The following is a 72,089-nucleotide window of genomic DNA, read 5'->3' on the forward strand; positions in this document are numbered from 1 at the left end:
GACATACCGTGTAGTCGAGTATATGCCTTGACTGAAAAAGAGACGCGGTATCTGAGGAATTACCTCGATGAGAATTTGGCTACGGGATTTATTCGGCATTCTACATCGCCTGCCTCATCCCCCATGTTTTTCATCCCGAAGAAGGACTGCGACGAATTACGACCATGCATCGATTACAGATCCATCAATAGAATGACCATCAAGAATCGATATCCGCTCCCTCTTATACAGGTGCTGTTGGATCAATTGAAGGGTGCCCGTTTCTTTACCAAGCTCGATCTTAGAGGGGCGTATCATCTGGTCAGAGTCCAGAAGGGAGATGAGTGGAAGACGGCGTTTCGAACAAAGTTCGGGTTGTTCGAATATAGAGTGATGCCATTCGGGCTCTGTAACGCCCCTGCCGCCTTCCAATATTTCATGGATGAAGTATTGAGAGGTTGTCTAGAAACCTTTTGTATCGTGTATATCGATGACATTTTGATCTATTCGTCGACCCTTCATGAACATGTGGAGCATGTGAAGATCGTTCTCAGGAAGTTGCAACATCATTCCTTGTATGCCAAGCTTGAAAAATGCCTGTTTCATGTCACGGAGGTCGCATTCCTTGGATATGTCATCAACGCCAAAGGATTCCAAATGGATACTAGTAAGATCGAGGCGATTATCGGATGGAGTACGCCTACAAATGTGAAATCCGTTCAAAGTTTCCTTGGCTTTGCAAATTACTATAGACGGTTCATCAAGGATTTTTCAAAGATAATCCATCCCATCTCCAGCTTGTTGAGAAAAAACACACCGTTTGTATGGAACCAAGAAGCTGCTATCTCCTTCCAGTATCTGAAAGATCAGTTTACCCAAGCTCCCATCCTTCGCCATCCGGATCCTCAAATACCCTTCGTGTTGGAAACGGATGCTTCGCAATATGCAATAGGGGGTATACTATCACAACGCCATCCTGACACTGGTCAACTGCATCCTGTTGCCTTTTTCTCCAAGAAATTGACGCCTTGCGAGATCAACTATTCCATCTCGGATAAAGAACTCCTGGCAATTAAAAGGGCATGTGAAGAATGGCGTCACTACCTATTGGGAGCTGTTCACACAGTTGAAATCTACACAGACCATCGAAATCTTCTGTTCTTGAAAACCGCGAAGGCGCTTACGCCTCGGCAGTTGAGATGGACATTGTTCTTCTCGGATTATGATTTTATTATCAAGTACAGACCTGGACCACAGAATGGTAAAGCGGATGCCCTGTCTCGCCTAGGTGAAACTGAAGACCAACATGCAGGAACCACGGAAGAACCCCCACTAATCCTGAAAGAAGCAAGTGGTTGTCTACCCGCTATAGCCTTGTTGGCTACACAGGACTTTCTGGACGACGTGAAGATAGCCCTGGCAGAGTCAGATGTACAAGCATGGATACAAGAAGATCCGGAACATCGAATGGAAAAAGATGATCTTGCTTACCATGGGTCCGCTATCTATGTACCCACTGAGATCTTACAGCTGCAAGTCCTGAAATGGATACACGACTCCCCCCTAGGAGGCCATTTGGGAATCTACAAGACCATAGTAGGTGTGGAACGCGAGTTCTGGTGGTCCAACCTTAGAGATGATGTGAGACAGTGTGTCAAAAACTGTACTGTCTGCATGCAAGGGAAATCCGTCCATGTCAAACCCATGGGACTTCTGAGGCCTCTGCCTATTCCTCCAAAATCCTGGCACACAATGTCTATGGACTTCATAGTTGAAATGCCACCCTGTAATGAAAAGACCGTGATCCTCGTGGTCGTCGACCATTTGACAAAAATGGGTCATTTCATTCCGTTGACGAGTCTTCCTACTTCAGCTGAACTGGCGCAGGTGTTTCTGCAACATATCGTTAGAGCACATGGCATTCCTTGCGTGCTCATTACGGATCGAGGAACCCAATTCACTTCCCGATTCTGGAAGGCTCTTTGTAAGACCATGGACGTCGATGCTCGTCTCTCTTCCTCCTATCACCCCCAGACTGATGGCAAAACAGAACGTCTGAACCAGACGTTGGAACAGTATCTACGCTGCTTTGCTCTGCAAAATGATATGGACTGGACAATGTTAATTTGGATGGCTGAGTTTGCATATAATAATGCCATACACTCCACCTTGGGTTGTTCTCCTTTCTTTTGTTTGTATGGTTATCATCCCAATGCCCTTCCCTTTGAGGTACCCGTGCATTCCCCTGTACCCAGCATTCATGAACATCATGCCCATCTCAAGGCGGTGTTGGTGGCAGCCCGTAACAGCTTGGCGAGTGCTCAATCTTCCCAGAAACGCTTTGCTGATAGGAAGAGATCACCAGCACCTGAATATGGGGTGGGAGACAGGGTGTGGCTTTCCACTAGGCACATACATTTGAAAGGGGAAAACAAGCTGAAACCTAAGTATGTGGGGCCTTACAGCATAGTGGAGGTTATTAACCCTATGGCTATGAGATTGTCCCTCTCTGATTCCTGGAAGATACATCCCGTATTTCATGTTTCCCTCCTCCTTCCTTGTCCTGATGGTGCAAGACTACTGGATAGGCCACTTCCTATTGACATTGATGGGCAGGAGGAATATGAGGTGCAGGCTATCCTTGACTCCCGTATGGTTAGGGGTAGGATCCAATACTTGGTTGGGTGGAAGGGTTACGGACCTGAGGAAAGAACGTGGGAGCCTTTGGCCAATCTGAATTGTCCTGAGTTGGTCGCGCAATTCCATGAGAAGTATCCTGGGAAGCCCGGACGACCGCCGGGACGGCAGTCCTCGAGAGGGGGTTCTGTGGCGATTTTGAGATCACGAGGACAGTATTCCAGGTATGCAGAGAAATCAGGAAGAATCATGGTAACTACAAGTCCCAGACTGCCCTGGGATTTTCTAGTGGGATATAAGCACTTCCTTTCCAAGGGGAAAGTGCTTGTCAATTAATCCTGTTGGAGAATCAAGGAGGGCGGATGGTATTCCCCGCCGGATCCCAGCGAGAAGAGCACAGCCTTTTTGGAAGCCTGTTTGTCCTGACTTCAAGTGCCTGAATACCGGCTGGTATTGTAACCCCATTCTGATTGTTTGTGAGAAAAGCGCGGGCTCGCCTTTTCTCTACTTGTCCTGAAAGCTTTGGAAACTGGATACTTTGTTTCTGCTAAATAGTAAGTGTAGCCGCGATGTTATTGTGAGGCGCGAGGCGCTTCTGATTTAACACGCGAGAAATGTAACAGTGTTTCTATTTCTGTAACGCGACCGGATTTTGGACGTGCTCATGGAAAAACGCTGTTAGTTTGTAGCAAGGTTTTTGTGTAGTTAAGCAGGTACTGAATCTCCGGAGTATAATCGCCTGCTCTTTGTATTCGAGACATTTGTAGCGCTGCAAAGCCAACGTTATTATTTCTTTGTGCCAGAGACACTGTATCTTTTTGTGGATAATCCTGCCCCAGTATTGTGAAGGAAACAATAAGAAGGGAGCACGAGTGAAAGAGAAGTGACTTTCTTGAAGGGGACTAGTGCTGTGAAGAGGCACGTGTTTTGGTATTAGCCTCCTGAACCTGCATTTGTTTTGGACTTTCTTTTATCGGCATCAGTGAGATAAGTCTGGGATTACACTGGAAATAAAGGAAGGGAATAGAGGAATCCTGGTGAGTGAAGAAAGGCACACGCACAATACAGGAAAAACAGGGGTCAGTGAGTATATGAGTAATTGTGTGTTTTGTCATCCCACTTGCAGCCTTGAAGGTATACTAGACCCAGCCCAAAGAGTAAATCAAGTCCCAGAGAGAAGTCGGGGGAACACACCTTCATCCTCTTTCCCTTTTTTCCTCTGGGGTGCGGAGTCTGACAGAGTAGTATATATTCTCTGCTGGGTTCCGTATTGTGAGGAAATAAGGGACTTAGCGTCAGATATCGTCTCTGCTTGGCCACAGGACAAGGTTAGTGGTGTTCTTGGAGTTTACACTACTGCCAATCTCGACAGAAAATCTGGGGGCGATGCAAGGAAAATGGCCGACGCACGGCACCCGCTCTGCGATGTCGTGATGCGATGATCTTGATGTGAGGATCCGGGGTTAGCGAGCCTTCGACAAGCCCGCAAACGTGCGATGCGATGATCTCGGGGATTAGCGAGCACTTTGTGGCTCGCAAGCATGTGATGCGATGATCTTTGGTTTGCGAGCGCTCAGCGGCAGCAGAGCAATGATTTTTCTTATGCTCCAGCTGCGGCGGCTTGCAAACGGGCATTAACGACGATTTCAGCACTCTCTTCTCTATAGTAGAACTAGAGGTCCTTGAACTCACAGGGGCCTCACCTGCAGATAGAAATCCTCACTGGGAGGAATCAGGAGGCTGGTGGGGGAGCCAGATGTACCTGTGAGTCCAGCAGGAGGCTGGCTCTCTTCTAGCCCTTGGGTGATTGCTTAGCAAAATAAAAGTCTCTAATAAAGTCCCTTTCCCTCTATTTCCAAGTCCAAGGGGAAATACTGCAGGCCAATCCAAGAAACAGCACACAAGCACAAGGACAGTCCTCTCCTGCAGATTCCTTCAGTAACACGGACAGAGGTTCCTCTTGACATCCAGGAGCAATACCAAAATCAGTGGTTTGGGCACAGATATTTATACCCCAAAAGTCTTTGTTCTCAAAAGTCTCTAGTCACTGAATCCAGCCAGAACCAGTTCTGCTTAGGCCTGGAGCACTTTGTTTACCAGGCTGCATCCCGCCTTTCAAAAAGAGGGGGTCTGCCATCAGATGCACAGTAGGAGGTGGAGCCAGCATTCACCTTGCCAGGCACAGCCCTATTCAGGTCAAGGAGCTACCCCTCCCCAGTACTCAATGCAGATCTCTCTATTCAACCCAGGCCTGATTCAGCCTGCCTTGCCCCTCTCAACCCAGACAGCCAATACACATAACAGCAGAGCACACTGGAAGGCAAGAAAATACCTACTTTCTAAAAGTGGTATTTTCAAACACAGAATGTTAAAACTAACTTCACTAAAAGATGTATTTTATCACTCTGAGTTCAGGCATACCAAACTCGAATTTCTACCATGTTCCCTGAGACAGTTAGGGCTATAAGATGTAATAGCCAGACTGCTCATTCTAACCTATGGAGAACAGGTAGCCTTGCAGCAGTGAAAAACAAAATGGAGGGTAATTCACTACCAGGACATGTTACCCATATCAAACCATGTCCTACCATAGGGGTGACTGACATAATGCCAAGGGAAGGTTCAGGGGCTGGGAAGTGTGGGCACTTCACAGCCAAGATGGCAGTTCTGGACTGCACGCATACACTCAGTGGCAGTTCTGAGGTACACTTTACAAGCTGCTTCGGTGGGTGGCGCAAACCGGCGCTGCAGGCCCACCAGCAGCATTTGGGTTACCAGCCCTGGGCACACACGGGCCACACTACTAGGGACTAATAGGTAAACCAAAAAAGCCTATCAGGGATATACCAATTCACAGTCATATTTACACAGGCAGAGCATCTGCACTTTAGCACTAATCAGCAGTGGTAAATTGCCCAGAGTCATAAAACCAACAACAACAGGTCAGAAAAAATACAAGAGAAAGGCGAAAAGGTTAGGGATGACCGTGCAAAAAGGGCAATTTCCAACAGTATTGTTGAAAATAGTTCTCTAAATTTCATTTATATTTTCCTATGGTCTAACTAAATATATTTTTTTCTTTTACAGGGTTGTTCTTATGTTATTCCATGTTCCTGTTTCTCGTCATGTGTTATAATGCCCTTCTTGTGCCTCCCTGCCTTCTGGCATATACACATCCCATCTTCTTATGCGGTCTTTCCCATCATCTTTGTCAACGATACTCGTATGTATGTTTATTTTTCCTGTTATTTTACTTTTTCTATATACACTCTTTTTATCTGCTCTCATACTTTTCTTTTCTTCTTGCTTCTTTTCTTTGTCTTTCTTTTCCATCCTTATCTTATCCCTTCATTGCACAATTTCTATTTTCCCATTGCATTGTCTTTTCATTGAAATGTGTTTTGTCACTTGTAAAATTTTGTACTTTGCTTTATTTTCTTCTTAAAAATTGGTCCAATTATATTAATTGTTTTGCATATCTCTCATGGCTTTAAAAGTAGTTTCCGGGAATGTCAGGGCTTCAAGTTTTCCTATGAAACATCAAAGAGTTTTAGCGCACCAATCAATTCTTGCTTAATACACACTTTGCTTGTTTGCAAGAGTCTCAATTGCCAGAACATGAATTAAAAAAACTGGGTAGGTGATGTATTTTTGTCTCCTGGTAATTGTCACATTTATTTCACAGGAAGTAGATCTAGAAGGGAGGTGGCTATTGGTTAAATTATTGATGAACAAGGTTCCACTTGCTATGTTTAATGTACGTGGTCCTAATGTTCCTGACCCTCAATTTTGGTCTAGCATCTCTCAGAATCTTCTACAATATCCTGAAGATAATCCTATTTTATCAGAGGACTGCAATAATTTTGTTGATCGCTTTCTTGACAGACATTCAGTGGCAGACTTACACGGAAAGTGACTCCATGTGTGCCGCAAGCCATTTGGCTGTGCTACACTGAGTCACTTTCAGAGCACAGGGATGCAACATATTTACGACAATATGTCGCACCTCTGTGCTTTCCCCTGCGCTGGTGCACAAACTGTTGCCATGCATAGGCACAGGCACCCTTGCACCATGGTGCAGGGATGCCTGCATTGTGGGGAAATAGTTTATGTGCAAGAAGGATTCCCTTACTGCACATAAACAATCATAAATGGCGTTTTTCAACTTCTATGTGTGCTGCATTAGCACACATAGAACTTTAAAAACGCCATTGTTTTACTGATTGTTTACGTGCAGGATGGGACACCCTCCTGTACATAAACAATCACCAGTGGTGATTTTCTCTATTTATGTGTGCTGCAGTAAGCAGCATGCATAGAAAGAGGAAAAAAACTAGGAGAAATTAATACATTTCTCCTCATTGCGCATCCCTACACCGCCCCTAGGGTGGCGTAGCATTCAGACACGTTTCCAGATTTACGATTTCTCATAAATCTGTAAGTGTGTCTGGTTCCATGGGTGTTTTGTGGAAACACCCACAGCAAAATCCATGGAACGCCCCTTTCACGCAAAGTGCTGAGTGGAAAAAGTTCATATTTACAAGAACAGTTAAAGTCACGCAGGGTGGCTTTTCCTGTCCTTGTAAATATGGGGTTCTAAAATACGATGCCAGTGCGTCACAAAAGGTAACGCACTGGTGGTGCAAGCTTGGAAATCTGCATCTTTATTTGCAAATGCTATCCGTTAATGTCACTTGACCAATGCTTGACAATTATTTAATTCTACCATGAGAGAATACACATATTCTTTACCCAGTTTATCACACACAATCTGCGATAGATTATATTTTTATATTCCATAATCTGCTCAGTCTCTCACTGCTGTGGACATTTGCTCTATCCTAATTCCTGTGTTTGAAAAAAAGGGTAATTAGGAACTGGTTTAACTAAAGGGCTCTATCCGTAAAGACGCCGGCAGATCCCCTCATTGGAAGGCGAACGGAATCCTTCTATCAGAACTTTTCCGCATCACTACCGCCATGACGGCACCCGTCCGTTAATTATCAGCGCTCGTGAAGACGCCCACAGACCCCCATTGGAGGACTAGTGGACACAACCTAAAGATTGTCATCGCTCGCAGAATCGTCCACAGACCCCCATTTGGAGAACTATTGGACATAACCTAAAGATTATCTGCACATTACCTCATTGGCGACAGGAGCTCGTAGCCCTTCAACTGTGTAGGACCAATTTCACAGCCCTCAAATCCCACTGGATATATAAATACCAGAAAAACCAATCAAAGGCAAAACGAGTAAAACATTTAATAAAGTACCTACGTTCCAAGACAGACAGTCCTGCATTTCAGACAAAATTGACTCCCTTCCCTGTGAGAATCTGCACCATTTTTCATCCAGGTTCACTTGGACATTCACATGGCTCCCTGATGAAGGCCCTCAGCCGAAACGCGCGTAGATGTCATATTTAGCCATGTTTTTATGTATAGTGTGTTGAAACAAGCTTCCATACAGTTCTCAAATCATAATCTCTTTTGAAATGTACTGAACTGCACTAAGAATCTAATGATGTGTATATATATGTAGATCAACCATCACATGTATAGTGGAGGCACGCACACAACAAAATTTGCAACAAAGTAAAAATGTTTTTATAATAACTATAAAGAAATTGCCATAACTTAATAAAATAAAGTCTATAATTTTGTACCATGCACTCTGTTTCCCTATTGTTATTGCTGTCACTTGTCAGGTTTTGCCCTTTAGTTAAACCAGTTCCTAATTACCCTTTTTTTCAAACATTGTACCCATCCCGAATTAGGAACTCTAGTCGGGGATACCCCTTCCTTTTTGCATACAATTCCTGATCATTCCCCAGTATTGGTCCAATTGGACCTATTACCTAAACATGATTTCCCTAAGAAGTGAAGAGTTAAAAATTCTTTGCCATTAGATACAAATTTTACTTCTTCTTTTACCTTCCCTTTCAGGAATATTTTCCTTTTAACACTTCTGATAATACTCCCTTTCATATAATGTGTGATCTTTTTAAAGCTTCCACTTGTGATTTTACCATTAGCTTTGTTTCCAAGAACAAGGAAAAATTTACAGACCAATTTACAAAATTACTTCAAGATATTGAATGCCTTGAACATACTTATTACAGTTCCGGCATGAAACGCTCCTTACAGCAGCTTTTGTAAAGTGCATTTTAATAAGGAATCTATAGATTCTTCCTGAGCATACTCCATCAGAGCCAGACATCTTACAATATCTCTCCTTTTTTCACAACCTGGATCTATCTCATTTAGACTTTTCATCTTCAGAGGATTTAGGGCCACATGCATCAAAGTATGGAATTGTGATTCCCAATTTAGGGATCGTAATTCCTTATGCATGTAGGAATCACCCAAAAAATTGTGATTCTTTCAAATTCCTTAATGGCAACTCGCAAATTGCAACTCGCTAACAAGGAATGCCTTTCCTTTCATTCCTATGGGCCTAGAGGCCCATAGGAATGAATGGGAAGTCATTCGCAATTTGCGAGTACCAAATAGGTACTTACAAATTGCGAATGCTTTTTGAAGGTTAATAGGGGGCTAAACGGCCACCCTGCTGCACCCCCAAAATTGGCATGTGTGCACATGTGGTGCACACATCTGCCCTAAGGGCAAATGTGTGCACCCCATGGCACTTAGAAATCCCAATTGTATGAATTTTTCTTAGAAATTGCAAATACCATCAACTTAAAGTTGATGGTAATTTGCAATTCTAAATTGCGAAAACGCAATTTGAAAATGCATGATGCATTGCATTTAGGGAATCGCAATTTACGTTTCCCTAACTGCATTCGTAATTAAGGAAATTGCAAAAAATTGTGATTTCCTTAATTTAGAATGCCTTTGGGCTTGATGCATCGGAAATAGCATTTTACCAGTCGCAAACGGGCCGATTTTGTGAATCGGCGTGTTTGCGACCGGTAAAATGCTTGATGCATGTGCCCCAATATATCTTCCGAAGAATTGCATATCGCTATGCTGTCCCTTAAAAAAAAATAACACTTGAGAACCTGACGGCTTTACAGTAGAATTTTATATCCATTTTTCTAAACTTCTTTTACTTAAATTACTCACATTAATTAATTCATTCTCAGACTCGTCTACATTCTCTGGATCCTTTCTGGAAGCCCTCATTTTCCTAATCCCAAAAGACTTGAACTATTGCAGAAATTACCGGCCTTTCTCTTTGGTAAATTTAGACTATAAAATGTAACTTTCAGATTAGAACCCTTAATTCCTAATCTCTTAGGAAACAAACAATCAGGCTTTGTCACACATAGATATCTTTCAGATAATACCCAAATGTTTAAATATTATTTCAAAATCTGTTGATTTACCTGAACTCTTACCGGCCATTGCTTAAGATGCCAGAAAGGCTTTTGACCTTGAACATTGGTCTTTCTTATTTCATGCCCTTCATTGGTTTGGCTTTGGTCCTAAAATTATTAATTTCAATCCCTCCTATACTCATCCCCTAAACTGTAATCTGTGCTAATGGCTTAACCTCAGCCTAATTTTTCTAGCGAGAGGAGTACTACAAGGCTGTCCTCTTTCTCCATGTTCTTCAACTTGGCTCTAGAATAATTGCTATCTAGAATTCGACAAAACAATCTTATTCTTCGTTTCACATACAATACTCAAAAAATTAAACTGGCTGCATATGCTGATGATATCTTATTATTCATTTCTAATCCTCATTCACCACTTTCAGCTTTTTCGTCTGAGGTTGCATCTTATTCCTTCGATTCTGAATATAATTAAATAATAATAAATATTAAATGTTACCTTTAAATAAATGTACCATTAAGCATCCCTTTCAAATAAAAATGAAATGAAATATATTGACCGCCAATTCACTACATTACTTGCCCCTCTATTTCTCTTAATGTAGATGCTTACATAATTAATAAATAGATGACATCCCATAAACTTGTCTTGGTGGGGCCGATTAGATACTATTGAAATGATGTTAGTCCCTTATATATTTTTTAAATATCCAACATCCTGTTAAACATCTTGCTTTAATCAATTTAGAAAATGTATTCAATGCTATCCCACTTTCTTTATAATAATAAAAAGCCCTGCATGTCATTACTTAAATTGAAGCGTCCTAAAGCAGAAGGAGGTGTGAACTTCCCAGTTTTTGCTAATTAATATAAAGCCTTCTTATTAAAACTCCATATTTGATCATGCCTTCACTTTCTTACACTTCACTCTGGGTAGATATGGAATGTGAGTCTATATCTCCTTTCGCCTTTAAAAAACGTAGAACTTTTAGGAGAAAACCTCAAGAAAAACTTACCCTGATTGTTCGGCTCACATGTAAATTACTGACATCTATTACTTCACACTATCCTATTGATCTAAATACTTTTTTGGAATCCACCATCTGGCATAATCATTTTATACAAATAAAGTATAGACCCCTTTCCTGAATGGTTTGGAGATCTAAGGGACTCATTTGGGTCAAACTGTAGTGTAGTTCCTATATTCCCAATAGGCTCTGCACATTGGAATAACATAAACAGCAGTTTAGACGTAGGACTGAGGTCGACTAGGTCTCTACTGAATATGTTAGACTTAATTACGTCTGCCAGCTAGCTCAGAGGTCACTAGAAACTTTCTCGAATTAACAGGGAGGTGTTAACTTTCCTGATTAGATAAGAAGGGATTAGCTTCTGACAACCGCATAAACATGACAACTTTGCTCCCTCCAGAATAAGGAGTATATCTCCAGAGTCGTGTGAAAACAATAGATAGCTATTTCACTCAGTCAATCGTGCATACTTAGTTTCACCAGAGTGCAGAGAAATAGAGAGATGGGCGTTTTCAATAAAAGGTGTTATTTATTGAGCAGTCTTCTTTCTCATGCAAGAGAAATTAATTGCCACAATTGCAATACTTATCATAAAGTAAAGTGCGTACAGTAAAAGGAGTATTATGAAATAATACTGTAAAAGCATTGATATGATTTCTGAGCCATATGATACTTAAAATGGATAAAATATATACAATTACATACAATGATAAAAGTTGACTAAACGTACTCAACTGTTGCTTCTAAGATACGCCTACCCCAGTGTACCTAACCTAAGCCTAGTACGTGGGAAGGAGTAAGGGAGTCGCAGTTTAAGTTAAGTTAGTTTTGCCAAGAATCTGAATCAAGAATTCTCTAAGGGTCTAATCAGCTCCGTACCTTGGTTTTAGAATGAAGGAGGTCTTGTATCTCGTTCTCAGGACTCGATCTCCCAGTAACCCGCAAGGGTGACTGGAAACACTGGAACTGGATTTTTTTCGGCAGGAGAAAAGACAGCGTCTTTCTCAGTGCGTCAAATGGGAGGGACGGCTTCCTTCGGCACTCGCATCAGCTGGGCTTTGGGTAAGTAAATAGCCACTCTGCTCCAAACCACCGTGTGTTGCTTAAGGCAAATGCTGGTATATTTGTACGTGGAAGGTGCCATGTTTGACGTAAGGTTGGACATAAAACGTCAATAAGAACGGTCACTAAGAACTGGCAGTTCTTTCAGGACTCGCAGGAGTTCTAGGACAAATCAAAACAAAAGCAGGGGGAATTCCCAGGTGGCTGGAGGATTGGTTTGTTTAAAGAACGCGTTGTACTTTCTAGGAGTCTAAGGAAGTAGCCTTGCCGTATTTGAACTGCATTGGCTATTACTAAATATGGATATGATTCTTATGACTTTATAAGGATATGATTTGTTATACCCACATTAGGGCATAAATCGGGGATATTTAATTAGGGTCTTAGATACGTATACAACACCCACTCCACGTATAATGTTCATCATTACTAAATACTAAGCAATATATAAACATATAAGTATGCATGTGTTTTGCAGCCCACCCCAAAATACATCAAACGCATTTGAAATGGTATAGATACACGAAAATGAGTATTATACTGTACGCTTTAAAGCAGTGGTATCATTCAGATAAAATTTTGTTCATTTTAAAATGTTGACTGAATGAATCACGAAAATTACATTCATGAAATGGCTCTTAATACAGAAGAAAAGGTCGAGACTATTTCATCACATATTTATACAAGATTGTACATGTGCTAGAGGCTGATTCAAAATATTGTCTCTAGAATAGTAGTTCTGTTCTTTAAGAATAGTTCTACTTTAAGCAGAGTACCATGTGCCAAACAAAAGTAAATATTTTGGAAATTGGGAAAAAATAATTTCGCTTTCATGGAAAAAAATAGTTCCATATGTTTTCAGTAGTGTTGTTTATAAAAACTGAAGGCCGAATTCATAGTTCATGGAACGCTGTGTGCTCGCTTTTTCAAATATCATTCTCGTTGTTAGGAGAGAACATTACCTCAGCTAGGCCAGCAAAGACTTTGTCTACAACAGTAGGTGAAAGTTGGGCCAATGCTGAAAAAATAGTGCATATATGCGATGCATTGCCATCGTCGGTGTCTAGATCAGCAATGTTCACAGAAGGTTGTACCTGTGTGGTGCCGCTTTCATCTCATACTTCATCGCCACCTAATCGTAATGGTAAAGTCTCAACTAATGCCGTCATCAGAATCGGTAGCCGCTGGGGACAACATGTTGCATGAGTCGTTACCGGACAAAGCAAAGAATCGATATCCATTGGTACTGCTGATGGTAGTGTAAGACAGACGTCCAACATGCATTCTTCTGCGCATAGAAGACATCGAAACACAGGTAAGAAGCAATTTTGCCAGATTGGTCTGAATGAAAGAAACCAGGTAGTTTTCAGATCTCTTAGCCAGGCCAATCCGAGGACCTTAGTGATACAGTCTCTGTATCGTATTGCTAGGATCGTTTCTTCCATCGTAGCCTGAGTTTTGTCTGTGACTTGGCTTGCCATATCGGAGCAGAAGGAACAAAAATAAAATTCCTGCCACAAGTCCCAAAATAATAGGCAGGCCACCGAAAAGAGAATGCACAAAATTCGGGAAGATGCCCAGAACTGTTTCAAAGGGTGCTAACAGTCCCGAAAAAATTGTCTTAAATACATGTGCGATGCCACTGGTATCTGACATGTTTAAGATTTGGCTTAACATTTCTACGAAATGCACGGGGCAATTTGTCGATAATAGGGTATGTATCTATGCCGCTGTCCTTGTAACTTGCAGTTCATACGTCTCTTTGGAGGAGGTTAAAGGCACGGTTGTTTGTAAAAGAATAGACTTCATTCTGCTTAAAGTATCAATTCGAATACAAGAGATATTCACAGAAGGCCATATTGCTGCCTCCATGTCTGGATTGCTGTTTGGATACAATACTTGCATACAACAAATGACCCTGGAAGTAAGGCTCATGAGATAGGCTTTTCTTGGCATAATGCCACAACAGCTGTGGTCACTTAATATAACGTAGCTACCGTTGGAAAGTAGTCTGAAAAAAAGCTCTATCTGTGCAGCAGGGGTGCCATGCAGATGACATGAAAGGTTGTTTGATGAACCTTTGCAAGTTCCATGCAAGTTAATACCTTGACACAGAAGTGTACCGCTTAGTGATTTTTTACAATTGTTACCACTAAGAAATACCTCTTTTTTCCCTTCACTATAACATCTATGTGTATAAGGTAAATTCCAGGTTCATTTGATGTATCCTTTACCCAACCTTTCATACAGGCCTGCTGGTATGTATTTTTGGCAGTATTGAAACTGAAAAGTTGTTATCGGATTGTAATGGTGCCATGTATTATCCATTCAATGACAGGTCTTTCTGGCATTGTCAATGGTAATCTTTCTAGTTTTTTAATGCTCAGCACCTTATAGTCTGCTCCTTTTTGTGCCAACGAGATTTGTCTATCAGTAAGGTTAAAGATAGAAAATATTGACGTTATGTTGATTAGACACCACGGCACATAGCCTGAACGGAGGTTTTGTAACATCTAGCCTAGCTGTACAATAGAACGCAATTGGGACTGGCCATGTTGTAACATTAGCATATCTATCCTGTTCTATTATATCAATAGTAGATGATACAATGCTGTCCAGTGAATACATTCTGGAGGTCAGAGTCGTTAACCCATTGTCCACTACAGCAAGTGATTTTTCCAAATTAATACGATCATTTTCTCGTATTTTTTCAGCAGTTTCAATTTGTGTTACTTTCCAAGCTTCAGTGTAAGCTGCGTATATACCGGCATATATGAAACGTTTTTGACTCTGTTTGCGAGGTCCCATTATGAAATCTCGCAAGTCAGCACCTTCTTTAAGTAAAGTTAAGTGTTGCTTAATTTCGGGAAGTGTGGATCTCGGTAGCCAATCGAGGCATAGTTTTCCTACACTGTATGTTGTAATTATCCCTGGATGTTGTCTCTGGGAATATCTTGGGTCTGGCCTGTTCTGTTTGAACCCCTGTATTTTGTTCAGGAATCTATCTTGACAGTTATTAGTGTCTGTGGCCAGATCAACCATTTGTTCCAATCAGGAATTGTTCTGTTTTCTTTTAAAATATAGGACACATCTAACCCCTCATCTTTAGTGGTGTTTCTATCAGGCATAGGCCTTGGTATAGACGGGTTGTTTAAATCTTTTATCTTGGCTAAACCAAGACAGGTTGTTTGTTGAATGGCGTCATTCAGGAACATTATTTGCTCTGGGATCATGCAGGCTCTAAACAATGATTCAAGACCTTGCACCTGCCACTCTTTTGTACCCCAGATGGTTTTTGTTTCAATGTTGTTTTTCCAAAATTCAAAACCAAATGTAGCCATTTTTTCATAACATTTTTCAGAATAAATCAGTTTAGTATTTGTCAACATGTTTTTCACTCCTGTCTTATTTAACATTTTGAAATAAAACGTTTCTGGATTAGTGTAATTAAACCATGAGAAGTATGGTAATTTCTCATAAAATGTTTTTTGAACTGCCTTTTGGCGGAGTTGGACAATGTTCCCACTGATTATAACTGAAAACATTTCTAGGATTAGCAGATTTATGCAGATAGGGATGCCCAAAGTGATTGTAACAATACATTTCCACATAATTCGACGAACCCTGTAAATATTCCTGTTCTGTAAATTTTGCTGACATTTCTAAATCTGACATCATATTATTAATATTTTCAAAGTCCCAATCATCAGAGAAAGTACCAGGTGATACAAAGTCACTTAAGGAGATCTTAAATTAGTGTGGATATTTCAAGAGCTCAACCGGGCCATAGATTTCATAGTGAGTTTTGTCCCATGCTATACCACCAGGTATAGGGATGGATGTGATGTTCACTGATGATGGAAGAAGAAATGGAGAAGTGTGGCTCACCGGTTAGAAGAGGGAGTCCCTGATGCAGAGGTCAGACCCGGGACCAGGGTTCAATCCCCGACGCGGCATGGCCTTGAGCTCAAAATGTCCACGGACTTGATAATTCTCGCCTCGTGCCTACTCGAATCGTGGGTTCACACTCTGCAACTCTGGGCAATAGCTTGCTTAATCTCCACTACGGCCCCACCACGATGGGATGCCTGGTCTTCACCTTGGGGATGCCTAGTAGGGGTAATCTCACATGGAAAGGCCAGGACGGGTTCCCAAAGCAAGTGCCTTGAGACCTTATGGTGAAAGGCGCCTTATAAGAACGTATGATTTACGATTTATTTATTTATGATAGTTCTCTTTTTTCGATGTGAGAGGATCTGTGTGGTTTCATGACCAAGTTGATGTTCTGACTTTCTGTGTCTATTGTACTATATTTTCCATCAATAAATCTACCCAAACTTAAAACCAAGATGAGCCACAGAAGGAGGAAAAGTACACCTAACACAATCCATAATTTAATCCATGGTGAAGTTAGATATGTTTCTCTGAGTTGATGAAAGAGCTCTGTAATTTTTTCTTTGAAAGTTTTTGTTGCTGGCTTGTCTCCATGTTCACTTGGATCATCGGAAAAGTCATCAAAGTTGATAAAGTAGCCAGATGCAGTTCTGTCAATTGGTGGAATTGATTCCGGATTTCCTTTGATCTTTGGATTTTCTTTTGTTACATTTGTATAGTCCGAGGCTACATCATTGTAGACAGGTGTTTCTTGACGAACTGTTGCGATTTGGGTAACAAGAGGTACAAGTTCCATGGAATGTTTGCATAGTCCTTTATTATTCACTGAAGGTTTATCAAATGTGATTAGTCTCTCAGTTTGAACCTCTTGGATTGTTGCAAGATTTGGTCTTCTGCTATTTCTTGGGAGTCCACTGGGCCTACTACTTATTATCGGCCACATGGTTATGGTTTCACCAGGTCGATTGATACAACTCGGTTTTCCTTTTTACCAGCAAGGGACGGTAGTACTGCTGATCTTGTTCCGTTGACAGCTAAGACAGGGACTGCTTTTCTGTAAGAAGGCCCAAATTCCTTCTTCACCGCGATCTTTTCTCTGACCAGATCCCCAATCTTTGGAATCCAGACAGGTCTTGCTGGGACAGGTGGTTTTTCTTCAGTGGTTGTTGGCTTTAGCTTTTCGTTACTTAGACTTTTTCTTGTTTCATTTAAGTCCAGTAAAACAGCCAAACGATTTATGATATCAAAGGTTTTTTGTTTCACCACTGAAGTTTGACAATCCAAATCCTGGATGATCATTCAGGTACTAAAAAAAAGTTTGTACGGGCTGATACCTCCTAGAGAATTTCTTGGCATGTTATTAAGACTATATTGAACACTTATTAGATGTTTGACCCACCCGTCACCCGAACCTACTACCCTCGCTGTTATAGATTGCTTTATGTCACGTTTTTTTCTCTCCACTACCGCATTTCCCTCGGGATGGAATGGACTAGAATACCGCAATGCAATGCCCATGCTGGCCATAGCCTCCTTGTAAGCCAGAGAGCTAAACGCAGGACCCTGGTCAGAATGTAGCACGCCAATTGCGTATGTGCCGATAAAGACTCTCAAATCTTTTATAACAGTTCTGGCGTCAGCTGAGCACTCGGGCCACATCCAAATGAATCTCGTGCAGGAATCCACTGCGACCATGATATATTTATAGTTGCCATCCCTTTGTAAGGGACCACATTGGTCCAGGTAAACACATGCTAATGGTTTGTCTGAGATTAGAAGGGGCATCTGCGCTGGTCGTTTCACTGTTGATACTTTCATTTTTTGGCATATTTCACATTCTAGAACATAGTTCCCAGTATGTTTTCTCATGCGTGGCCACCAATATCTCTGTTTTAATAATGATTCTGTAGCGGAAACACCAGCATGTGCAGAAGCGAGCCCTTTGTGTGCCGCTAGAATTAGTCCTAACCTATGTTCCGTGTTTGGAATTGCTCTATCCCCCACTCCAGGGATTTGAGCAAACGGAACGTTGTTTGCATCAGTTTTGTATGAGTACTTTATTGGAAAGCCTTTCGGGAGTGTCTTACCATTGTCTTTTACTGAAGCACTGACAGCTTGCATTATCTCGCTGTCTATTTTTGTTTTTGACCGAGTAATGGCAGCTGCGGAAGCCGTTTGTACAGTAGCTATCGCAGCCTCATCAGCCAATGAATTCCCTGCAACGTGAACACCATCACGTTGATGACTCAGTGTATGAATCAAGTGAGTCTTTTGTAGTTCTTTCTGTAAAAGAAATACTTGTTCCCAAAGCATTTTATGCTTTATTGTGCCACCTTTTGCATCTTTGTAGTTATTTTAAACCCAGTTCTGCAAGTATTCATTGTAAGACTGGACACAGTAATATGAATCGCACACTATTAGTGAGGGGAATTCGCGATCGGTATTTTCAAGTGCCATCTTAAAAGCCTGTAGTTTAGCTCGCTGAGCTGTACAGTCTCCGAGTGATTGAGTTTTAGTAACCAAAGGTTTAAATTTTCCTTCGTGCCAACAACCTTTAACAATCGCGCACGCAGCACTATAGGCTTGTTTACCCCCAACTGCGGGTTGTGCTGAGCCGTCTGTATATATTATACAGCCGTAATGTTCCAGAGGCAGGATCTCGGTCGGCAGAGGACATTCATATTCATATTGTAGAAATTCTTGTGTTTTTAAGTTAGGATCAAATTCGTATACTACGTCTGGTGCAGCAAGAGAATTAACTCATTGTATCCATCTCGGATGTAAAGCTTTAGCATTGGGGATGCTTGCTGTTGTTACTGCTTCTAGGGCAGGTATCGGTGTAACGATTATTATTCATTTACCTTGTGCGAGGGCTCTTTCTTTTGCTACAGCAGTTTGAACCGCAGTTAGAATTTTTTCAGTAGAACTGAATTTCATTTCAGCTTGTGTGTATAAGTGTGATTTGTAAGCTATTGGAACCGTTTCTCCCTCATTAGAGGTCAGGTATGTGAATCCGCATCTTCCTGGGATGACTCATATTACAAGGTTGCGTTCGTTTGCGCGTTTTTGCAGTTTTGTTTTAGTTAACATGTCTGTCTGTAATGATCTTAAAATTTCTGTGTGTTTTTGAGTCCAATTAATTGGTTTGAAATCAGGTTTATTAGTTCGTAGAGAGGTTTAACCCTCTCTGCGTAATTTAGAATGTATGTTCTTCCGAAATTCAGGAAACCTAGTATTGATTGTAAGTTTTTCAGCGTTTTTGGAGCTTGGAGTACTGCACACTTCTCTAAGAAGTTGTCTGCTAGGCTTTTGCCTTCACTTGATACTTCATATCCTAAAAATAGGACAGTTAGATGGGCAATTTGTGATTTTTTAAAGTTAAATTTGTACCCTTCAGATGCGAACCCAAGTATTATGGTGTTCACTCTTTTCAAGGGAGTCACCAGGTCATCGTCTGTAAGATAGATGTCATCGACATAGCATAATGCCTCATCATCATATATTTGTAGTAGCTCCGTTACCCTGGCTGAAAATAATCCTGGGCTATTCTTGAATCCCTGTGGGAGACGACAAAATTGTTTTTGGGTCCCCATGCTGGAGAAAGCGGTCAAATATCTGCTTTCAGGTGCTATGTTTTGACAGAAGAAACCATTTGAAATATCTAATGTCGTTTTATATTTCTTGCGCACAATGTTATTCATTAGTGCTGCACTGTGTGAGTTTTGTACTACAAACGTTTTACAGCAGTAGTTTAGGTGTCTGTAGTCCAAAACTAGACAATATGAATCGTCTGGCTTGGAGACAGGAAACAAAGGATTGTTCATTTGTGAGGTGCATGTTTCAATCACCCCCTGATATTCAAGTTGATCTAAAATTTCTCTTACTTGTTTTTTAGATTCTTGCTTAAGAGGATACTGCCTCTGTGCAGTAGGTTGATTTTTTAACTGGATTTTATGGTGAGGAGAATCCTCATACCATCCTACATGATTTTTCTATAATGCAGGGGCTTGGGCCACTGCCCATTTTCTTGCAAATGTGTATTTTTATTTATTGGAACGTGATTTGAGAAGGCAGGCATAATCATTTCTTCGCCATGTGGGCACTCCCTGACAAACTCTGGTGGCCAGTCCCTTTTTGTTAGAAGGATATAATAGCCTTTAGATAGATTCTCCCAAAAGAGACCTTTTATTTGCCTAGTTTTATCTCCCTCTACATGTAATGTTATTTCATATAGTTTATGGGGCACGCTCACTCGGGTGTCTGCAGTTTCCACTTGAATGTATTCATTTGTGTCCACTGTCTCCAGAAGATTCATCAGGATCTTGCGAGCTATGGGCACTTCTGCTGCACTGTCTAGCATTGTCTGGGCCCACTCTCCGTTTTTCAGTTGTGTCCTCAGGATTCTCGCCATATTTTATTTTAATACTGGCTACCTTCTTTCTGGGAAATTGTTTTTTTTTACTTTGATGAGCAGGTTCCTTGACTTTGGACTTGACGTGCTCTTCTTTATGTTCTGACCGTCCTCTTCTTTCCGATTTCTTTGAGGAAGTCTGAAAAGATCGAGAGGGACGTGTATCAATATCTTGATATCTGTCAGGTTTATTCAAGTTTTCCCTATTTCTACGGTTGTATCTTTTTTCAGAGGGCTCCCTTTGGGGAGACTTGCAACCCCCCCTTTTGGGGATCTATTTCTTCATTGGGGAGACCTTCCTCTGGACTGAAACTGTTTTTCTCTGGGAGAGGTTTGTTTATTACCCTCCAACTTCTTCTTTTGAGAATTGAGATTATTTTTAATGAAAGTCTTTTCAGGATTTTCAATTAGTTGGGGTTTTACTGGTTTACCACCCAAGCTATCTCTACCTAATTCTTCATAGGATTTTTCAATTATTTTAGCAAGAGTTCTTCGCTTGACATTTTTTCAATGTCGGGGTGTGGTGTGTAGCTGGCTAGAACCGGCCATGTGGCTCCTGGTCTACCTAGTGGACCGAACCTGGTAATGTGATTTTGATGTTTTAGGGTGCCATTAAACCAGAGCAGGTGCTTTTGGTATGTTAGTGGAATTTCAACTTCCTCGAAAGGAGAGCATTCCTCTGCAGCTTCCGCTATTTTGTAGTAGTGGAACTCATGTGTTACAGCATGTGCTGCTGGAAAATTTATCCAGGAACAGAATACCTCTGTCTGCCGAAATTCATGTGCCTCTACCACAAATACGACTGTACCACCTCTTGATAATAGTCCATTTTCTATAAGTTTTATAGTTTTGGTTTTTCTTATATTGACCGGGATGATTATTGCATCCGGGTCGTTATTTTGGACAAGTGTGTCGTCCACTATGAGTTGAGCTGCTAGTCTAGCTCTCTCCCTTTCATCCTCACTGTCTGACATTTTTACTGACAGAAAGTTTGCAGAGCAAATTTTAAGGAAACAAAGATTAGGAGCACAATATTTTGGAACACTGTATCCTTCAACGTTGACTAAACCAAAAACGAATACATCGGAATCTCTTCCTACTAAGTTTCAGCGGATATTAACCTTTCACCCACTCCAGACGTCTATTGGAGTTTTTACGGGAAAAGGGGTCTGTGTGAAAAAGCACGACTGAGTTACTCTAGTTTCTTGCGTTAGATTATCGCCTTACCAAACGTTGGGCGCCATGTAGAGTAGTTCCTATATTTCCAATAGGCTCCGCGCATTGGAATATCATAAACGGCTGTTTAGACCTAGGACTGAGGTCGACTAGGTCTCTACTGAATATGTTAGACTTAATTAGGTATGCCAGCTAGCTCAGAGGTCACTAGAAACTTTCTCGAATGAACAGGGAGGAGTTAACTTCCCTGGTTAGACAAGAAGGGATTAGCTTCTGACAACCGCATAAACATGACAACTTTGCTCCCTCCAGAATAAGGAGTATATCTCCAGAGTCGTGTGAAAACAATAGATAGCTATTTCACTCAGTCAATCGTGCATACTTAGTTTCACCAGAGTGCAGAGAAACAGAGAGACAGGCATTTTCAATAAAAGGTGTTATTTATTGAGCAGTCTTCTTTCTCCTGCAAGTGAAATGAATTGCCACAATTGCAATACTTATCATAATGTAAAGTGCGTACAGTAAAAGGAGTATTATGAAATAATACTGTAAAAGCATTGATATAGTTTCTGAGCCATATGATTCTTAAAGTGGATAAAATATATACAATTACATAAAATGATAAAAGTTGACTAAACGTACTCAACTGGTGCTTCTAAGATAGGCCTACCCCAGTGTACCTAACCTAAGCCTAGTATGTGGGAAGGAGTAAGGGAGTCGCAGTTTAAGTTAAGTTAGTTTTGCCAAGAATCTGAATCAAGAATTCTCTAAGGGTCTAATCAGCTCCGTACCTTGGTTTTAGAATGAAGGAGGTCATGTATCTCGTTCTCAGGACTCGATCTCCCAGTCACCCGCAAGGGTGACTGGAAACACTGGAGCTGGATTATCTTGGCAGGAGAAAAGACAGCGTCTTTCTCAGTGCGTCAAATGGGAGGGACGGCTTCCTTTTGCACTCACATCAGCTGGGCTTTGGGTAAGTAGATAGCCGCTCTGTTCCAAACCACTGTGTGTTGCTTAAGGCAAATGCTGTTATATTTATACCTGGAAGGTGCCGTGTTTGACGTAAGGTTGGATGTAAGACGTCAATAGAACCGTCACTAAGAACTGGCAGTTCTTTCAGGACTCGCAGGAGTTCTAGGACAAATCAAAACAAAAGCAGGGGGAATTCCCAGGTTGCTTGAGATTTGGTTTGTTTAAAGAACGCGTTGTACTTTCTAGGAGTCTAAGGAAGTAGCCTTGCCGTATTTGGACTGCATTGGCTGTCACTAAATATGGATATGATTCTTATGCCTTTATAAGGATATGATTTGTTATAACCACATAAGTGCATTATTCGGGGATATTTAATTAGGGTCCTAGATACATTTACAAAAAAAATACTGTATAACAATGGCATTTTTATATGTTTTACATAAGTTCAAACGGTATTTGGCCGAGCATCCATTTAGCGTAAAAAAAGTATGACTCCTCAAACTATCATTTCTCAATTGTACACTCACTTTCAGTCCCCCTCTCTTCCTAATACATTATTCACCATTAACCTAATTAATCTACTATAAACAAACCCAAAATAATCTTCTATTTATTCAATACTTCTCCGCACTCCTAAATATTAACTTATGTCAACTGAAGAACTTGCCTGGTAGACTGACCTTCATATCACTTTACCTATATCAATTTGGCAGAAGATTCGGAATAAACATAAGAAATCCTCTAGGGCAGCTAACACAACACCAACACTTTTCTTTATATCTACAAGATTATTTATAACGCTGGCCTCTTGCACAAGATTAACTCAGACAATCCAGACACTTGTTGGACAAGACCTGCTCACCAAGCTGACTTAAAACATTTGATATTTACTTGTCGTTATGTTTCCCCATTCTGTTTACATATTTGGCACTAAATTACTGCTACATTTTATACAAATATATCATATTGTATTGCTAATGATTTCTTTGGAAGCTTATCTAATGTTTGTGCTAATGTATAATTTCATGTACAAATAGTACACCTCCTATTGGCAATTGCTCTTCAACAAATTACTAAATATTGGAAAGACTCTACACTACTGTCGTCCAAAGCATGGTGGAATGCAGTATGTTACAGTCATAGATTATACACTGCATGCATGCAACCTATAGCTCTTGTTTTAAAATGACAGGTTTGGTTACCCATTACACATTTTCTAGACGAATCTGCCAAAAGATCATCTGCACCCCTCCCTATTACTCAAGACCCTGACTTCTAGTTCCAATTGTATTTTCTGCTTTGTTTATCGTATAGTGTTTTTGAATTTATACTATGTTCCTTATTTGTTATCTATAATCACACCTTTTGGTTTTATTATTCAGTCTGTGCATAAGCTCCCCTTTCCTTTCACCCTTCCTGATTTTTATTGATTTCCCCATTCTCATCATTTCCTTGAATGTACTATTGTATATGAATAAACTTTCTCTTTAAACTTTAAATAAGCACAAGGTCACATTGTTCTTTTGAAGTTAAGGAGAGGTTGTGTTTATTTAACTTTTTTATCTTCAGGCTTCACGATCTGAAAAAGGGCAATGCTGATATCAGATTTATAACCCAGGGCACAGAGGTGAAATACTGAAGCACTGAAGTATTTAAATCTTTTTTTAAATTCCTTGTCAATTCAACATTGGAGCTGAGAACAAAATGATGTTTCTGAATACTTTTAAATGGGAGAAAATCACAATGAAGAGTTTACTTCATGATTACGTTAATTTTTAATTTTCTCGGATTATAAAGTGTCATACTTATGAATAGCAGGCCTCTTGCTCCCAGTGGGCAATATACACTCTGCCATATTTATAAGTGAAAAATACAGTACTGTTTTTTAAACGGGAGAAAGTTAAAGTGCAGAAAAATATTTCTATAAACATCAAGTCAATATTTTTCTGCACTTCCAAATAAGTCAATTACATCTTATCTATATATATAAAAATGAAAGTATGTCTGTTAGTCCTTTATGCATTACTACACCATTCATCCGATCGCCATAAAACTTTGGGAAGTTGTGGAGTACACTCCCACGAAGGTTTCTGGCAAAAAAAGAAAAGAAAAAAAAAGAAAAATTTGGTAAATATTGGCCGCCCGGCCCCCCCAGGGCCCTCATAATCTTTCCAATACTGAAGGTTTACAGTTTACGGTGCAACTCGCTTTTGCAATGACCATCAACAAAGCACAAGGACAATCGCTGCAAGTGTGTGGGCTAGATTTGGAGAATCCATGCTACTCACATGGACAACTGTATGTGGCCAGCTCACGCGTCGGAAAACCTTCTGATTTATTCGTGTACGCACCAGACGGAAAAACAAAAAATACCATGCATCCACAAGCACTCGAATAAATAAAAAGAATTAAAACAACACTTTAAAATGTTTTCCATATTAAAATGAATATGTTTCAATAAAAATTACACATTGTAAATTGAATGTTATCATAACAAGTTTCCTTAAATTTCCTTTCTTCTGAGATCGCAGCAACGCGCGACTGGTAAGCTAGTATTTTATAAAGCATGTTTCTTCACTTTAAATTCCTCCCATTTATGCAAATGGCTGTATTTGTTAGTTAAAATAACACAATATTACCAATATGGCTCTGTGTCTACAGTCCACTGATTGCAAGATGCCTGCTGTTCGTAATTGCGAATCTTTAAAATGGGAGAACATTTAAATGCTTAGTTTTATGGAATCCATAGAAAGATAAAAGTTAACTCTTCAGTTTAATTTTCACTATTTCAAAGTTTGGCATTTACATACAGCAGGCATCTTGCTCCCAGAGGTTGAAAAACACGGTGTCATATTTCAATGCAGCCATTTTTTTTAATTGGGAGGAATATAAAGTGCAGAAAAATCTGTTACATTTTTGCAGAACTATTTTCTGCACTTTAATTTTCTCCCATTTAAAAAATGGCTGTATGGTTATGTTATACATGTAACAGTGCCACATATAGTGAAAGGTATGTCCTGTGCCACAAGTAGATAAGACACAGGCTCTCGGTCACCGATAGACTTATATCCCATTCATAGACACATATGTTCATACATCCCCAAAGACCACTCTATCACTGGCACACCTGGCAGTCCTGTCCCCTAATCAATGCATCCTAGAAGTGGCGCAGTGAAATCTCATATATTTCATTGCGTCACTTCTATGACACTTTCTTGCGTCGGAACACCCCCCTGCATACATTATACCTGGCGCAGGTATAATGTGGCGCAGGGGTTTACAAAGTGACGCATCAACCTAGATGTGTCCCTTTGTAAATATGACACAACATGGCACATTTGTTACACTGCTGGTGTGTCCAAAAAAGTGACGCAAAGCCTCATAAATAAGGCCCATAGGGCCTATTTATGAAAAGTGATGCATCACTTCGAGAAAACGTCAATGCGTCACTTTTCATTGCGCCCTCCTTGCAACACCAATGATGCATCATATTTACAGTATAACGCATCATGGCGCAAGGAGTTACAGATACGTCAGTATTTCTAACATATTTGTAGGCGCAAAAATGACGGATTGCTGGAGTGTGTCACAAAAGTGGCGCAACTCCAGTAATAGGTCATTACACATGGGCAAGTCCCATGTTCAATATGCCTGTGTCAGTGTTACGCCTGCCATGAGGCAGGCGTAAGATATTGACGCATTTGCATCCTAGAAGTGGCGCAGTGAAATCTCATAAATTTCATTGCATCACTTCTATGACACTTTCTTGCATCGGAACACCCCTCCCTGCATATACCTGGTGCAGGCATGTGACGCAGGGGTTTACAAAGTGACGTATCTACGTAGATGGGTCACTTTGTAAATATGACGCAACATGGCGCATTTGCTTTACTGTTGGTGCATCACAAAAAGTGACGCAAGGCCTCATAAATAAGACCCTAGGGCCTCATTTATGAAAAGTGATGCATTGCTGCGGCAGAACAGCGATGCGTCACTTTTCATTGACCCTCCTTGCTACACCAATGATGCGTCATATTTACAGTATGACGAATCATGGTGCAAGGTGTTACAGATACATCAGTATTTCTGACGTATCTGAGGGTACAAAAATGGCGCATTGCTGGAGTGTGTCACAAAGGTGGCGCAACTCCAGCAATAGGCCATTGCACATGGGTAAGTCCCATGTTAAATGTGCCTGTGTCAGTCTTACGCCTGACATGAGGCACAGTGAAATCTCATAGATTTCACTGCGTCACTTCTAGAACACTTTCTTACGTCCGAACGCCCCCCTGGCATACATTATACCTGGCACAGGTATAGTGTGGCGCAGGGGTTTACAAAGTGAAACATCTACCTAGATGCGTTAATTTGTAAATATGACGCAACATGGTGCATTTGTTACACTGCTGGTGCACCAGAAAAGTGACGCACTGGCGGCGTAAAAATGACACAAGGCCATTAAGTAAGGTCCCTAGTATCTGGCTTTAAGGACATTACACTTAAAGTAAATGAAGCTGGCCATAGGAGTGTCTGGTAAAACGGTGTGAGTGGCTTGGCCTTCAGTAACTCACAATGATTTTCACTGCTTTGAAGTAGCTCTCACTACATAAAAGGTTGGAGATTTCTACTGTAGACTGTATCTGATCTCCTATTTATTCGATTATACATCTCACCATCAGTGTAACACATTCAGCACTTCAAAATGAAATGTGAGTGATTTTCATAGCTTTATTTCCATACAATAAGTAGATTTGTTCTCACGTTGAGAGCTGTTCTGGTACTGTTTTAATGATTTTCAATATTCTCGATCAGATTATTGATCTTGCTCTAAATATAAGTCATGACCTATGCTCTGAGCACATGACCTACAATCAGAGTTATTGTAAACTTGTTGTTTTGCTACTATGGTTCATTTGCACAATTATGCTCGGTTGGTCACTTCAAGCATTATCTTTCAATCATTTTGCACGCTCTTCGAAAGTTGCTTAAAAATGATGTTGTTCAGATGCAATACATATTCTACCACTGCAGAAATTCCTTTTGGAAAATGTACTCGGAGGTCCTATATTCGGACTTATCACAGGTGCAATTCAGTCCTAGGTTGCATTGAAATGTGTAAGGAAAGCTCAGCACATTGAACTTTCACTGCTGACACCTATGTGACTGTTGTGCATATCACATGTTCAAATCAAGAAAGGAAACCTCACTGTTTTATCCATTCAAAACTGAGAAATGTAATATCAGTCAAATTGGGTAACATAAATACCTGCTATTGATATTGCTTTGAAATAGAAAAACGGGGGTATGAAGTTCTTGGTAAACAAAATACGTTATAAATGATAACGTATTTTGTTTACCAAGAACTTCATACCACATTGTTGATAATTATTATTATAACTTATAATTATAATTATTATCAATGTAGCTTATGGTAGCTTGAGTTGATGTTATTTTCTGCTTAGTTTTTAACATCTATGTACATATTAAAATAGTTTTAACTCTAAGTAGTGAGAAACATTTTCTTTTATATATAAAATCCAAAAGCCTGTGATGCTGGGGAAACCCAGCCTCTCATGTTGGGCCTGTCAGGGGTCAAACACCTAAATATTCCAAACGAAAAGACACGCACTGCTCAGTGCTGTACGAACAGGCCCTCCATGCGCGCTTCAATGAAAGTTCTTTATTACAAGCAAGATTAATGGCATCTTGCATTTCGGCTCCTGTGAGCCTTAATCATATGCACATATAAATGGCAGACTTGTATTATCTTTTTAAAAAGTAGCTCCAAACAGTTAAGAAGGACCAGAATGCTCATGTGTTGCTATATTTAAAGTAGCAGTAAATCAATTGTTACGAAGTAGAACCCCTGGGAAATCTCCTAAGTAAATCTGGGATCAACTATCACCTCTACGCAGATGACACTCAAATCTACCTCAAAGTTGCCTCCACCCACGATCTCACTTTCATTAGATCAACTCTCGACTCCATTCAAAACTGGATGTCAACTCACCAACTGATTCTGAATCCCTCCAAAACTGAATTCCTCCTCCTCTCCTCCTCACTTGCCCCTCCCCCGGTTCAATCTTGGATGGATCAGACAAATCTACTCAACAATAAGCATATCATTGTTGAAAGCGCAAAATCCCTTGGTGTCTTACTCGACAAGAATCTCAATCTAATCCCTCACATCAATTCCATTGCAAAGTCTGCACGATACCAACTGCGACTTCTTTGGGGAATTCGTCGCTTTTTTCCTGAGCATGACCTTAAAACACTGGTGCAATCGCTGGTCCTCTCCAGACTGGACTACTGCAATTCTCTTCTTACTGGCCTCCCCAAATCCCACCTATCCCCCCTGAAATCGGTCCTACACTCAGCAGCCCGTTTCATCTATGGGGCTAAAAGAAGCGACCACATCACACCGCTGCTATCCTCCCTGCGTTGGCTTCCCATCGAGGCTAGAGCTATCTACAAGACTGCCTGTATCACCCACAAAGCCTTGCACTCCTCCTCTCCTCGCTACCTGTCGAATAAACTGAAACTCTCTGGAGGCTCTAGACCATCTCGGAATGCGGAAAATCTTCTGCTTGAACCCCCCACTTTCAAGAAGGAAAGATCGATGGCCCAATCCTTTTCAGGCAACGCAGTGAGAATCTGGAACTCTCTCCCGCCTCAGCTCCGGACTACCTCCTCCTCTCAGGCCTTCAAACGGGACCTTAAAGTTCTCCTCCTCCAAAGACACCTCCAAGTCTAACTCACACCCTTGCCTTCGTTTGAAGGGAGACCTCCCATTACTGGAAAGTCTTTTGGCCAGGAGTATGGTCTTCCTCCCCAGTGTGTTCTGGTAGTTTAAATGTTTAGTAATATCCCAATACCTGTGTATGGTACCCTTTTGGAACTTGCACACGTCACTTTTGTTTTATAACACACTGTTTGCTACCTCACACATTTTGTTTGTTTTAGATACTTGCACAAGTGCCTCCATTGCCTACGTAACGTTTGTTCTTGTGATGGAGTGTCTGCCTTTTATTGCAGTATTATTCTTCGACTTGTATTTTGTACATCTTTGTAACCTGCACCCATTTCACTTTTTTTTCCTGTAATGCACCGATTGCTACCTCATGTATTTTGGTTGCTCACTAGTGTCACTTTTGATCCATGTAACTTATTGTTTGCATTTGTATTTTGTTCCTGTATATCATTACTAGCAGCCCGTTCTGACCTTGTCCGGGAGCAATCAGGCTTCCCGGACCCCCGCCCGCCCCAACATTGTGCAGCAGCCCGGCACCCCGCTCGCCCTGACACTTTCAAGCAGCTCGGGGCCCTGCCCGCCCCATCCCCCGCGAGCAATCAAGCTTCCCGGACCCCTGCCCGCCCCGACATTGTGCAGCAGCCGGGCCCCCCGGCCCCCCGCCCGCCCTGACATTGTCGAGCATCTCGGGCCCCTGCCCGCCCCGTCCCCCGCCTGCCCCGACCCCCGCCTGCCCCGTCCCCCGCCTGCCCGGAGCCTTACATCAGCCGCCGCTCCTCCCCCGCGCTCCTCATTTCACCGCTCCGCCGCTCCTCGCCGCTTACCGCTCCTCCCGCCTGTCTGCCGGTCCTCACCGCCATTCCACCGTTCGTAACTACTCCTCCCCCACGCCATGTCCGCCTCTCGTCTTCCGCTCCTGCACGCCGCTCCTCCCCGCGCTCCTGATGTCACCACGCAGGTCGCGGCTGGCGCTACTTGCAAGGGACTACTTTTTTTTTATCGTCAATTTTTAAATAACGTATATTTTTTTTATTTATATAGCCTATGTCCATCTGCACACCCTGACGATTACAATGATGTATCGGGTGTGTGGATTGGCGCTGTGGTTCCCGAGTTTACCCGCCTCAAAGGTGCAAAGTTCTTCCTTAATTATAGTAGTATAGATTGGTCCTTATATGAAGCGCTCTGACACCTTCGGGTAAAGTCAGCGCTATATAAAATTGCATAAATAAATAAATAAATAAATAAATATATCACATCTCTTGCATAAAGACAGTGAATATGTTCACCAGTTCTTGCACTAGTAAATCCTGCACAATTATCTGATTTTGCATTCTTCATTTCAGCACTGTCTTTGTTTTGCATGCTTTTTGCCAATTATCGGAACCACGATGTCCATAATGCTTTGTTATTGCTCGCTATTCAATTTCCGATCCTTCCCTGTTTTGTGTTTCTTTTAGAGTTCCAAAATGCCTCTTAAACACATGTGGAATTATATCTTTCAAAGGCGTTCGAGAGGCATTTTGGAACAGTGGTCCTGATATGTGAAAAACATGCAAAATGACGACAGCACTGAAATGAAATGATGAGGGGCAGCGGCTCCAGGGACTGCCAACTCCCCGGGGCACTTTGCATTTGGAATGCGGAAGGGGCCCGCCCAGCCACCCTACTGCCCAGGGGCCGGCCAACTCTCTGGGGCACAAAAAGACAACAATGAAGGGGGTCCATTGCGGACTCCCGGCCCTGGGCCACCACCTCCTCCGGGCTCAGTTAACATTGGAGGGGGGGGGGAGCTCTACATGGCCCTGGGTACCGCCACCCCCCCCAGGTCCAGCTCAGCAATGTCCCGGGGTGCCTACCCCGGGAGGTATTGATTAACTGGTGTGCTGGTAAGTTTGTGAGTTGGTTATGTAGACATTGCCGTGAGCTGGAGTGCGGTACATCAACGGTTATGGCGAGCAGCGCAGTTGGACTAACTTTTCTTGTTGGCTTTTTAGTTCAAATTAGAAGGCCACTTTGAAGAGTGACAGTATCAGTTGAACAAAAAAGCGTAGGGATGATTTGATTTCCCTTCTGATTTGAGTAAGTAAAAGCTGGAGGGGGATATTCTCAAGAACGTGTGATAACCATTGCAAAATTAGCTTAACGCAACTTTCAACATCGCAGTCTATCGCGGGAAAAGAACACTGTGTTAACTAAGTTTTCACAACACTGAGGCACCATGCGGTAGGCCCCCGACAATACGTCAAATGTCCTTGATAAAGTCAACGCGACACTGCAAAAATGCAAAACACAAACGCAAAATAACTTGCGATGAGGCCAATCACGATACAAACAGCAGCGAAAACCAGCGACACGCCTGCAAATCTCACGCGTCTGGAGGGAAAATGCACTATAAAACCAACAAATAGAACACACCAAAAACAATCCAAAGTGGGTAGCAACATGGATGCACCCGGACCGCGTGCAGAGGTCAACACAAACCCCACAAGCTCCACAGACCACCAGCTAGGAATAACAGGGTCGGGGAAGGCAAAGTAGAAGAGGGAGAGGAAGACGGGGTGCAGTCCGCAGGCAAACCAAATCAGTGTCACGGAGGTAACAGAACACTACCATTAACTGCACTCTGATTAGACTACCATGAATGCAGTCGGAGTGTCGAGGAGGTCAATGGAGGAGGCCAAGAGGCGCTGTCATGATGTGAAAATCTAAACAAAGCACAATGCCGCTGCCAACAGGAAGGCAGCAACAGAGACATGAGGTGGGAGTCCAGAACCACAGGAGTGGTTGAAGGAAACGGGGGCCACAGTCATAAGTGTGAAGCCAGTGCAAGGAGTCGGGAGTCTGGACACAGCTCGAGAGAACCTGACAACATCAACAGGGTGAGTAACAACCAAGGATTGGGGGACGAGGGGAGATGGGCACAATGGCACACATGCACAATGATGTGTAGCACACTACACATCCACAATTACCCTAAATCATGTACCTGATCCCCGTGGCACACTGCAATAACAGCACATCCACATTCACAACAATGTGGTACAATGTGCAACCCGGACTCTGCAGAACAGAAGACACAACTGGCTCTGCACATGCGCAGAAAGAGGCCAACTAAATCTGACAGAGCCGGAAACTGTGAAATGGAAATGTACGCGTACAACCTCACATCCATCATGAACTCCAAATGTCCATTGTCCCGCTCCAAAATCCAGCACCTCCCAAACAGTCACAATGTTCATTGTCAACACAATGTCAACATGCATCTCCTCTTCACAATGCAGTGGGACCACCAACACCTCCAGCAGAGCAGAGCAGACTACTAATCAAAGATTAATAGTGGGCTTATGTAGGACTCAGATGCCCTACATCATCCCATGGACATCCCAAGCAACCCACCACCAGGACCAGGGCAGCCAAGCTACATAGAGGAGAACCCAGCCCCTGTTACAGACTACATAGTAGGAAGCACCTGCCAGCACGGCTGGCTCCCAACACTTCACTGAGCCACACATGGCTTTCCAATGCCAGGTGTCAGAATGCCAAAAGGAGGTGGCCGAACAGGTGCAGGTGGGGTCCGAACCCAAGAAAGGCGAACTAGATCACATAGGAGACCCACGCTGCGACAGAGACACATGCATTTGCACATTTCCTGTACTGAACCACGCCCAGAGCCCCGCATTTATCAGCCACACACCCGCGCTGGACCTGTGTTCAATGGCCCAGCCAACTACTCTTAAGTATGGCGTGGGTGACAACAAAGCTACTTGTCCAATCTCCAACCTGCTGCCTGCGGTCAGATAGTTGCATCAGCGGTACCAGCACATAGTAATGTCATAGGGCCCAGGGCCCTCATGCATACATTATGACCACACAGACACATGCAGATAGTATGTGGAACTGGCTACGGGCACGTGCACCCGGCCCCTTTATTGGCAGGGTCACATGTACAGTGACGCCTGTGCTAGATGTGTGTTGGTTTAGTGTAAGCCAGCCCTCACGGAGTGGTTGGTGCTGGCAACAACTTGAACAGTAATCACTATTAAAACGGAAACAGAAAACACCAGCATTACAGAAACAACTGTGAAGCATCATGGTAGTTGCTGGAGCAAGCACAGAGGACACCCAATATGCAAACAGAAGTGTCCTTGAGTTGCTGTGCACTGAGGCTTGGGCACTAGAGCTGAGCGTGCTCATGTGAATGAATTATCTAGGATTGTGTCCCATAAAGATATATCTGAAGCAGCTGCAGTAGGGTGTGTTACATCTGCATCATCTTCCTAATCATCATCCCATGTCTCCCACACTGCCTGAGGTGACATTGCTGCTTAACCTCTCCACAGCAAAAAACGCAATCAGTAACGGTCCATGGGTTGTGGTGCACTGAGTTAGTGGCACCTGGAGTGCTGAGCATGGTATCAGGCAGATGATGACATCCACGACAGGTGTGAGCAACTCCGTTAGTATGCCAGTACGACTGTTTTGACTCTGGCAGTTGGTGGTTGGAAGTGGACCTGGTGATGGTGGCACGTGCCTCCTGCGGCGATGCGACGTCCGGGCCGGTCAGGACTCGATCTGATGTGTGAGCTCTGGTGGACCGCAATTGAGGCCGGAGGCAGCGGACAGTGCAAGGGCACAGAGACATGGTGTTGATGACCCAAGGCCATCGTCTCAGGGGCCATCTAATATTCAATCAGACAGGGTCCCTGACTTGAGCTGCACAGAGTTAGTGGCCCTGGATGCACAGCAGCCGGCACAGGCACACCGCCACGGGACGTTGACTTGCGGTGCACTGAGGTAGGGCCACGCGGACCGAGCTGATCCTCGATGATGTCCAAGGAGAATGTGGTGGAGGGTTGTGGGGAAAAGTGGAAGGTGTCCTCCAGGCATGATGCAGAGTGCAGTAGCCGACCGGAAGCAGCAAATGGAGGAGTGGAATGCTACAGCCTGGTTTTCACCACCAAATCAGCTACATGAGGATGAAGACAACCCCCAGTCCATTGACTCAGATGCCACCAAAGGTCAACCAGAGAGTGTCCATGAATGTCGGGGAACAGACTTAGAGGCACCCGGGCTGAGAGGGGATGCAGTCTGCGATGATGCTGGTACAATGATATGAACTCGGCCATCAGGATATCAAGACTCAGTTTCAAATGTTTGACCTACTCATGCGCAGCATAGGCCGACGGTAGTAGTCCGTGTGGGTCCACAGACATGTGTGGTTGTAATGCTATGCACAGAGTTGGTGGCACCACATCGAAGGGAGTATAGTGATATAAACTCTGCCATAAATAATGTTCTCTGCCATAGTGTAATCAAGACTGACAGAGAAGTTGGGCATTTCGGAAGAGAACCATCCCCATAGTTTGTGCCTTTTTATTCACACCCTACGCTGGCCTGGCATACGCCGGGCCAGCCCACTCCGCTCACGCTCCACTCATTCTTATGGGGGAGACGTAACAAGCTACATTTACGCAATCTTCTCCACTGGCTGGGGTGAAATGGTTGTGTCTCTGTCCACTACACTCCAAACTCCAGCAGTGCATGCCGACATGGATATATGTGTGGTCTGCATACTGCAGTCTGGCCCTCAAATTCATGCCACACTTGGCATTGTGTACATTCTTATTCATCGGTCCCTTGCCTCCTTCGCACATGCCTGGTCCCCACCTCTTCCCACATTCTGCTATTGTGTGGCTGAGGTGCCATGCCGTTGATGGCCAATTTACATGGATGGCCCAGGTCCCACAGTAAATTGTGCTGTTGTTTGGGATGTTGTATGTGAGCTTGTAACATGTGCATTCCCAGTGTTGTGAGTTGCATGATTGTGGAGTTAAGGTGTGTGGTGTGTTCAATTGGTATTTGCCAACGAGCAGTTCATTTCCGTGGGTGCCATCCTCATAGTGCTGGTTGATGATGGACTTTCGGTAGATGTAGGAATCATGCACACTGCCTGGGTTTTTGCCGTCGACATTGGTGGAGAGTCCCCGGTGGTCCGCTATTGCCTGGACATTGATGGAATATGTGTGTTTTCTTTCGCGGTTATTATGTGCAGTGTTGCCAGGGGACACAAGAAGGACTTGTGTGCAGTCAATTGCCCCCTAACACGTGCGGGAAGCCAGCTGTGGCGTTGATGCCTTGCTTGCTCTCTGGCTGTTGCTGCGCAGTGTGGTGGAAGTATAGATAGTGGGGTACCAAGCTGATGGTGTCATCCAAGACCGTTGTGAGGGACTTGGATTGGGATAACTGTGTGACTCCTCTGACTCAGGCGGTTGTTGGTTGGAGGGTACCAGGGGCCAACCAATGCAGCACGGCCAGCTGCTTTGTCTGAGGTGGGATGTTGGTTGTCCACGGTGTTGCTACGTCAGCCTGTGGACAATGGTGGTCAGGATGTGGAGAATCGTTGTCCCTTTGAGCCTGTAGTGGGCAATGACATTCTCTAGTGTTGGGTCTGTGAGCTTGGTGCATTTTCTGAAGGTCGCTGTCTTTGTCTGCGCTGCCTCAGTGTTGGTCCGGGGGGTGTTCTTGGGGGGTGGCGGTGGGTGTTGTGGCCCTCTTGGGTGTCCGAGCTGCATGATCATTGGCTCCATGGCATCTGTTGATCTTCAGGTGTGACTCTGGACTGTGCTCCCTTTTGTGGTGCAGGCTGCCATCTGACTTTACACCAGGTCAGAGCAGGTGTTAATTTCCTGGGATCTTATCGCCTGTGTGGCTGGTGGTTGAGAATGTTGCTAAGTGGTGTTGTCGCTGCTTTTTGCATGGGAAAGCTTACTCTGCATCTCATTAGCGATAGTTGCGGGAGTCATCTGTGGCGATGTTTTTTGCAGCTGCTATCGCAGTTACACTGGTGATATGGGCTGTTAGCACCAGCTTGTGAATGGGCGATAACTTTATCTCCAACTTGGCTGCGATAAAGTGCTGTTAACTCGGCGATAACTCCTTGAGAATATGGTCAGTAGTATTATGATTGGATATGATTGGCCTTTGTAGTGAAAGGTCAAGAGATTGGAGTTTGATTAAATTAAGGTCATGTTTTTGTTTTCAGAAATACAACAGTCGTGCTCTGACTGAGGTCCTGGAAGTTTGGACTGTACATGGGGAAAAGCAGAATGAGCTAATGAATGAAGTGTATTGATGATGGATGTATTAAACATTGAATATTGCTTTGCTTTTTTTCGTTTACAGTGGTTTTTTTTATTCAGGATCCTGAGGAGAACCACACACATTTAAATGGTTTGAAATGCATCAACAGCATTCCAACAAACAAGTGTATTTGCAGTAAGGGATAATGAGGCTCAATGTTTCAATTGATTGAAGGATTCCAATAAGAAGTATTAATCTGAGCCTATGATGTAACACTATTTGTTCTTAAGCCCAAATTGAGGAGCACTAAATTCATGAAAAATATTAAGGTTCCTGTTAGGCTTGGTAAAATCAGGACGTGGGCACATTTGTTCTTGATATATGTTTGTTACTAGAACAATATTGATTTGTCATTTTATATGGTGTGTAATGTTGTGATACACGCGGATACATTGGTGTATTAGTTACATGTCAAGTGTGTTTTGTATGTGCTGTGTAGGACTAATAATTTGATGAGTTGTTAAACAGAATTAAACTATAGCAACTTGTGTTGAAAATTTGTCTTAAAAAAGCTTTAAAATAAATGGTGATCACATCAATTTGGTTGTATGCTCACGGATTGAAGGTATCATTCGCTAGTAATAATCAGTATTGGCAATTGTATTGTTGTTTAAAACTTTCTAAAAGTGCCAGTTTCAGAATTATGATTTAAATTCTGATGTTATCATTAAAAAAGATTTTAAATTACCATTCCTTTGAGTGTAAATAGCATATCTATAGTCATACCCAAACCAAAGTTATCACTTATTAAATATAATAAATTAAGCCAATGTTAGACAATGGGAGAAATAGGTTTTACAACAGTGTAAAATGACTTTAAGGGTTTTTCACTGCTAGGACATTTAAAACTTGAGTACACATGTCCTACTTTTTAATTGCAATGCACCCTGCCCTATAAACCTTTAGGGCCTACATTAGGGGTAACATATGTATATATTAAAAAAGGAAGGTTTAAGCCTAGCAAACAGTTTATTTTTGAAGTTCAAACTGGCAGATTAAACTGAATTTAAAGTGTTACTCTAGCGGGTCACACATAGAGTGGTGGAGCCCACTCATAGTATTTTATTTACAGGCCCTGGGTACATGTACTATCATATACTAGGGACGTAGAAGTAAATTAAATGTAACAATCAGTTAGATGCATGGATTCAGCAACAGAAGGCAAAAATCTAAGGGAGAACCTGCAAAAAGGGCCAGTTTCAACATGTGCTAATCATAACTCTTTTTACTCTACCGGACATCCCATGGCATTTGAGTAAGATCATTTTTCAATACCCATTAACAGCTTTATGGGAGATGAGTTTTCTCTTCACCGCCTAGTCTTTCACCTATTTCTTAATTCCCAAGCTGCGAATAGAATTATTGAATCTTTCCTATCTAAACCAATCTTTTGTACAATTACTGTTAGACCTGACATGTTTGGTGTGGTTTAACCCAATACTTTTTGCCTTCCCTCCACCTGTTTGGCTGAATTCGTTTTAGTTGACTCTAAGACTCTGCACACTTTACAACTGCTAACCAGTGCTAATGTGCTTGTTTGACTTGGCATCTTTTGGCGTCTTTCCCCTGAGTTTTGCTTTCTGACCTCCCGGTTTTGACTATGTTTTTGCTGGCATAGTGTTTCTGCGCACTTTTCTCACTGCTATTCAGTGGTAAAGTGCAAGTGCCCCTGTGGTAAATTGTGTTATGGATTAGTGTTTTCATGATTGGATATTTGATTTACTTGTTAGTTCCTAGTATAGTGCACTGAGTGTGCCAGGGCCTGTGAATCAAGTGCTACTAGTGGGCCTGCAGCACTGATTGTGCCATCCGTGTGAGTAGCCCTGAAAAGGTAACTCAGACCCGCCATTGCAGAGTCTCCGTACAGTTTGTAACTACCATGTCGACTTGGCCAGTGCACCCACTTGCCAGTCCTTCACCTTCCCTTTTCTTACATGTCAGCCACCCCTAAGGTAGGCCCAAGGTACCCCTGTGGGCAGGGTGCAGTGTATGTGAAAGGAAGGACATGCCCTGGTGTGTGTGGCATGTTCTGACAGTGAATTATGGGCAATTTCATTATTTTGCTATTGTAAGGCTATCTGTTCTCCATAGGACAGAATAGGGAGTTTGTTTATCTTATAAACAAAACTGGTCTGAGGAATTCAGTAGGAAAATAAAGTTTAGTATGTCTGAACTCAGAATCTAAAGATGCATCTTTTAGTGAAGGTGATTTTTACATTGTGTTTGAAAATACCACTTTTAGAAAGTAGGTATTTTCTTGCTCAGTCATCCCGTGTGCCTCCGCTGGAATGTGGATTGCCTGTCTGGGTTTTGGATGACAGAGGCTGGGGAGCAGAAGTGGCTCCAGATAGTCTAGGTGGGTCAGGAAAGGGCTTAATAGACCTGGGCTGCAATTGGGGAAGGGGGAGGAGATTTCCTTGCACCTCAAAGGGCCTGGTCTGCCTCTGACCATGCCGTCTCCACCTCCTGCCAGGAAGTCACACCAGAGAAGGCAGAACTGGTTCTGGCTGGGCACAGACACTCTCTTCCTAAGAGATCAAAGGATTTTGGGATATACATATTGCGGCCCATAAACCTGAACTTTAGAACTCTTTTGGATCAAGAAGACTGCCAAGAAGAAGAGCTGGAGAAGCAGTCAGGAGTAACTACCACTTTGCTGTGTGCTTTGCTGTGTTGGTCTGCAGTGGCTGCTTCTGTCTCGGACAGTGAAATTACTGGACTGTACTTTCTGCAATCTACTTTTGTGAGTTTCTCCGGGGGTTTGAGATCAAGCTTGCCGCCTGTTCAAGTAGTCTCAGGATCAGCAAAGACTTCAAGTTCTTCTGCCCTCAGCACTGGGGACTGTGTGTTTTGTGCTGCAACAGAGGAAAAAGCAACCTGACACCGTCTACGATGCAGCTGCTGACTCTGTGTGCTGAAGGCACCGCAGAGGGCACCACCACAATGCTGCACCGTGACCCTGGTCTCACTGACACTGCCTGCTGATGCCTCCACGAGCCGCTGCTCACACGACAACCTGTGGGCACTGCACTCCGCACCGCCTCGCTTAACGATGACGCCTTGGCCTCCCCGACTAAACTGCTCCATGCAGAAATCGACACCTCTGCTTGCCCTGTGGTTGGGGGGCACCGCTAGTAAAGCTACATGACGCACTGCCCTCATCCGGCACCGCAGCCTTGGCCTACCGGCGCCATCGACTCCAGATGAATGTGCTCCAGCAATGCCGCCACCGCTGTTTGTACCTCGACCTGTCGGCACCACGACGAGCACCGCATTCACTTTGCACCGCGACCCTGGTCTCACGGACGACGCCATCTGAAGGCACCAACGAGCCATTGCTCGCTCCGCGACCTGAGGGCACCGCACCCTGCATTTCGCCCTGCAGCACCAGACGCCTACCGGCACCATCGCTCATGACTTCAACAGAGAGGAGTTCCAACTGCAACGCATGTGACTTCAGGGCCTGACGACTCCTGCACCGACCTCTGGAACTGACGCCTGCAGACGCCGTGCTTTTGGAAACTCAACGAGAGGTCACCGACTCCCTGCATTTCTAAAAGGTACTGTTTGTAGGTCTTCCCGACGTCATAGTTGGCCCGCAACGCTGCGGTCAGCCAGGACAGTTTGGATTTGTTACTTCACGACACCGTGATAGCCCCGGACGCAGCTATTGACTTCAAGTAACTGTTTTTCAAGGGTATTTTGATAACTGAAGATTTCTAAGTACTGTATTGTGAATTTTTATCATTTTTGGTCATGTCTTAATTATATAAAAATATTGGATATTTTTCTAAGCTGGTGTGCGGCCCTTTTGTAGTGCTTACACTGTATTACTGGTTATGTGAAAATGCTTTTCACACTATCTCTAAGATAAGCCTGGCTGCTCGTGCTAAGCTACCAAGGGGGTGAGCAGGGGTTATTTTAGGAGTGTAACAAACTTATCCTGACTAGAGTGGTGGTTTCTGTCTGGCTTTGGCACGTGCCCTTGCCTACCAAAAATCCAATTTCTAACAGTGCTTATGCTCACAGCTGTAACCATGGTAAAATTGGCTTACACTCAATTGGCATATTTTATTTACTTGTACGTCCCTAGTAAAGTGCTGTAACATGTACCCAGGGTTGATATGTTAAATGTTACTAGTGGGCCTGCAGCACTTATTGAGCCACCCACCCAAGTAGCTCCTTAAAACCTGTCTAAGGCTTGCCATTGGAGCTTATGTGTGTCATTTTAAACTGTCAATTTCAATGTGGTGAAAAAAAACTTTCGCAAGACCTAACCCTTCCTTTTTAATAAATATTAGTCATCCCTAGGTTAGGCTCTAAACAACCTACAGGGCAAGGTGCATTGTATTTAAAAATGTGGCCATACATCTTTAAGTTTTATATGTCCTGGTACTGAAAAACTCTCAAATAAATGTTTCACTATTGCAAGGCCTCCCTCTCCTATAGGATAACATTGGGGTGCGTTATTACATTTAACAATTGATAACTTTTGTTTGGGAGCAGATAGGAATGTCAAGTTTGGTGTGTGAGGGAATGTAATTTAAAGCCCTCTTTAATGGTAAAGTCAGATTTAGATCATATTTCTGAAAATTCACTTTTGAAAAATATACGTTTTCTTGCCCTAACCATTTGGTGCCTGCACAAGGTGTCCTGGGTCACATGACTATGTGTAGTTGTCAGTTGACCTTTGTATATACCTCCCCGGCAATATCACAATAGAGTGTCTATATTTGGACAGGATGGAAGATCCTGGCTTTATAAGGGTGGGGCAGAGCCCTCTCCTACCACACTTGCACTGGAAGACTGGACCTGTACCATTTATCCCAGGGTGAAGTGACTCCAAGGGTCAGCTAACTGACCTTATCTGAGCTTCAGGAACACAACAAACTCCAGAGGCATCTTTGCAACTGCCCAGATGACCTGCTGCAACTGGACCTGCATGGACCTACAAGTGGCCTTGCTTGAGCCCTGATGACCTCTACTGAGCGGGTAACTGATTGCCAAGAGGTGCCCCTTAGGTCTTGGACCCTTGGTGGGTGTTGGAAAATAGCCCTCTCTGAAGGGAACCCCAAACGTTTTGCCTTCTTTCTCCTATTTTTCTGACTTTTGTTTTTTTTGGCGTTAGGACTCTGAGCACTTTCCTAATCCTGACTAGTGCTAACGTACATTTGCTCCTCTCCTACACATGATAACATTGGTGAATACAGAATTGACATATTATTTACCTGTGAGTCCCTTGTAAAGTGGTATACAATCTACCCAAGGCCTGTAACCAAAATGCTACTAGTTGGCCTGCAGCACTGATTGTACCACACTCAAGTAGCCTTTATAACCGGTCTCAGGGGGGCGCTAGAGGGCACCACCACAATGCTGCACCGTGACCCTGGTCTCACTGACACTGCCTGCTGATGCCTCCACGAGCCGCTGCTCACACGACAACCTGTGGGCACTGCACTCCGCACCGCCTCGCTTCACGATGACGCCTTGGCCTCCCCGACTAAACTGCTCCATGCAGAAATCGACACCTCTGCTTGCCCTGTGGTTGGGGGGCACCGCTAGTAAAGCTACATGACGCACTGCCCTCATCCGGCACCGCAGCCTTGGCCTACCGGCGCCATCGACTCCAGATGAATGTGCTCCAGCAATGCCGCCACCGCTGTTTGTACCTCGACCTGTCGGCACCACGACGAGCACCGCATTCACTTTGCACCGCGACCCTGGTCTCACGGACGACGCCATCTGAAGGCACCAACGAGCCATTGCTCGCTCCGCGACCTGAGGGCACCGCACCCTGCATTTCGCCCTGCAGCACCAGACGCCTACCGGCACCATCGCTCATGACTTCAACAGAGAGGAGTTCCAACTGCAACGCATGTGACTTCAGGGCCTGACGACTCCTGCACCGACCTCTGGAACTGACGCCTGCAGACGCCGTGCTTTTGGAAACTCAACGAGAGGTCACCGACTCCCTGCATTTCTAAAAGGTACTGTTTGTAGGTCTTCCCGACGTCATAGCTGGCCCGCAACGCTGCGGTCAGCCAGGACAGTTTGGATTTGTTACTTCACGACACCGTGATAGCCCCGGACGCAGCTATTGACTTCAAGTAACTGTTTTTCAAGGGTATTTTGATAACTGAAGATTTCTAAGTACTGTATTGTGAATTTTTATCATTTTTGGTCATGTCTTAATTATATAAAAATATTGGATATTTTTCTAAGCTGGTGTGCGGCCCTTTTGTAGTGCTTACACTGTATTACTGGTTATGTGAAAATGCTTTTCACACTATCTCTAAGATAAGCCTGGCTGCTCGTGCTAAGCTACCAAGGGGGTGAGCAGGGGTTATTTTAGGAGTGTAACAAACTTATCCTGACTAGAGTGGTGGTTTCTGTCTGGCTTTGGCACGTGCCCTTGCCTACCAAAAATCCAATTTCTAACAGTGCTTATGCTCACAGCTGTAACCATGGTAAAATTGGCTTACACTCAATTGGCATATTTTATTTACTTGTACGTCCCTAGTAAAGTGCTGTAACATGTACCCAGGGTTGATATGTTAAATGTTACTAGTGGGCCTGCAGCACTTATTGAGCCACCCACCCAAGTAGCTCCTTAAAACCTGTCTAAGGCTTGCCATTGGAGCTTATGTGTGTCATTTTAAACTGTCAATTTCAATGTGGTGAAAAAAAACTTTCGCAAGACCTAACCCTTCCTTTTTAATAAATATTAGTCATCCCTAGGTTAGGCTCTAAACAACCTACAGGGCAAGGTGCATTGTATTTAAAAATGTGGCCATACATCTTTAAGTTTTATATGTCCTGGTACTGAAAAACTCTCAAATAAATGTTTCACTATTGCAAGGCCTCCCTCTCCTATAGGATAACATTGGGGTGCGTTATTACATTTAACAATTGATAACTTTTGTTTGGGAGCAGATAGGAATGTCAAGTTTGGTGTGTGAGGGAATGTAATTTAAAGCCCTCTTTAATGGTAAAGTCAGATTTAGATCATATTTCTGAAAATTCACTTTTGAAAAATATACGTTTTCTTGCCCTAACCATTTGGTGCCTGCACAAGGTGTCCTGGGTCACATGACTATGTGTAGTTGTCAGTTGACCTTTGTATATACCTCCCCGGCAATATCACAATAGAGTGTCTATATTTGGACAGGATGGAAGATCCTGGCTTTATAAGGGTGGGGCAGAGCCCTCTCCTACCACACTTGCACTGGAAGACTGGACCTGTACCATTTATCCCAGGGTGAAGTGACTCCAAGGGTCAGCTAACTGACCTTATCTGAGCTTCAGGAACACAACAAACTCCAGAGGCATCTTTGCAACTGCCCAGATGACCTGCTGCAACTGGACCTGCATGGACCTACAAGTGGCCCTGCTTGAGCCCTGATGACCTCTACTGAGCGGGTAACTGATTGCCAAGAGGTGCCCCTTAGGTCTTGGACCCTTGGTGGGTGTTGGAAAATAGCCCTCTCTGAAGGGAACCCCAAACGTTTTGCCTTCTTTCTCCTATTTTTCTGACTTTTGTTTTTTTTGGCGTTAGGACTCTGAGCACTTTCCTAATCCTGACTAGTGCTAACGTACATTTGCTCCTCTCCTACACATGATAACATTGGTGAATACAGAATTGACATATTATTTACCTGTGAGTCCCTTGTAAAGTGGTATACAATCTACCCAAGGCCTGTAACCAAAATGCTACTAGTTGGCCTGCAGCACTGATTGTACCACACTCAAGTAGCCTTTATAACCGGTCTCAGGGGGGCGCTAGAGGGCCCCAGGCAAGATGGCCACACTTTAGTGTAGCTCCGCCCGTCTGATCCACAATCCGCCCAATATCTGGAAACTGTAGAGGCATCCAAGTTTCTCTTTTGGTGACAGGTGTCCAGTGTCATCTATGCTACAGATTGTGCCTGAAAACGAGCCTGGCTAGCGCTGTGGCGCATTAAAAACTGTCGGAGTGGGCTCAACTACTAACAAGTGCAAGATGGCAGAGTAAGCAGGCTGCAGGAGGAGCCCAACCCATGCCTGGTGCTGTGGTGGAAGCTGCGATTCTGTGACACCTGTCCCTAGACCCTGTTATTGTTACGAATGGCTTCCCTGCACTCTACAGTTGCTGAGGGTAAATGGAAGAAGCTGACCTGTTGCTGTGGGATGGCTATGCGACTGCTCCTCGCTGTGGCCTGCTCGCTGCCCTAGTGCTGCTGGCCTGCAATCCTTGCCGCAACTGTGAGACGCTCAGAGTCCTGTCGGAGATTCCTGGCCCCGGAGGTGGAGGTGCATCAGCGCCCGTGGTGGGCTGAGGTAGGTGGGTGCGGCCCAGGCCTTGGCCCGTGGCTGTGGAGGTGTGTGTGTGCCGGGGTTCTGGGTCACGGCCCGCCGCCTGTGGCCTGCGTGCTCAGCTCGAATGCACCTGCTTTTGATCACCGCCTGATGATCACTTACCCTGGCGAACATCTGAGAGTTGAGTCGGCTGCGGCGCGGCAGTGGGGGGACTGATCTTCGTGCACTGGCCTCGCCCTGTTCCACTGCTCTCTGGGCCTTGTGTTGGTTGCTGCCTGGCGTTTGGTGGTGGAGTGGACTGTCAATCTGCACTGCTGGCTCCGGGAGGGTGCACTGGAGTTGGAGGCCACACGTTCATCTTTTCTGGGGCCTGGGACTCGAAGTGCACCATGCTACATATTGGCGCCCTGGTGTTAAGTGTACCAGTTTAATTTTCTCACACAATTGGGCCGGTGTGGTTACTGTGGGGGCCTGGTTGGCTACCTCTGGCTGTGAATGCGACAAGTGGCTCATTGATATCATCGGCAAAACAGACCTGCTTATTCTGGCCTTTTCTACCCTGTCCTTTGTGCTGAGTCTGCCTGGACAGTGGAAGTGACTGTGTTGCGAGACGCTGCCAGAGGGCCTGGGGGCATAGTACGTGGCCTGCGGCTGGAGTTTATTGAGCTTTTTTTATGTTTAACAGCCACCTGAAAGCTTGAACCTCCTGGTCTCTGGGGAATCATTGTTTTATGGTTCGACTGCATGCATATATGGTCCCTTTCATGCCTTGGGAATCTAACACTTTGTATAAGGCGCAAGCATGTCAATCAGATGATAGCTTACATATAGTTGTGTACTGCACTATATTGCAGCTCCACTGGCTCATGACTTGCTCCTTTTGAACACTCTTCTGCAGATCTAGGTATTTTGCACTTCCCACCGCTTACCATGGGTAAGCCGGATAAGTCGCAGCACGCCTCACGTTTGAGGCACGACAATTTGGTAGGGCCCAACAGAAAGCGGCTTCTGACTCTGAGGCCGATGGACAGGGAGACGACCTGCCAAATCTGGAGTCCACGCTACTGTCGATGCAGAAAAGTCTCCAGGCTATAGAGGGAAGCATGTCTACTATAAATCATCGGTTGGACCATATGTCCTCACAATTGGAAAAACAGTCTGCTAGAATGGGAGAAGTCAAGCAGAGGGTCTCAAACTTGGAGGATGGTCTTGGTGAGGTAACCAGCAAGACCCTTAATATGTAAAAGGCGTTGTCCCTCATACAGGCTAAGAGTGAGGATTTGGAGGCACGGTCTAGGAGGAACAATATTCGCATAACGGGTCTGCCCGAGTCGACGAACACTGGGAGAATGGAGCACTTCATTGAGACCTTGCTCACGGAAATATTTGGCTCTGAACACCTTTCTTCCATGTTTGTTGTGGAGCGCGCTCACTGTTCTTTGGCAGCGCGCCCTATCCCGGGGTCCCACCTCGTCCCATAATAGCTTGATTATTGAACTAGCGGGACCGGGATACTGTCCTACGGCTGGCCAGGGAGAGAGGTACTATTAAGCATCAGGGGAACACCTTTTCCTTTTTTCCCGATTTTACTGTCGCTGTCCAGGCTGCGCGGTGTGAGTATGGTGCAGTCAAAAAATGTCTGCAGTCTGAAAATATTCCCTACGCTATGTTGTATCCCACGCAACTTCGAGTGGGGAGAGGGGAATTTCAAGATTTTTTTCCACTCCCAAGGCAACGATGGAACACACTAAGCAATTGAAGAGACACCGGTGTGAGGTCGAAGTTGAGCACAGGGAGGATGACTGATAATAATTGATCAGGCCTTTTATTGTGTTAACTTTATGACTACTCCATATGGTTGCCTTATTTCTTTCTAGACGTATACGTGCACCATCACTAATTTTCCTGGGCCCGGCAAGTCCTAAAGTACTATATATATGCTATAATCATGCTGAGTGATGCCTTATGGGCTTTTTTTGTATTCAACCGTGAATTGTAACACAGGTTCTAGACCTGATCAGCCACCTCCTACGAAGCGGGAGGACACTAGCACTCTGACACCTCCTGTATGGGAGTTCCCCACGTCATGCTGTTGTGTAGTAGTGTTAAAGGGGTTTGTTTAGGTATTCTCTGGATGGCTTTGGCAAGTTGAGGTAGCCGAAGTGGGTGGGGGTATACCGGGGGGTAGGAATCAGTGGCATGTGTTTGAAGATATTCATGACAGGATATGCTTGGTCTATTGTATATCTCTCTTTTGCCCGCTAACAGGTGTTATGTCGTATGGGTAATAAATTAAGGCTCCAAAATTGAAATGTTCATGGCCTTAACAGTCCCAAGAAAATTCGAACTGTGATTGCTTGCCTAGATAGGTTGAATGTTCAAGATGCTCTGCTTCAGGAGACCCACCTTTCTAAGATCTCTGAGAAGACTGTGGGTACTAGGTGGGCTGGGGTGAGGGTGGCCTCCTCTTATTCTTCCTTTTCCCGGGGAGTGATGATACTTGTGAAAAAAATTATTCCATTTCGTGTACATGGAACAGACGTGGATAAGCAGGGCTAACTGACTATAGTGCACAGGACGATTGGTGGCATGAATGTACTTCAGGTAAATGTGTATGGTCCTAATGTGAATGATCACTCCTTTTTTGATGAAGTGTGGCACTGTATCTCCGCTTTTCCTGCTGCTGACATTATGTGGGGTGGGGATTTTAATATTTGCATGGATGCGGATGTGGATAGGGAGGGTTTTGGGATGGCGAGACATAGGTTATCTACTGATGCCCTTTTGGGTATAATCGATGCTGGCAATTTGCATGACGTCTGGCGTATGCACCACCCTGGTGTCAGGGAGAGCACATTTATCTCCACTGTGCTGGGTACTTGGTCCCGTCTGGACTATTGGTTCATGTCTGAGTCTATCTGTCCTTTTGTGGTTGATGTTCAACATTTGTCCAAAACTCTGTCTGATTATTCACCTGTACTTCTTGGACTAAAAGTGCCCAAGTATGCTTGGCCCCCTTTTTCATGGTGATTCCAACCTTCGTCCCTGACCGATTCGTTATTTTAACAAACTGTGGGTGAAGCCATAGGTAACTATTTTAAGGATAATGTAGGATTTGTCAAAAATATGGGAGTACTGTGGGAGGCCTTTAAGGTCACGATCAGAGGGGTATGTATTGGTGCGCAGGCTGGGGTCTTGAAAGACTTGCGGTGTAGAATCGGTAAGCTTGCAGCAGAGATTGCTGAGCTGAAGCGTGAATATGTCCAAATCCTGTTCCCGAATGTCTTTCTAAGATCCGCAAGCTTGTTACGGAGCATAATGAAATGGTAGTCCAGGAAATGTTACATATATTCAGTCGAAGCACAGCTCGGTATTATAGAGAGGGTGCACGTCCGATTTTTAGCTCAGAAATTAGCAGCCCTGCGTAGCCAGGCCCAAATCACCGAACTGCTGGACGGGGAGGGAGTAACACATTATGATACCCCGGGGATAAGTAGGGTGGTGCTGGACTTTTACTCATGTTTGTATGGTAAGCGTAGCTCGCCCTCTGCAACAGACATTAATGAGTACTTGGAGGATGTGGCTCTGGGCTGGTTGTCCTCTTCACAACGCGAATATATGACACTGCCTTTTGAGGTAGAGGATGTGAAGTTAGCTATTATGTCCTTCCCCATCCGTAAAGCGGCGGGATTGGACGGACTCCCCAGCAAGTTTTATAAGGCTTATGTTGATTAGCTTGCCCTGTGGCTGTTAGAGGTCTATGCAGAGGCGTATGACTCTGGTGCTTTGCCTAATTCTCTTACGGAGGCCCTCCTGGTGCTTCTTCTAAAGCCCGACAAGGATGCAAACATTTGTGACTCCTACCAACCGCTTTCTATTGTAATCATACATGGCAAAATCTTGGCTAAAATGATAGCTACCAGACTCCAGACATTGGTTCCAAATCTTGTAATTCTGGACCAGTCAGGGTTTGTGCCCTCTCGTTCCACGTCGCATAATCTCCGTACTGTCTTTTCTACACTACACTATTTCGAGCAAGACTTTCAGGCAGTGGCGGTCCTCTTAGACGCCGCTAAGTCATTTGATTCGCTCCAGTGGTACTATATGTTCACCATTTTGTTACGAATGGGCCTACCAAAGTTTTTTCTTAAATGGATACATCTATTGCATAATGCGCCGGTGGCTCAGATTTGTGTTAATGGCTGGGTATCTGATGCTTTTTCCATCCATTGTGGCCCGCGACAGGGGTGCCCCCTGTCACCTATGCTTTTTACATTGCCTCTCGAGCCACTGGCATGTAAGCTGCGTTCAGAGACATGCGAGGCTGCATTGCGATTTAGACAGCGACCCCTAGTGGTGTTGTTGTATGCGGATGATATGCTACTTTACGTCCGTGACCCCGCATACCCTTTTTGGAATTATTGCGTGAATATATCAGATTTGAAAGATATTCTGGACTGGGAATTAACTGGGCTAAATCTACTGTGTTCCCCCTTACAGCAGGCACTAGGGAGATAGATCTCGAATTCCCCTTGAGGTGGTCGACTGACCCCGTGAAGTATCTGGGCATATGGATGCACACGGACCCGGAGGTTGTGATCACTGAAAATTATGGTTGTACGGTCTCCTTGATCACGGAACAGGCCAAGCGCTGGGCCAAACTCCCTCTCTCTCTTGCAGACCACATTGTGGTAATAAAAATGACATTTTTGCTTAAGGTACTTTGCTTGTTTGTCAATATTCCCATTCACCTGAATGTTGCGCTTTTTAATACACTACAATCCACCTTGTTAACGTTTGTATGAGGGGCAAGAAACCCTGCTGCAGCTGGAGTTTGCTGGTTTAGCCGTTTGAGCGTGGCGGATTCGAGGCTCCTGACTTACAGCTGTATTACTTATGTGCACAGGGGCAGTACACACATTTTTGGTATTGTCCACAGAAATATTAGCCACATACAGCTATTGAGGCGGATTCTGTGTTTCCGGTGCCTCTGACTGCTGCAGTTTTGCTGGGTGGAGCGGGAGGTTCACGCGGGGAAATCAGCCATGTGCACTGCACAGCCGGGGCATTGAAGACCTTGGCTAAAAGGGCGAATCTAGAATATTTATATGCCTCAAAGCTCCTCCTTGCTGCGCACCCGGGTATATCGGCGGCGCAGGAGTCTGCAGCCCTGAAAGTGCTTAGTGAAGTAGGGATTGGACTTTTGGGAGACTTGTATAGCCAGGGTTGTTTTCGCTCATTGTTGGACCTCCAGAGCGAGCTTGATGCTTGAATGATGCTGTGTTTCACTTATGTGCGGGTGCAACAGGCAATCTGTGCTATATACCCAGCATACCCGACGGAGCCGTGCACTTTGCTGGCACTGCGGGCGGTGCTGGCAAGTGCAGAACGTAGTGGTCTTATTACCAAGTTATACAATGCATCCCTAAGAAAAAAACAACCTTACCGATACCCCTTCCTATAATAAATGGAAGACAATTTTGGGCGATGCTTTTTCCTTAGACTCCTGAAAGTTTTGTTGTACATTAACTGGGAGCTTGACGGCGAACTGTGATCTTCGCATAATTCATTTCAAATACATACACCAGCTTTGGGTTGAGGGACAATGCTTGCTGTGCCCGTTGTAAGCAGGCGCATGCAGATTTTATGCATCTTGCTTAGAGCTGCTTGGGTGTGTATAACTTCTGGGTGAAGGTCATGCGCATACTTACAGCCATAGTTCTGGAAACTGTTGAGTGTGTACTGGAGATGTGTCTGTTGGGATGGGTGCAAAGGCTCAAGTCCTGTAATAGACGGCTGGTAGCTATCTCTACTCTGTTTGCTAAGCGGGCCGTTGCACAATGTTGGGGAGCAAAAACTGTTCCGACTGTCCAGAGGTGGATTCGTGATTTGATATATTGGAAGGATCAGCTGGGTATATATGCTGAAGAGTTGCCTGAGGCCTCACATCCAAAGGACTTTTGGGCCCCTTGACAGGGTGTCTCGTTGGGAAACCAGACTTGCAGTGAGGCAATGTGCATTCCAGGCTATTAGCTGCAATAGGACTATTGGGCTAGATGGAGAGCATTGTCATATTAACCGTATACTGTCAGATGATGTAATAATTCTGTGCAGCCATGCCTGGGTTTGGGGGGGATGAGTGGAGGGTTGTTTGTTGTAGCTTGAAGGTTGTTTAAGTTGTAACACCAAGGAAAAGTCAGCTTGTCTTGAGCTATTGTACTCAGCGCCTTGATTCCTTTGTGCTTGATGTGATGTATGATCTTTATATGCAAGCTGTTTAATAAACACATTTTTTTAAACTGTCTCAGCCCTGCTATTGCATGGCCTCTGTGTGCAGTTTACTGACACCTCAACTTGGCCTTCAAAACCACTGGCCACTCCTTAAACTCCCCTTTGATTACATATAAGTTATCCTGACATTAAGCCCTAGATAGCTCATAGGACAAGGTGATGTGTAAGTAAAATAAGACATATATTGGTACATTTTGCATGTCCTAGTAGTGACTAACACCCACATTTGTTTTTCAATACTGTGAGGCCTACTCTTCTCATAGGTTAGCATTGGGAATTCCTTAATATACTTTTGAACTATAATTCCTGATCAGAAAGGAGAAGCTGTATCATGTTTTATATCTTTGGAATGGTAATGATAAATCCTCTTTAATGGTAACGTTGGATTTCACATTACTATTTTAGAAAGTGGGCATTTCTCTGCTCTTACTGCTCTGTGTGCATGTTGCCTGTCTCCAAATACATTTCTAGGGTGGGTGACAGCTACACTTTCTGCATTCCATCCGGATAGCCATAAACAATGGAAGTGCAGGTGTGACAGAGAACTCATTTGCATTCTGATAGCTTTTCCTGGGCAGGAAGAGAGGGGGGAGCTGACACTTACACCTGAAAAGACAGTATCCTGTTTACCACACAAAGGGCTGATTACCCCCTGCTGATTGGCCGGACCCAGGGCTGGGAACAAAAGGGCTGTGTGCACTTCAAAGACCCTTGGTTGAAGACATACCCACTTCAAAGGCACAACTGGATATAAGTACTTATGCGCTGATCTTTCCAAGACAGTACACCACTGGGCCTGAGAAGAAAACTGCCAGAAGTAAAGGCTGCTGTGCTATGATTGACTGCTGGTTTGGAAGAACTGCCTTTCTACTTTGCTTTGCTACCCTGCTGCCTGGTGATCTCTTGACAAAACGAATTGGACCCATCTCACTTGAATCAAGAGTGACTGGACCCCTGTACTGAAGTCTCAGGGTCATAAGAGACCTCCTTCCTCCCTGCAACAGGACCTGGACTCTGCCATCTTTGAGTCCTGCCCTACCAAGTGGTGCCAATTCAGTCCTGGGCCCCTTGAAAGGTGATTTATGTTGTGCTGATCCATCAAAACCAGTGCATCACTGACTTTGTGCCTATCGCAACCGATACATCGCCCTTCAATGCAGACTCAGATGCCGCTTGATGTCATCGCTTCAAAGGATTGCGCAACTCAATGACGACAGATTGCCTGGTTTAATGATGAAGCTTCACCTGACTCATAAAGGGGTTTGTCGATGAAGACTTCATCGACTGCATAGATCGGAACTGACACACTGCCTGCATCCATGGGATTAAGAACAATGCATCACCTCCTCTGCTCCTCACATTGAGTCTTCAATGTAACACTTCCTCCATCCAGGGTATTATTTCAGTGGGACTTGCAAGAGTTCAGTAGCTACCCTGCCCTCCATCAAGGTCAGCTGGAACTTGGATTTAACCCAGTCTAGCATAACCAGATATCCCCGTTGGCACTTTATAACTCTACGCACTATCATTCAAATTCATAACTCTGGTTCTACTCATTTGATTTTTGTAATTTTGGTTTTATTTTACTCATAAAGATATCATCTGCTTTCATAACCCTTTGTGTATTATTTTTGCAATGTTTTTATTGTGTTACTGTGTGTCTCTGTTGCACAAATACTTTATACATTGTTCTTTATATGTAAATGTAAATGTATAGGCATTTATATAGCGCACTACTTACCCGGAGGGTCCCAAGGCGCTTCGACCGCTGCGAAACCCTTCCTGGCTTCCCTGAGAGATGGTCCCTTAATGGGTATCTCCAGGGTGAGACCAGGCATCCCCGGCGGTCTGGTGGGGCCGTTAGTGAAGATGAGGCAAGCTAATGCCCAGAGTTGCCGAGTGTGATCGCTGATCAGAGTGGGCACCGAGGCGAGAGAATTATCGAGTCAGCTGGCCCTGGTCCAGAAAGCTGCTGCGCCGGGAATCGAACCCTGGTCCCGGGCTGTCCTCTGCTCTCGGGTCTGCCGCCTCTAACCAGTGAGCCACACTACTTCACATTGTAAGGTAAGGCTCCTGGGACTCTGAAGAGTCCCACCTACATATGGGTGGCTCAGATTCGGTAAATTTACCGATTTTTTATTTTACCGAATCGGTAAAATTACTGAATCGGTAATTTTACCGATTCGGTAAAATAATGCCCCCTACATAGCAATCACCTATTTACCGATCGGTAACGGCCGAAAATACTGATTTTCGGCCGTTACCGACCGATCTACATCGGGCCCCTAGTGCTTGTTGTGCATTCCCCACTGCCTATATAACCTTACTACCATTATGATACTGATTGAGGCAACAAAATGAAAAAGCTCCATCATCTTATGGATCATTTAGTAACTCAGGTAGGAACAGTGTAATAAGAGATAACTATCATTTTATCATCTTGATTGATGGTGTAATCTAGTTATGAACTACTCTTCCCTCAATCATAGAAAGATTTTCCAGAGATTTGAAAAATGCAAAGTATACCAGCAAGGGAATCAAGATAATTTAAAATAACCCTTTCCAAAATGGGGTATTAGAACCAAGGTTGGGGAATATAGCACATAACCTTTCTCACAGCCAATCATATGACTAGGTAGCATTATTTGTGTGCCTGATTTTAAAATAATCTCAGGTTACTTGAAGGACCAATTGATACTAAGCAGTTTCCTGAACCTGACACAAAATTTCCCCAGTACATAATCAGCCAAAAGATCTCCAAAGAGAGGAAAAGTCAGTTTCACGTAAGACTAGCTATTTATGATGGGTCAGGGTATGAGATAGCCAATTCCACTTCCCCAACCAATTAAAACTGGAAATCATCATGCCTATAAAATTGCAAAAATCTATCTCCTCCCTTCACTGTCCCTTACCCTCCCGCCCACTGTAAAGCTTCAGGCCCTCCAAGAAGTATGTCTGTAATGGAGATGGAGAAGTCATGGCAAATGTAAACAGGGACTGCACAGATGATATGGATTACCCTCAGTATTTTTATTCAGTTGAGAGTGTTTTTACCTTTAATATGTGCCATTGAAGCACTTCACTTTAGTACTTCAATCTATTCTATGAAAACAAACTTTATTCCTTTCACTCTCAAATGCAGCGGTTCTTAACCATTTGAATTCTGTGGTCATTACTGAAATCCGAGGACCCCCACTGAACAATTATTGGGGCCTCAGGCCAATGCTAGATAAGGGGCCACGGGAAGGTATGAGCTGTTTGGCACGGTGGTAGGAAAGGGGTAGTGCAATGCTGTACAAAGTCCAAGGAATGTTGCAGGTCACTGCACCACTTCTTTCAGGGCACCACAACAGTCCAGAGGCAAGGATGGTAAAGCCCAGGTGAGGATGCACTGGTATGGGACTGACAACAAAATGACTAGTACTTGTACAGTTATATTATACTGTACTTGTGTGAATCAGTCCAACTGAGGCACCAGTGACATCACTACAGAGTGCCGCACATGCTGCAAAATCAAATTTCTGGGCTTTGATGGACTGCAATAGCAGACGGAAGAGGTAGCAGCAGGTAGAAGGAAGCCTGCTGCTTTTTGCATTTCTTCTACACCGGACTGGAGGCCAGGACTAGACTCTTACAAGGGGTCATACTCTGCAAATTAAGTGATGGTTCCCAAAAATGATTGCTGATTTGGCCCACTGGCACACACCAATTCAAATTAACCACTTAATCTGATCTGAATGACACTTTCTCCCAGCAAAGGTTGATGGGGGTTCAAACAAATAAAACTATGACTGAAAGGGGTTGACAAAAAGACCCCTATCAGTGCATGTTTTTGTTGTTGATGTGTTAGGCAGCCAGACCAAATGATCACAAAATGGGCAGTCTACTATTATGTGCATTCATTTATGCACAGGCCCAGTACAATGAGAATGCACCAACTACAAAACAGCAATATGCCGCATAAAATAAACTCTGCAAAGGGAATTAAGTGTGCATTGTCTCCATGTACATTAAATACTGACCCCCTTACCATTTATTATTATTATTATTATTATTATTATTATTATTATTATTATTATTATTATTATTATTATATGTTTTGTAGAGCACATAGCTACCCCGTAGGGTTATTCAGCGCTAAACATATACGGTAGGTGACTTAACCAGAAGCAAGCAAGAGTTAGAAAAGCCATGTTTTTAGAAGTTTACGAAAGGCGGTCAAGTATTGGCAACTTCTCAGCTGTTTGTGAAGCGCATTGCAGAGCTTGGGCCCAGATAAGAAAACGAACAACCGCTCTCATGGCTTTTTGTTAAATCCGGGGACCTTGAAAACAATCTAGTTTCTTGACCAAAGAGAACGCCTGGGGTATTAGGGATTCACTAGCTGCTGCATAGCATGGTCCTGCATCAGACATGCCTTTAAACATGTACCATAGGGCTTTAAAATGTATGCGTTTTTCAAACTGGAGCCAGTGGAGATTGCGAAAAAGGTTGAAAGTGGAGGTGCGATTGGAGAGATGAAATAGTAACTTAGCTGCTGAGTTCTAGATCACCTGTAATTATTTAAGTGAGGGCTTCCCAAGCCCCAGGTAATCATTGTTGTGGTAGTCCAGCCTTGATAAAATCAATACCTGGATGACCGTCCACTGGGCGTAAAAGGGAACCATCCAGATAATTTTCTTTAGCCACTTTAGGACTACGAAACAGGCAGAGGCTACCTTGGAGATTTGGATTTTTATAGACAGTTCATCATCCAACCACAAACGTAGGTTCTTAAGCCGTGAAACAGGCGCAGGAGGGGCTCCGAGAATATCAGGCAAATGGTATGGCCCCCACATTTGGGGGTTCTTGCCCACCAACATAACCTTGGACTTATCACCATTTAACTTCAATGAATTGCTGCTCATCCAGGTGGAAAACTTTAGGACGCATGAGTTCAAAATGTCTGTGCCATGACCCTCAGCAGATGGCAGGGAAATGATGACCTGAGTTTCTTCAGCGTAGGAAAATAAAGAGAGGCCACAGCCGTCACCGATGTCAGCTAGGGGATACACCATATATATTTCATAACATTGTACTCAAAGTTGAGTTCTGGGGAACTCCAGAAGAAAGAGAGTTTGGGTAGACCTGAAAGGCCTGATCTGTAGGAATGATGTATTCCACAACAAAGCTGTGTCCTGGAGCCCTATGTCCTCAAGTCTTTTCAGGAGTTTTTTTGAGACACAGTAATAAAGCCACATTCAAGTGAACCAGGATCAGTGCTGCTGTACAGCCATTATCCAAGTGCAGTATGAGGTGCTCTGTAACTCCCAGCAGAGCAGATTCAGTTCTGTAACCAGCCCTGAATCCAGACTGCGATGAATGGAGTTCATGCAACTCCACAAAAGATTAGATTTGCTGGTTAGCATGCTTTTCCAAGATTTTAGAGGGCAGGGGTAGCAGTGAAATTGGCTTGTAGTTTGACCAATTAGAGGGGTCAGGACTGGGTTTCTTCAGCAGGGGAAAAGCCATAACATGCTTCAAAATATAGGGAATGCGACCCTCTTGCAATGAGGAGTTGGAAAGGCTGGTCATAATTTGTAAAGATTCAGAGCAGAGTTTGCTGACATAGGCCGGGGGTAGGGGTCTAGAGGAGAACCAGACTTTATGGATTGCAGTAACGTGCTATAGTCAGAGATATCAATAGAAGCTAGGCAGTGATTAAGGTAGTGGGCAACTGGATTGACCATATCAGATTCATTGGGCATGACCAATATTACAAAGTCAATGATCTTACGTGAGTCAAAGACTTGATGATCTGGGCAGAGGATAATGCATGTTGAATATCTGCCACCTTTTTTTGAAGAAGCAGGCCAGTTCTGAAAAGAGTTTTAGGGCAATTTTGAGCAGCAGCAATTTTATCTGAATGGAAAGTGATACGAGTATATCTACAAAGATTGTGGTGTATTCTTTCATTGCCGATCTATATTTAAGGTTGACTTCTTCATCATAGGATTTTTTACAACTCCTTTCCAGATGCTTAGACCGCTTTTTTACTACTGGAACGTGTCATGTAACCAAGGGTCGGGAGGATACAGTTTGGCTGGGGTACTAGATTTAGCTGGCAAAATCGAGTTGAGGGCGTCTGGCAAGTCGGAGCTTCAATTACCTGCATATCCTCGGAGGCAGTAGATCAGGGCACCTGACAAAGTAAAATTATGTGGTTGGCAAAGGGGAAAAAAAAGAAAAGGGCTTCATATTCTGGAAAAGAGATGTCTTGTGTCGTACATTGGAAGTGGTTTTTAAAGACAATTGCAATGCCACCCCCTTTCTGATCCACAAAATTCTGTCTGACCATGCAGTAGTTACAGGGAAAGGCTGAAATAATGTTTGGGGAGAAAACCTCATGATGCCATGTTTCAGTGACAAACACTGCCTCTGGTGCGTTGTCCAGCAGAAAGTTGAAAAAGTCTAAATGATGTTTGGGCAGGGAGCGACAAGTAATGTTATAAAAACAAAAGTTAGTGACTTTTGCATTTAATGTTTCTGGGGCCTCTGCCCTAGGGACACTAGGGGTGGAGACATCAACTTTTCGAGGGGGACAAAGAATATTTTCACACGTGGGGATCTAAAAATGATAATAGTTGCACCTCATGGAGCTCACAGAGAGGTCTATAGATGAAAGACATAACTCTGCAGTGGCGTGGCAGATTAGGATTGGAATGGGCAGAATTTCTGACCCTTGGGCCCATTCAGGCACGGACAGGTGCAGATGGGCTTACCTTTGGCATGCCTTCAGAGCACCAGGGGCATGTCAGCTGTGCATCCACACTCAAGCCACCCTTAAGTAATGACCGAGAGTCAAGATCTGGAGCCTTAACCTTTCCCAAAAGCGGACTGACCAAGTTGGCTGTTTGGAAATGTGTGCACTAGCACAAAATACACATAAAAGAAAATTAAAAACTCAAAAGGACTATAAAGCACAGATAGAACCACCGGGCCCCCCAGCAAATTCAAAAACTTGCAAGTGGATAATTTAAAAAAAGTATCAAGCATAGGAGATACTGCAAGATACCCTACCTGTGTCTGTTCTTGCTGCACCACGTATGCTCTTAAGTAATGACCGGGAGGAGAGAGTCAAGAGCTGGCATGCTAATCGCTCTAAAAGGTGGGCCGACCAAAATGGCCGCTTGCAAATTTGTGCACTAGCACAAAGTTCACCATAAAGAATGAAAACTCTTAGAGTACCCAAAATAGCTTGCATGCTTTCTGTGTTTCTGTATCTTGGTTAAACCCAGAGCATTTACTGGAATAGCAATTGCACCTTCTCCCCAGCCCCCTTTCAAAATACCTATAATTAAACAGTTTTAAAAATTGCAGAACATAGTTCTATTCCCACACTGTTCCTTTTTGAGATGTTTACGCTTTACATAATGGCACTTAATACATCTGTAAGGGATTATTTTACAGACAATTTAATTGTGCACATTGAACTCAAATATTATGCAGTATGTGGATTTCCATTTTTTTCAGCATAATGATTTCTGTAAATAGTTTTTTATGTCTCCCTCTAATCTATACTTAGAGCATTATAAAGTAGGTTACTTTAGAACACTGTACAGCCTTCGCTTGAAGCTACTACAAATTCACAATAATCACATTAGCCATACTTTGAAGCACAATTTGCCCATAATTGAGACACATTTTCCAACACGTCCCACATCTTTCAGAGCCTCATTTACTCATTGCTGAAAACCTTCAGGATAATTGTCTTAAAAGTTTGTGAAATCAATAGATAAATACAGTCCTGCCTTTGACTTTTGTTTTAGCAATACAGCAGAGCCAACTTCAAGTAATGTGTTGGTTTAAAAGCTACAAAGGTACTCATAATTGTAATTGCATTCGTATTACTTTTCATACCCTTAAGGAACTGAAGTGCATTACTGGATTGATAGTAAGTTACACTTTGGGGAAGTCTTGGTTGGAATGATGTTGTACTTGCAAAGAGGCCTATCTGGGAAGAGGTTTAGTGTTGTCAGAGAGCTACCAGGGTCATTTTCTCCGTGTTGGGTTGCAACACTTACCAGAGCGGTGGCAGAAATGTGAGTTAGAGATGGAGAACGTGCTCTTTAGTCAGCTGCTATGAGTTTCAGTACGGGTCTCGTATAGAGGTTTTAGAGGCTACTGAGCAACCAATTTACGATAGGCCATTGCAAGGAAAACAGACAAAATGGGCAGTCTTCTACCAGATTGCGGTGTGGTAGAACACCAGGCAGAATGTTGTTACGTCTGTCATAGATGATTTAAGGATGACAGTGGATGTGACGATGATTGCAACGTGATTTCATTGGTTCTATAAGGTATGTTTGACACCGTTGGCCATCCTATGCTACTATGTCACCTGGAAAATTAGTCATTAATGGGACAGTGATCCAGAGGATTCAATATTTTAATGGGAAGAACCCAAGCTCTTCAACTGGGAAACATTTTATCCACATTTATGTAGGTCTACTGGAGCTTGCCCCAGGGTTCAACTTTATCAGCTCTTGTATTTCACCTGCATTTACTACTCTTAGCTCGCCTGCTTCAGGACTTTGATATTACATTTCACCTAAATGCCAGCAAGCACATTTTACTTTCGAGTGAAATTTCAAAAGAACCATCTGAAAATATCACACGAGCCCTGGAATCAGTGAATTTCTCTAAGAAAAATTAGGGAAAAAAAGGAAATCTTACCTGTAATAGGCACAATACCTGGGGAGAAATATTGCGGCCTTTATTTACCAGTGCCAGTAGAATTAGTAGGAAATGTGAGCACATTATTAGTTTCAGAATTGTCAAAAGAAGCTTTTGCAATAGCTACCTCAAGTAGCTGTTCTTCTGCTTAAGGATCCTACATCCTTTTCTGCTTTCTGCTCAAAACTGACTTTGCTAAATCTGCTTACCTAGGACTAACTGGCCCATCAGATTTCCTCCCGTGGTATCCTCCGAAGGAAAGAATTGGTGGCTGCGACCAGTAATATGCCGAAACTAGAAAGTAAAAATTAGTTGGTGAAGTTCCTTGGCATGGCTGAGTACTACAGCAAATGTGTGGAGAATTATGTGATAAAGAGTAAGAACATGAGGTAATTGCTAAAAAAAAAATAGGGCATTGAATTTAGGTGAAATGACGATTGTGAAAGAGAATTTGTGGTGATTAAAGCAGAGTTGAAGAACCCTCCAGGTTTGTCCAGTTTTGAACCAGGGCAGAAAACGATACTAATGACAGATGCCAACTCAAAAGGCTTGGGAGCAGTTGTTATGCAAGTAGTTGATGGCAAAGAAAGAACCATTTTGTTTGTGTCCAGAAGTGTAAAAGGTGCAGAAAGGAAATATTCAGTGATTGAGAAGGAGGCTTTGTGAGTGTTCTGGGCAGGGAGAAGGCTGGGAAACTTTTTTATGGGGTGGTAACTTTGTAATTAAGACGTATCACAAGCCCCTGAAGGAAACCTTTATGTCTAAAGGAATTGATGCAGTTTCCACCAGAATATGCAAGTGGGTAACTGCCTTGCAGGAATTTGTTTCTAGTGTTGTGTATGTTTCTCATGCTAAGAATAACCTAGTGAATTGTGTATCTTTCATGTGCTGTGAGGACCAATATTGTGACAGGAAAGAGGATGTATTTGGTGGTGAGATGTAGCCGGGTCTGCATCTTGCTTAGAGCTGCTTGGGTTTGTATAACTTCTGGGTGAAGGTCATGCGCATACTTACAGCTGTAGTTCCGGAAACTGTTGAGTGTGTACTGGAGATGTGTCTGTTGGGATGGGTGCAAAGGCTCAAGTCCTGTAATAGACGGCTGGTAGCTATCTCTACTCTGTTTGCTAAGCGGGCCGTTGCACAATGTTGGGAAGCAAAAACTGTTCCGACTGTCCAGAGGTGGATTCGTGATTTGATATATTGGAAGGATCAGCTGGGTATATATGCTGAAGAGTTGCCTGAAGCCTCACATCCAAAGGACTTTTGGGCCCCCGTGACAGGGTGTCTCGTTGGGAAACCAGACTTGCAGTGAGGCAATGTGCATTCCAGGCTATTAGCTGCAATAGGACTATTGGGCTAGATGGAGAGCATTGTCATATTAACCGTATACTGTCAGATGATGTAATAATTCTGTGCAGCCATGCCTGGGTTTGGGGGGGATGAGTGGAGGGTTGTTTGTTGTAGCTTGAAGGTTGTTTAAGTTGTAACACCAAGGAAAAGTCAGCTTGTCTTGAGCTATTGTACTCAGCGCCTTGATTCCTTTGTGCTTGATGTGATGTATGATCTTTATATGCAAGCTGTTTAATAAACACATTTTTTTAAACTGTCTCAGCCCTGCTATCGCATGGCCTCTGTGTGCAGTTTACTGACACCTCAACTTGGCCTTCAAAACCACTGGCCACTCCTTAAACTCCCCTTTGATTACATATAAGTTATCCTGACATTAAGCCCTAGGTAGCTCATAGGACAAGGTGATGTGTAAGTAAAATAAGACATATATTGGTACATTTTGCATGTCCTAGTAGTGACTAACACCCACATTTGTTTTTCAATACTGTGAGGCCTACTCTTCCCATAGGTTAGCATTGGGAATTCCTTAATATACTTTTAAACTATAATTCCTGATCAGAAAGGAGAAGCTGTATCATGTTTTATATCTTTGGAATGGTAATGATAAATCCTCTTTAATGGTAACGTTGGATTTCACATTACTATTTTAGAAAGTGGGCATTTCTCAGCTCTTACTGCTCTGTGTGCATGTTGCCTGTCTCCAAATACATTTCTAGGGTGGGTGACAGCTACACTTTCTGCATTCCATCCAGATAGCCATAAACACTGGAAGTGCAGGTGTGACAGAGAACTCATTTGCATTCTGATAGCTTTTCCTGGGCAGGAAGAGAGGGGGGAGCTGACACTTACACCTGAAAAGACAGTATCCTGTTTACCACACAAAGGGCTGATTACCCCCTGCTGATTGGCCGGACCCAGGGCCGGGAACAAAAGGGCTGTGTGCACTTCAAAGACCCTTGGTTGAAGACATACCCACTTCAAAGGCACAACTGGATATAAGTACTTATGCGCTGATCTTTCCAAGACAGTACACCACTGGGCCTGAGAAGAACACTACCAGAAGTAAAGACTGCTGTGCTATGCTTGACTGCTGGTTTGGAAGAACTGCCTTTCTACTTTGCTTTGCTACCCTGCTGCCTGGTGATCTCTACCATGTTGACAAAACGAATTGGACCCATCTCACTTGAATCAAGAGTGACTGGACCCCTGTACTGAAGTCTCAGGGTCATAAGAGACCTCTTTCCTCCCTGCAACAGGACCTGGACTCTGCCATCTTTGAGTCCTGCCCTACCAAGTGGTGCCAATTCAGTCCTGGGCCCCTTGAAAGGTGATTTATGTTGTGCTGATCCATCAAAACCAGTGCATCACTGACTTTGTGCCTATCGCAACCGATACATCGCCCTTCAATGCAGACTCAGATGCCGCTTGATGTCAGCGCTTCAAAGGATTGCGCAACTCAATGAAGACAGATTGCCTGGTTTAATGATGAAGCTTCACCTGAATCATAAAGGGGTTTGTCGATGAAGACTTCATCGACTGCATAGATCGGAACTGACACACTGCCTGCATCCATGGGATTAAGAACAATGCATCACCTCCTCTGATCCTCACATTGAGTCTTCAATGCAACACTTCCTCCATCCAGGGTATTATTTCAGTGGGACTTGCAAGAGTTCAGTAGCTACCCTGCCCTCCATCAAGGTCAGCTGGAACTTGGATTTAACCCAGTCTAGCATAACCAGATATCCCCGTTGGCACTTTATAACTCTACGCACTATCATTCAAATTCATAACTCTGGTTCTACTCATTTGATTTTTGTAATTTTGGTTTTATTTTACTCATAAAGATATCATCTGCTTTCATAACCCTTTGTGGATTATTTTTGCAATGTTTTTATTGTGTTACTGTGTGTCTCTGTTGCACAAATACTTTATACATTGTTCTTTATATAAGCCTGACTTCTCTGCGCCAAGCTACCAGAGGGTGCATCTATCTTACTCTGACTAGAGTTGTGGTTCCTATTTGTAACAGTGTGGCATCAGAGAAGATCCTCCTGGAAGACAAGGAAAAATCCAGAATTTTTTGGCTCTTTGTGATCGGGAACGGGCCTGTGCACTCCAAGTTCTTGCCACTGGGTACAACTGCCAATGCAAAGCTCTGGTGAACCTGGCTCTCTGTGTTACAGCTACCACCAGCAACAACCAGCAAAACAAGTTCTGCACATCATGCTACAGCATTGATAACCTGTGTTGACCGCCATTTCAAATCTCTAGTAACTACTGTCCAAGTTGACCCGACAGGATTCTGCACCCCAGGGACGACCATCGGTAATGCCCAGCCTGCTCTTCACGCTACAGGGACTATCATCTATGATGCTTTACGTGCTCGTTGTGGCCTCCTCCACTGTGAATGGAACTCTTCGTGCTAGACTTCGGAAGGTTACTTTCTCAACTGAACCAATCTGGTGCCTGTATCTGGACTGTGCTCCATTGTGGTTGGCCTGAACTTGTGACTTTGATGGTCTTACAAGACCACATAATAGCTAGAGGGGCCTTTAGGTTTGTTACTTAACTAAAACCTTTAAAATCACTTATCTCCTGTTCAAATCATTGGATCTTTGTCGTTCAAGTGTCAAATAATTTATTACATTTTACACTATTTTCCTAAACTGGTGTGGGGTTTTTCTCATGGTGTTTTTGAATTTTTTTACTGTTTTTGTGCTGCATGCAAACTTTGCAGATTGCCTCTAAGTCAAGCCTGACTGCGTTTGTACCGAGCTACCAGAGTGGTAAGCACAGATTAATTTATAGACTTTTTTTGGCTCACTCTGACAAGAATTATTGCAGTTTGGAGAGTAATAAACCTCTAAACACACTAATAAGAGCCTAGTTTGAATTAATCAGATTTCTGTAGTAAACCGGAATGCAATTTTCTAATTCATTGGATTCAGAGAGAACTACTTCGGGTCCCAAGTGAACTGCTCTGAGAAGCTAATCATCAATTTCTCAAAAGAAGTGATGTACTCAGAGTAACTGTAGATAGATACTCATATTATAGTCCCTCAATTTACCAGTAACAGATGAGATAATACATCTAGGGCCAGATGTAGGTGAAATAGATTTACCGATTTTAAATTACCGAATTTTACCGATTCGGTAATTAAAAATCGGTAAATCTATGGGGTCGACATGAAGGTATTCCAGATGTGCTGGAATACCGAATCGGATGATTTTGGTATTTACCGATTCGGTAAATACCGAATCGGTAATGCCCATTCATTCCTATGGGCTTTGAAGCCCATAGGAATGAATGGGCATTACCGATTCGGTATTTACCGAATCGGTAAATACCAATTTTCACAAGGGTGCAGGGGGTGTCACTTTGACACCCTCTGGCACCCCCAAAACAGGCTCGGTGCCATGTGGCAGGCATTCATGCCCTAAGGGCAGGTCTGCCTGTCACATGGCATAGGTGTGCATGCACACATGTGCATGCACACCGGAATCGGTATTTTACCATCAAATAGGATTTGATTGTAAAATACTGATTCGGTAAGGCTCCTGGGACTCTGAAGAGTCCCAGCTACATATGGGTGGCTCAGATTCGGTAAATTTACTGATTTTTTATTTTACCGAATCGGTAAAATTACTGAATCAGTAATTTTACCGATTCGGTAAAATAATGCCCCCTACATAGCAATCACCTATTTACCGATCGGTAACGGCCGAAAATACTGATTTTCGGCCGTTACCGACCAATCTACATCGGGCCCCTAGTGCTTGTTGTTCATTCCCCACTGCCTATATAACCTTACTAACATTATGATACTGATTGAGGCAACAAAATGAAAAAGCTCCATCATCTTATGGATCATTTAGTAACTCAGGTAGGAACAGTGTAATAAGAGATAACTATCATTTTATCATCATGATTGATGGTGTAATCTAGTTATGAACTACTCTTCCCTCAATCATAGAAAGATTTTCCAGAGATTTGAAAAATGCAAAGTATACCAGCAAGGGAATCAAGATAATTTAAAATAACCCTTTCCAAAATGGGGTATTAGAACCAAGGTTGGGGAATATAGCACATAACCTTTCTCACAGCCAGTCATATGACTAGGTAGCATTATTTGTGTGCCTGATTTTAAAATAATCTCAGGTTACTTGAAGGGCCAATTGATACTAAGCAGTTTCCTGAACCTGACACAAAATTTCCCCAGTACATAATCAGCCAAATGATCTCCAAAGAGAGGACAAGTCAGTTTCACGTAAGCCTCGCTATTTATGATGGGTCAGGGTATGAGATAGCCAATTCCACTTCCCCAACCAATTAAAACTGGATATCATCATGCCTATAAAATTGCTAAAATCTATCTCCTCCCTTCACTGCCCCTTACCCTCCTGCCCACTGTAAAGCTTCAGGCCCTCCAAGAAGTATGTCTGTAATGGAGATGGAGAAGTCATGGCAAATGTAAACAGGGACTGCACAGATGATATGGATTACCCTCAGTATTTTTATTCATAGTTGAGAGTGTTTTTACCTTTAATATGTGCCATTGAAGCACTTCACTTTAGTACTTCAATCTATTCTATGAAAACAAACTTTATTCCTTTCACTCTCAAATGCAGCGGTTCTTAACCATTTGAATTCTGTGGTCATTACTGAAATCCGAGGACCCCCACTGAACAATTATTGGGGCCTCAGGCCAATGCTAGGTAAGGGGCCACGGGAAGGTATGAGCTGTTTGGCACGGTGGTAGGAAACAGGTAGTGCAGTGCTGTACAAAGTCCAAGGAATGTTGCAGGTCACTGCACCACTTCTTTCAGGGCACCACAACAGTCCAGAGGCAAGGATGGTAAAGCCCAGGTGAGGATGCACTGGTATGGGACTGACAACAAAATGACTAGTACTTGTACAGTTATATTATACTGTACTTGCGTGAATCAGTCCAACTGAGGCACCAGTGACATCACTACAGAGTGCCGCACATGCTGCAAAATCAAATTTCTGGGCTTTGATGGACTGCAATAGCAGACGGAATAGGTAGCAGCAGGTAGAAGGAAGCCTGCTGCTTTTTGTATTTCTTCTACACCGTACTGGAGGCCAGGACTAGACTTTTACAAGGGGTCATACTCTGCAAATTAAGTGATGGTTCCCAAAAATGATTGCTGATTTGGCCCACTGGCACACACCAATTCAAATTAACCACTTAATCTGATCTGAATGACACTTTCTCCCAGCAAAGGTTGATGGGGGTTCAAACAAATAAAACTATGACTGAAAGGGGTTGACAAAAAGACCCCTGTCAGTGCATGTTTTTGTTGTTGATGTGTTAGGCAGCCAGACCAAATGATCACAAAATGGGCAGTCTACTATTATGTGCATTCATTTATGCACAGGCCCAGTACAATGAGAATGCACCAACTACAAAACAGCAATATGCCGCATAAAATAAACTCTGCAAAGGGAATTAAGTGTGCATTGTCTCCATGTACATTAAATACTGACCCCCTTCCCATTCATTATTATTATTATTATTATTATTATTATTGTTATTATTATTATGATTATTATTATTATTATTATTATATGTTTTGTAGAGCACATAGCTACCCCGCAGGGTTATTCAGCGCTAAACATACACGGTAGGTGACTTAACCAGAAGCAAGCAAGAGTTAGAAAAGCCATGTTTTTAGAAGTTTACGAAAGGCGGTCAAGTATTGGAAACTTCTCAGCTGTTTGTGAAGCGCATTGCAGAGCTTGGGCCCAGATAAGAAAACGAACAACCGCTCTCATGGCTTTTTGTTAAATCCGGGGACCTTGAAAACAATCTAGTTTCTTGACCAAAGAGAACGCCTGGGGTATTAGGGATTCACTAGCTGCTGCATAGCATGGTCCTGCATCAGACATGCCTTTAAACATGTACCATAGGGCTTTAAAATGTATGCGTTTTTCAAACTGGAGCCAGTGGAGATTGCGAAAAAGGTTGAAAGTGGAGGTGCGTTTGGAGAGATGAAATAGTAACTTAGCTGCTGAGTTCTAGATCACTTGTAATCATTTAAGTGAGGGCTTCCCAAGCCCCAGGTAATTATTGTTGTGGTAGTCCAGCCTTGATAAAATCAATACCTGGATGACCGTCCACTGGGCGTAAAAGGGAACCACCCAGATAATTTTCTTTAGCCACTTTAGGACTACGAAACAGGCAGAGGCTACCTTGGAGATTTGGATTTTTATAGACAGTTCATCATCCAACCACAAACGTAGGTTCTTAAGCCGTGAAACAGGCGCAGGAGGGGCTCCGAGAATATCAGGCAAATGGTATGGCCCCCACATTTGGGGGTTCTTGCCCACCAACATAACCTTGGACTTATCACCATTCAACTTCAATGAATTGCTGCTCATCCAGGTGGAAAACTTTAGGACGCATGAGTTCAAAATGTCTGTGCCATGACCCTCAGCAGATGACAGGGAAATGATGACCTGAGTTTCTTCAGCGTAGGAAAATAAAGAGAGGCCACAGCCGTCAACGATGTCAGCTAGGGGATACACCATATATATTTCATAACATTGTACTCAAAGTCGAGTTCTGAAGAAAGAGAGTTTGGGTAGACCTGAAAGGCCTGATCTGTAGGAATGATGTATTCCACAACAAAGCTGTGTCCTGGAGCCCTATGTCCTCAAGTCTTTTCAGGAGTTTTTTTGAGACACAGTAACTAAAGCCACATTCAAGTTAACCAGGATCAGTGCTGCTGTACAGCCATTATCCAAGTGCAGTATGAGGTGCTCTGTAACTCCCAACGGAGCGGCTTCAGTTCTGTAACCAGCCCTGAATCCACACTGCGATGAATGGAGTTCATGCAACTCCACAAAAGATTAGATTTGCTGGTTAACATGCTTTTCCAAGATTTTAGAGGGCAGGGGTAGCAGTGAAATTGGCTTGTAGTTTGACCAATTAGAGGGGTCAGGACTGGGTTTCTTCAGCAGGGGAAAAGCCATAACATGCTTCCAAATATAGGGAATGCGACCCTCTTGCAATGAGGAGTTGGAAAGGCTGGTCATAATTTGTAAAGATTCAGAGCAGAGTTTGCTGACATAGGCCGGGGGTAGGGGTCTAGAGGAGAACCAGACTTTATGGATTGCAGTAACGTGCTATAGTCAGAGATATCAATAGAAGCTAGGCAGTGATTAAGGTAGTGGGCAACTGGATTGACCATATCGGATTCATTGGGCATGACCAATATTACAAAGTCAATGATCTTACGTGAGTCAAAGACTTGATGATCTGGGCAGAGGATAATGCATGTTGAATATCTGCCATCTTTTTTTGAAGAAGCAGGCCAGTTCTGAAAAGAGTTTTAGGGCAATTTTGAGCAGCAGCAATTTTATCTGAATGGAAAGTGATACGAGTATATCTACAAAGATTGTGGTGTATTCTTTCATTGCCGATCTATATTTAAGGTTGACTTCCTCATCATAGGATTTTTTACAACTCCTTTCCAGATGCTTAGACCGCTTTTTTACTACTGGAACGTGTCATGTAACCAAGGGTCGGGAGGATACAGTTTGGCTGGGGTACTAGATTTAGCTGGCAAAATCGAGTTGAGGGCGTCTGGCAAGTGGGAGCTTCAATTACCCGCATATCCTCGGAGGCAGTAGATCAGGGCGCCTGACAAAGTAAAATTATGTGGTTGACAAAGGGGAAAAAAAAGAAAAGGGCTTCATATTCTGGAAAAGAGATGTCTTGTGTCGTACATTGGAAGTGGTTTTTAAAGACAATTGCAATGCCACCCCCTTTCTGATCCACAAAATTCTGTCTGACCATGCAGTAGTTACAGGGAAAGGCTGAAATAATGTTTGGGGAGAAAACCTCATGATGCCATGTTTCAGTGAAAAACACTGCCTCTGGTGCGTTATCCAGCAGAAAGTTGAAAAAGTCTAAATGATGTTTGGGCAGGGAGCGACAAGTAATGTTATAAAAACAAAAGTTAGTGACTTTTGCATTTAATGTTTCTGGGGCCTCTGCCCTAGGGACACTAGGGGTGAAGACATCAACTTTTCGAGGGGGACAAAGAATATTTTCACACGTGGGGATCTAAAAATGATAATAGTTGCACCTCATGGAGCTCACAGAGAGGTCTATAGATGAAAGACATAACTCTGCAGTGGCGTGGCAGATTAGGATTGGAATGGGCAGAATTTCTGACCCTTGGGCCCATTCAGGCACAGACAGGTGCAGATGGGCTTACCTTTGGCATGCCTTCAGAGCACCAGGGGCATGTCCCCTGTGCATCCACACTCAAGCGACCCTTAAGTAATGACCGAGAGTCAAGATCTGGAGCCTTAACCTTTCCCAAAAGCGGACTGACCAAGTTGGCTGTTTGGAAATGTGTGCACTAGCACAAAATACACATAAAAGAAAATTAAAAACTCAAAAGGACTATAAAGCACAGATAAAACCACCGGGCCCCCCAGCAAATTTAAAAACTTGCAAGTGGTAATTTAAAAAAGTATCAAGCATAGGAGATACTGCAAGATACCCTACCTGTGTCTGTTCTTGCTGCACCACGTATGCTCTTAAGTAATGACCGGGAGGAGAGAGTCAAGAGCTGGCATGCTAATCGCTCTAAAAGGTGGGCCGACCAAAATGGCCGCTTGCAAATTTGTGCACTTGCACAAAGTTCACCATAAAGAATGAAAACTCTTAGAGTACCCAAAATAGCTTGCATGCTTTCTGTGTTTCTGTATCTTGGTTAAACCCAGAGCATTTACTGGAATAGCAATTGCACCTTCTCCCCAGCCCCCTTTCAAAATACCTATATTTAAACAGCTTTAAAAATTGCAGAACATAGTTATATTCCCACACTGTTCCTTTTTGAGATGTTTACGCTTTACATAATGGCACTTAATACATCTGTAAGGGGTTATTTTACAGACAATTTAATTGTGCACATTAAACTCAAATATTATGCAGTATGTGGAATTCCATTTTTTTCAGCATAATGATTTCTGTAAATAGTTTTTTATGTCTCCCTCTAATCTATACTTAGAGCATTATAAAGTAGGTTACTTTAGAACACTGTACAGCCTTCGCTTGAAGCTACTACAAATTCACAATAATCACATTAGCCATACTTTGAAGCACAATTTGCCCATAATTGAGACACATTTTCCAACACGTCCCACATCTTTCAGAGCCTCATTTACTCATTGCTGAAAACCTTCAGGATAATTGTCTTAAAAGTTTGTGAAATCAATAGATAAATACAGTCCTGCCTTTGACTTTTTTTTTAGCAATACAGCAGAGCCAACTTCAAGTAATGTGTTGGTTTAAAAGATACAAAGGTACTCATAATTGTAATTGCATTCGTATTACTTTTCATACCCTTAAGGAACTGAAGTGCATTACTGGATTGATAGTAAGTTACACTTTGGGGAAGTCTTGGTTGGAATGATGTTGTACTTGCAAAGAGGCCTATCTGGGAAGAGGTTTAGTGTTGTCAGAGAGCTACCAGAGTCATTTTCTCCGTGTTGGGTTGCAACACTTACCAGAGCGGTGGCAGAAATGTGAGTTAGAGATGGAGAACGTGCTCTTTAGTCAGCTGCTATGAGTTTCACTACGGGTCTCGTATAGAGGTTTTGGAGGCTACTGAGCAACCAATTTACTATAGGCCATTGCAAGGAAAACAGACAAAATGGGCAGTCTTCTACCAGATTGTGGTGTGGTAGAACACCAGGCTGAATGTTGTTACGTCTGTCATAGATGATTTAAGGATGACAGTGGATGTGACGATGATTGCAACGTGATTTAATTGGTTCTATAAGGTATGTTTGACACCGTTGGCCATCCTATGCTACCATGTCACCTGGAAAATTAGTCATTAATGGGACAGTGATCCAGAGGATTCAATATTTTAATGGGAAGAACCCAAGCTCTTCAACTGGGAAACATTTTATCCACATTTATGTAGGTCTACTGGGGCTTGCCCCAGGGTTCAACTTTATCAGCTCTTGTATTTCACCTGCATTTACTACTCTTAGCTCGCCTGCTTCAGGACTTTGATATTACATTTCACCTAAATGCCAACAAGCACATTTTACTTTCGAGTGAAATTTTAAAAGAACCATCTGAAAATATCACACGAGCCCTGGAATCAGTGAATTTCTCTAAGAAAAATTAGGAAAAAAAAGGAAATCTTACCTGTAATAGGCACAATACCTGGGGAGAAATATTGCGGCCTTTATTTACCAGTGCCAGTAGAATTAGTAGGAAATGTGAGCACATTATTAGTTTCAGAATTGTCAAAAGAAGCTTTTGCAATAGCTACCTCAAGTAGCTGTTCTTCTGCTTAAGGATCCTACATCCTTTTCTGCTTTCTGCTCAAAACTGACTTTGCTAAATCTGCTTACCTAGGACTAACTGGCAAGAGAATTGTCTACATTCAATGAGTATAAAATATAGTTGCAAGAATGATGATAAGCCTAAAAAAATGGAAACATCGAAGCTGTATATCTAAAATGGCACAATGTCTATATAAAAATAATAATAATAATAAAATCAACAAAAACATTTAGCAATTTACTGAAGTGTCTGCAATGAGCATGTGAATTGTTTATAAAAGTAAGCTTGCAATAAACTACTATCGATTTAGGGATGGGGCACTCTCTGAAAGAGGCTTCTCATCCTGCACTGTAGAATAATAATAATAATAATAATAATAATAATATTTGTACGGGTCCGACTGGTTAACCCTCATAATAATGGCAAATAAGGCAAGTAGGGAGGTGAGACTGTTTGTCAATTTGAGAGAGCTGAATCTGTGTGTCATAGTGTACAGGTACCCTTCACCCAGAATAACAGAGATGCAGAGTTCAATAGGGAATCCCAAGTGTTTCTCCTCCCTGGACCTAATGTCCGCTTATTATCAGATAATTCTGCATCCAGACTCTGTCTGCTTTGCTATCCTCTGTTTACCTTTCCCCCACTACCTTCCATTCCCCATACGACGTGTGTCTTGGATACGCTATGCGCTAATATCTTATATTATTGTGTAAGCTCACGTTTTTCTCCCAAGCATA

Source organism: Lissotriton vulgaris, chromosome 1_1 (genome assembly GCF_964263255.1).
Source record: "Lissotriton vulgaris chromosome 1_1, aLisVul1.2, whole genome shotgun sequence".
Taxonomy (NCBI): Eukaryota; Metazoa; Chordata; class Amphibia; order Caudata; family Salamandridae; genus Lissotriton; species Lissotriton vulgaris.